The sequence below is a fragment of the Nicotiana sylvestris genome, chromosome 8 (assembly GCF_000393655.2).
Source record: "Nicotiana sylvestris chromosome 8, ASM39365v2, whole genome shotgun sequence".
Classification (NCBI taxonomy): Eukaryota; Viridiplantae; Streptophyta; class Magnoliopsida; order Solanales; family Solanaceae; genus Nicotiana; species Nicotiana sylvestris.
In genome coordinates this window covers 46,348,398-46,420,486 of record NC_091064.1, presented here as the reverse complement: position 1 = coordinate 46,420,486, position 72,089 = coordinate 46,348,398, and the positions used below count along the sequence as shown (strand labels likewise).

The following is a 72,089-nucleotide window of genomic DNA, read 5'->3' as shown; positions in this document are numbered from 1 at the left end:
ATGTTTATTTCTTCATTTCCTTGCTTTGTATTGTATATCTAAGTGTGTAGTATTTTATTCAACACTTGAATCTTGTTTATGGAAATATTCATGTTTAAAGTGTGGATTAAATACCTTGTTGTGCTTATGTATTGAATGATTTTTATCTTTTTATAAAGTGAGTTGTTGTTTCTTTAATTATTCTTGTTCTTTAATGTTTTCAAAGGGATTAGCTAACCCTAGGACTCGCCCATTAACTCCGAATTAATTTTTGAAAAGATAATTTGGGGTTGGGAAAGATTAATTAACAAGAACTTGAGGTTTTAACCTTCATTTTATAGATTCTACCTAGGGATAGGATTGAACTACTTGTAGACATTCCGGGTGTGCTTAATCTCTTAATTATTTTAGGGATAATTCAATTAGGAAGTCTTGTTAGTCTTCAGGAGAAGCTAATTAAGAATTACTATTTGTGGCTAATTAACATAGACTCGCTCATATTTGTAAAATCGTGAAATACATTGGATCGTTACTTGAGTGTAATTCCCGATGCATCCATACTTGTAGCCATTGATCATTTTACTTGCTTTCTATGTTAGTTTACATTTCCGCATTTAGATATAAAATACTTTCTAAACCAAATTCTTAGTGTTTGGTTTGCGCGATAAGTGATAATTTTCTTACATTCTTAATCGCCTACACATTGTTCTCTGTGGGATTCGACCCTGACTCATAGTTAGGTAAATTATATTGCATGCGACCGTGTCCATTTACCTTTTAGTAGTGGATTTGGACGTCACCAATATCCATGTTGCACAACACCTCGTGGCAACAGTCCAAGTAATTTTGTGGGTCCTCAAAAGGTGCACCACTGATGTGAATAGGGAAAAGCTTTGTGAACTTATCCAATCTCATCCATCCTTTAGAAGACATCGTAGGCCTCTTCCCAGTCTGTGCAGCAACAACAGGCTGAACTACCCCAACTGGCTGGACTGTTGGAATTTGATATATGGGTGACATCTGCTCCGAAGTGTGAGTAGCAGGAGTCTGTGCTCCTCCCCAAGCCTAAGAGATAACTGGTGCAACCAGAAATACACCGTTCTAGGCCATACTCTCCATAAGGCCTAAACAGACTAGAGCGTCCTAAAGCACGAGAGTAGCTATAAACCCCTCAGGGACTTGAGCGGGTTCGACTGGTGCAGTCTGAGCTGGGATCTCCTCCTCATGATCAATCTGAGGCTCCACTGTGGGTGCTGCTTGATCAGCTCCAACCCTATACCACTATAGAATGGTAAAAGTGGTCGATGCAGCTTTTACCCGAAAGGTCGGGATCGAATCCACAGTGAACTAATATTGGTTTGGAATTGGGTTCCTATCTAATCTAGCAATGCGTGATGTTCTTAATTGTACTTCCAATCATGCTTTGTTTGGTTATTATTCTACTTTTAACACTGATGAAAAATGAAAATAAGCTAAGTATGATATTTTTGTAAGTTTTTTCAATTGGTAAAAAGGCACTAGGGAAGTGACTTAAACCAAGGTGGGTATCTAACAGAATCTAAAAGTTAGGGCAAACTTGTTGTAATTGGGATCATGATATAATCATTGCACGTAACTAATCACTTTATACCTCTCGGTAGTTTGAGTGACTTTACCCTAATTGTCTTTATCAAGCCCAATTAGGTGTTCAAACAATGCAAGCAAATTTGGCTCATGTCGGATATTACTATATCTAGGTTTGACCCTTTAATTGGAGCTATCAATCTTTTGAATGTACCCCTATTCCTTGTTAGCCTAAATTTCTTAGACTTAGTCTCTCTTTCTCAAGAAGAGCCTGAGTTAAAAAGGCACAAATCAGTGTTTGCAACCACCAATTCAACATTTAAAGCATAAATCAAGCCAAATATCATTCACCCATAAACATTTAAGCCTTAAAATTGAAGACCCATTAAATACCCACACTAGGGTTGAGCTACAACCCTAGCTAATGGGTTTAGCTACTCATAATCAAAGAAGAAATCAAAGGTTGAGATGAAATATAAGCCATAAAAAGTAATTACAAGATTGAAATCTAAGATTAATTCCTAAATATGTTCTAAAATTACTCAAAAAGGCTAAAAACGACTGTTCACGTGCTCTACCAATTAACAAATGACCTAAAAATTTGAAAAAGAACTATTTATACACAGCTAAATTTTTTGAACAAAATTGCCACTACGAGGTCTCCACTAACAGTGGAAAATTGACTGTCTCAGCGCTTAGACTACCGCGGCCGCAAAAAAGCAAGCGTGCACCGCGGTTCTTCTCTTTTTAGCTGGTTTTGAACTTGAGTCCGCTGGGGGCGGAAAAACTACCGCCTTAGCGCTCCTCCAACCGCAGCCGCGAAATATGAGCGCGGTCTGCGGTCTTCAATTTGTGATCAGGACTTAGTTCTCTGATTCTCACTTCTGCTGAGAGCGAGAACTTGACCACGGCCACGCCAGAGACACCGCTACCGCGCAATTTCACCGTGGGCAGTGGTAACTTGTTAATCCCAAATCATCACTCTCTAAAACTTGCACCGCTAAGAGCGTAATCTAGACCGCCTCAGCGGTGGGCCCTCCGCGTTCGCGTCTATTTCTCCGTTGTCAGCGCCCCTTTTGACTCAGCTTTGAACTTGTGCAGGTTTCACTCCTTTTTGAGCTAGTTATGACTTCCTTGTCTATTTTTGACCAAACACAGCAAACAAGCACAATAAGTTAGCTTTTGGGAATACTTGTACACACTTTTAATCAAAAACCTAAGCAAAAAGGAGTATAAAATAGGCCCCAAACTTAAGCTTTTTCTTGTCCTCAAGAAAACAAAGTAATTCCCACCTCCTCAAGATAAAAGAAAGGAACATTTTAGTTGTCCTAAAGTAACCTCATCAAGAATCAATTGGGACTAACAATTACCCTCAACTCAAATCCATTATTAACAATACACAACCTGTTTAGTACCATGGCTTTAGTACGACACCAAAGCATCAAGAGTTTACTCAAATCAACAAGGAAACTCTTTCTATTACATTGGTCATTGTGGAACCCAAACTCATACTCCTTGACTCTCCATATGCAAACCTCACTTTTAGATTGTAGCACTCAGAACGAGGATTTTTGGATAACGCACTCATCTCTCTCAAAGGAAGGTCATAAGTCCGGCTCTAAGTACCATAACTTTGCCCCTTATGTAAGTCACCACTAATGTAATCTCACTCAACTCAAGATTATATAGGGATTTTGTGGGAATGTAATGAAGGCTTTTGGTTCAAGATAGGATATATTGGTCTATGAAGGTTTATTCTTTCCTTAAACACTTCATTTTCTTCATTTTGGCTCACATTTTCTTGACTCTTTGAGCCATTTACTTCTTTATTAGGGGCTAGAGAGACATATTGTCACTCTTTCTTGTTCATATCAATCCTTTTTCTCCTTTCTAGTCTTTCCAAGCTTTTTATTTTTTTTATTGAATCCCTTCATTTCTTCTACATTGTTCACTTTCTTTTTGACTTTTTGGCTTTTTCTTTCTTTTTCATTTTCTTTTTCCTTACCTTTTCTTCCTTTTTGTACCTTTTATCACTTTTTCATTCCTTGTATCATCCCCAAAACTTTTACTTTTGCCAATTTGTACTAAGGAAAGATCGGGTGCCAAGAGAGGATCATTTTAGAATAGATAAAGGCTTGTGTCATGGTTTTTGAAAGAATAAGGGTTATGGCTCAACGGGGTTGACTAGGGATGTCATTTTTGGTGGGCTATGGATGTTTTAAAGTCTCAATTAGGATCAACGAGAGCCTATAATCACTTCTCAAGCCAAGCTACACTTAGGATTTCGCCTAAACAAACATTCAGGGCAAGTTCTAGACTCATTGGCACGAGACTTGGACTTGCCAATCAATATCTCACCACACAAGCTATAGGATTGCTAAAGAGATAGGGTAGAGGGCCCACAACAACCTTAGTTAAGATTTGAGCAACATAAATGGTTCTTAGAAACCACTCGATGATTGTTTAGTCAACACAAGAGTCTCAAGGTCACAACTATCACCATCCTATACACACCAATTTATTTTTAACCATAAGGTCAAAGGTAAATGTGTTAGGCCCAAGTGAAGCTTTGCCTGAGTCACTATTGTTCATTAGCAACTATTTACACAAAAATGAAAAGAAAACAGACTCAAACCCTTAAGAAGGTTGTAATGCCATCCATCATCGGGAAGAGCCACCCGGTTCACACAAACTCCACCTTTGGAAAAAACCGTGGCATTAAGAAAACCAAAGGCTTATTGATCACAAAAACTTGTAAAATAAGAAGCTACGAACCGAAAAAGAAGCTACTAAATGAATAAAAAGCTATGCTATTAAGGAAAATTACAAAAGAAGTTATGAAGCAAAATGCGAAAAGTAAACTAAATATGTACAATAGGAGATTGAGATGAATATATATATAAGGGAATAAATATATACATGAGAAAGTAACTTTATATACAGACCGAGATTGAAAAATAACGAAAAGTGAAAAAATGATAAAGTTATATACATACCAAAAGTAAAAAATAACAATAACCGAAAAAGAAGTTTCATATTTACATCCCAATATCACAAATCAAAATAGGACCACCCCCTTAAATGAAAGCTAGCATTATCCTCATTGCTAAATAACCAAAAATAATATCAAAAAGAGAGGGTTAGAGAGTAAAAAAACTCCCAATGGGTCCTCTGTCTGCATGGGGTCCTATGGCTGGGTCCCTGGATCACCTGGCTTAGGGTGTTGTGGCTGGCCTAAGGCACCTCCCTCAGGATCCTCCAACTCAATCTCCATATCATCAACATGGGGCATCACTCTCCTCCTCCTAGGCTCTCCTTCAGTCTCCTGCTCCTGAACTTGCTCTATCTGAGCTGCTGGCATTGGATCCTCCAATAAAAACTCCAATGGTATGTCGCCAGCTGACTTCATCTTCTCCACCTCTCCCCTCAATTGCTTCACCGACTCCTTTGAGGCCTGAGTCTTTTTCAGCTTCTTTGTCTGCTTGCTCAGCTCCTTAATTGGTTTTCCTTGAACTGCAAGAGCATCCATGATAAGCATTTGGTTGTCCAAGAGCTTCTTCTGGTTGTCCAGAAGCTCCTTAAGGGACTCCTCTACTAAAGCTGACACCTGGGGCTGTGCGGGAACTGACTGGGCTGCCTCTGAACTGGATAGTACAGACAACTTAGAAGTTTCTGCCTACATCTAGTTGCTAATGTTGGAGAGGGTCTGGTTCAACCTATGGGCAGTCAAAGGGTATGCTAATGAGGAGGGCACTAAGGTAGGTATGGAAGTATATGGTCCCGATGGAGGCTGTGGTATGGCAGTGGGAGGCTGTGAAGTAGTGACTACCACTGCTGGCTCTTTAGATTGGCTAGTAGAAGTAGTAGTTTTGCCCTTGGATCCCTTGGATTTGGGGTTGCTGGGACCCTGAAGGCTGTACCATGAGAAGGGCTTCTTGGGCTTCACCTTGATATCATAATCCTTTTTTTCTACCTCTTGATCTTCCAAATACATGGTGAGGAAGTTCGGAAAGGGGTAAGATCTATCACTCTCATTGACCACTCTGGTGATCACCCTAGACATGATATTCCCGACATTGATCGGGAACCCCACCATGATAGTCGCCACTATAATCGCCCGGGAAACCGACATGTCACTGTCGTGAGTAGTGGGGTCTAGTCTTCTTCACACAAAGGTCTCCCAACCCTTTGCCTCAAAGTTTAGGGTGTTCCTCAAGATAGGAACCCCTATTGCCAACCAAGCTGAAGTAGTATCCGGGAGAGCCAGTAGTGATGACAACCATAGACTCACTGCCCCATCCATATCCACTTTCTCTAAGTACAATGACCCATTTTCATCATTGAATCTAAGATAAGTCTTCCTATCAAACTTTACATTCAGGTTCCGCACCTTAGTCACAAATGTGCCCTTTTTGATGTGGGAGGCATTGGCGTAGAATTCCTTGACTAGGTGCGCATTAGCATCCGACACCTTGCTAGTGAAGTATTCCCACACCAATCTTTCATTAAAGTGTTGCTTTACATTGGGGTTGTGAGCAGAAGATCCCTCTCTATGAACTGACGCTCATGTATGAGTGACTTTTGAGGCCACCACTCCCTGAATTTGTGATATGCCAACTCACTGACAAACCTCTATTGCCACACCTTCGGGTTTCTCGTCCTTTCCACACCTCCGGTCTAGGTATCACCCCTCTCCTATCATCCAGTTCCTCGGCATCTACATCTATGGGGTCCTATCCTGGTGACGAAGCTGTAGGCGAGGCTGAAGCTGAGGACTCACTACTCTCCGTTGAGCCATCAGACGACTCAGAAGCAGCAGGAGAAGTAGGAGAGGCTGTGGTGTAGACTCATCTATCAAATGAAATCTCCCCGGGAAGTCTGGAACATGTGTGGGCACCTAGTCACCCTTTGAGGCCTCCTGGGAGGGGACATAATCACTTACCTCTAAGTGGGATGCAACCCTGTTTGCAGCTCTAATGTTTTTCCTCATTTTCCCAATTGATTTCCGTATTGTTAGGATTAACTTAATTTGTCCTCGTCCCCTACCTCGGGAGGACTCTGCTTTCCCTTTTTGTTTCTCATCGTCACCTCTAGATTCAACCATTGTCTGCAAACATGATCAGTGGAAGATTGTTAGTACTGCTGCTAGAAGAAACAGTGAAGAAAAGTAGAAGAACAAATGATAGTGCTTGAAAAAATTACAGACTGCTGACAGCGGATAAAGAAGCACGGCCGTGGAATAAGCATCGCTAACCGCAGAAAATGCAGTGCGGCCGCGGAGGTATGGGGGATCAGACTACCCACCCTCTGATTCTCTGGACCGCTATCACGAAAAATTGAGCGCGGCCGCAGAGGTTGCATCTCTATTCGTGGAAAACCAACCACGCCGCGGACCCATACTATTTATTTCTCTAAACATGTGCATCGCTGACCGCGAGAAATGCAGCGCAGCCATGGTAGTTAGAACACTGTCAGCGGAATTCATCACCACCGACCGCGGTCATCAAGACTTCCAAATTCAGATATATCTCATGAATGCTGACTGCGAAAAAACCTTCGTGGCCCCGGAATTAAAGAAACGACCTGAGTAATCCTAGGTTTTCTATTTTTCATGCATTTAGCGGATAACATGTACATTATTAATCCCACTAGGTATTCATTAATCAATCCTAACTATTTTAAGCTTAATTTAGTTACATTAAGGAAGCCTAAGTTAAAATTAAGAGAAAAAGAGGAAGAAGCAGCAAAAATTAACAAATAAGAGAAAAATAAGAACAAATTGAAGAACAGTTAGGAAGTGAGATTACCAGATGTGTAATGAGTAACGAGAATAGACTTTAATTCTTGTGTTTGTGCAAATTAGGGTTTAGATGAACAGTGAAAATTTTGACTTTGAGAGAGAAAAAATCAAAAAGTGTAAAAGGCCGCATGATATCCCATTTATAGAGAACACCCTGGGACCCACAACACTCACCTGGCGCGGCCACAGAAAATCACCGCGGTCCGTGCTTGTGACGAACAGAAGGCCTGCTTGATTTAAACTACTGCTGAGAGCGGTAAATGGTACGCGACCGCAGATAGGCACCGTTGGCCATGAAGAATACACCGCGGATGTAGATAAAACTTCAGAGAAGTCTCATTTTGGACTTTTCAATCCTGTGTCTGCCGCCAATTTCTGCCTCCGCGATATGCGCACCGCTGACCTCGAAAAATGGAGCGTTGTCAGCGGTCCAACTTCAGACAATTGCAAAAAATTTCTAGCTTAGTCCTGCACTACATCAAACATTCCTACACACATCTCACAACCAGTTAGTTCAAAACAAGTCCTACACTAAGAAGAGAATCAAAAAGAAGAAAACACATGGGTTACCTCCCAAGAAGCGCCTGATTTAACGTCGTGGCACGATGCAGGTTACCATCAATCATTTGAGATGGATCATTGCCACCACGTGGCTGTCATCAAACTTGCCAAGATAGTGTTTCACTCTGTGCCCATTAACTCTGAAGATTTCACAATTTGTTTTTCAAATCAAGAGCACCAAACGGAGTTACAAGCACCACCTCAAAAGGTCCATTCCATTTTGACTTGAGCTTTCCCGGGAACAGTCGTAACCGGAAGTTGAATAAGAGAACCAAGTCACCTTCCTTGAATTCCTTTCTACGGGCATAATTGTCATGTAAGTACTTCATTTTGTCCTTATACAAGGACGAGCTGGAATAGGCAAGAAACCGGAACTCATCAAGCTCATTGAGTTGCTCTACCCGAAGATTTGCTGCAACATCCCATTCAAGATTTAACTTTCTCAAAGACCACATGGCCTTGTGCTCTAACTCAACCGGGAGATGGAAAGCTTTCCCAAACACCAACCGGTACGAATACATACCTATCGGAGTCTTGTAAGCAGTCATGTAAGCCCACAAAGCATCATCCAGTTTCTTTGACCAGTCAGTCCTATTTGCATTGACAGTCTTTGACAATATGCTTTTAATCTCCCTGTTAGAGACCTCAATTTGCTCACTAGCCTGAGGATGGTAAGGGGTTGAAACCTTGTGATTGATACCATACTTTGCCAGCAAAGTGTCAAATGCCTTATTGCAGAAATAAGAACCCCCATCACTGATGATTGCTCTAGGAGTGCCAAACTGAGTAAAGATATTCTTCTTGAGAAAAGCCACCACACTCCAAGCCTCATTGTTGGGTAAAGCCACGGCCTCAACCCATTTGGAAACATAATTGACGGCCACCAGAATGTATGTGTTGCCACATGAACTCACAAAAGGTCCCATGAAGTCAATGCCCCACACATCAAATATGTCAACCTCAAGAATAGTGGTGAGAGGCATTTCATATTTCTTTGAAATTCCACCTGCTCTCTGACACTCATCACATCTCTTCACAAGCTCACCCGCATCCTTGTACAATGAAGGCAAATAAAAACCACAACTAAGCACCTTTGATGACCACGATATGGAGAGGAATGACAAGCATCCAAAATACTTATTTGCTCCTCCTCTGGAACACATCTCCTGATCACACCATCATTACAAATTTTAAACAAATAAGGCTCATCCCAGTAGTAGTTCAAACTATCCCGTTTAAGATTCTTTCTTTGGTTAGAAGAGAGCTCACACGGGACAATGCCGGTCACAAGAAAGTTGGCAACATCTGCAAACCAAGGCATGTTATTCACATATACGGATAGGAGTTGCTTATGAGGGAATGAATCATTAATTTCAAGGCCATCACGGGGCATCCCCTCCTCCTCCAAGCGGGACAAGTGGTTCGCCACTTGGTTTTCACTCCCTTTTTGATCGACAATCTCAAGGTCAAACTCTTGAAGCAATAGAACCCATCTCATCAACCAAACCTCAGAATCCTTCTTTGTCATCAAGTAGCAGAGTGTTGCATGGTCAGTATGAACTATCACATTGGCACCCATGAGATAAGGCCTAAACTTCTCCATTGCAAACACAATTTCTAGCAACTCTTTTTCCGTCACCGTGTAATTCACTTGAGCATCATTCATTGTTTTGCTTGCATAATACACCGGGTGAAACATCTTGTTTACTCTTTGACCCAAGACTGATCCTACCGCAACATCACATGCATCACATATGAGCTCAAAAGGTAAGCTCCAATTGGGTGCAGTAATAATGGGAGTGGTGGTCAATTTGTACTTGAGAAGTTCAAAAGCCTTCATGCATTCCTTATTAAATACAAACTTTGCATCCTTTTCCAATAGTTTGCACAAAGGATTCACTAACTTAGAAAAGTCTTTGATGAATCTTCGGTAGAACCTCGCATGCCCAAGAAAACTCCTAACCCCCTTGACTGAAGTAGGGGGAGGAAGCTTTGAAATCACTTCAATCTTAGCCTTGTCCACCTCTATTCCATTCTTTGAGATCCTATGGCCAAGGACAATGCCCTCATTGACCATAAAGTGGCAATTTTCCTAGTTAAGCACAAGATTTGTCTCTTCACACCGGGCTAGCACTTTGTCAAGATTCTTCAAACACTCATCAAAGGAGTCACCCACAACACTGAAATCATCCATGAACACTTCCAAGAAGTCCTCCACCATATCAGTAAATATAGCCATCATACACCGCTGAAAGGTAGCCGGTGCATTACACAAAAAATAGCATCCTAGAAAATGCAAAGGTGCCATATGGATACGTGAAGATGGTTTTCTCCTGATCTTCCAGAGCAACCAAAATTTGGTTGTAACCTAAGTACCCATCCATCAAACAGTAGAAGGCACACCCAGCAAGTCTATCCAACATCTGGTGAAGAAAGGGCAATGGAAAATGATCTTTGCAGGTCACTTTATTCAGCTTTCGGTAGTCCATGAACACCCTACATCCAGTGACAGTCCTGGTGGGAATCAACTCATTTTGCTCATTGGTAACCACAGTTCTTCGGCACATATTGCACCGGTGAAGTCCAAAAACTATCCGAGATGGGGTACACAACCCCTGCATCTAACCACTTGATCACCTCCTTTTTGACAACCTCTTGCACAGCTCGTTCAACCTCCTTTGATGTTCCACGGAGGGCTTGGAATCATCTTCGAGTATAATCTTTTGCATGCAAAAGGTAGTTCTTATTCCCCAGATATTAGCTAGAGTCCATCCAATTGCCTTCTTCCTTCATTGGAGCACCTCCAATGTTGCATCTACCTGCACATTAGTAAGACAAGAAGAAAGAATAACAGTCAAAGTTGAACTAGGGCCCAAGAATTCATACCTGAGGTGTGAAGGCAAAGGCTTCAACTCCAAAATGGGAGGTTCCTCAATTGAGGGTTTTGTTGGCGGAGTCTTTCTGTTCTCAAGATCCAAAGAGAGCTTACGGGCTTACAAGAATAAGAGCTCATTCCGTGCAAAGCATTGACACACTCCACCCTACCTTCATCCTCATTCACATCAAGGTTCAATAATACCGCTTCTAAAGGATCCTCCACATTGATCATGGCACTAGTATCATCAACTATCACCTCCGTGACAAGATCCACAAAAGAGCACACTTCAGTACTATTCGACAGCCTCATTGATTTGCACACATGAAAGACCACTTTTTCATCACCCACCCGGAAGGTGAGCTCCATGCTTCCATATCAACCAATGCCTTCCCAGTTGCAAGGGAAGGTCTTCCTAAAATTATAGGCACCTCATAGTCGACTTTGCAGTAGAGAATTACAAAATCAGCAGGCAAGATAAACGTGTCCACCCGGACAAGAAAATTATCAATAATACCAAGCAGCATCTTCATTGTTCTATCCGCCATTTGCAATCTCATTGAAGTAGCTCTCGGTTGACCAATACCCAAAGTTTTAAACATGGAGTAAGGCATCAAATTGATACTTGCTCCCAAATCACACAATTCATTTGCAAAGTATGCACTGCCAATGGTACATGGAATGGTGAAAGCGTCGGGATCTTCAAGCTTTAGAGCCATTGAGTGCACAATTACACTTACTTGATGAGTCATTTTGATGGTCTCACAATCCATATATTTCTTTTTTGTCACCAAGTCTTTCATAAACTTGGCGCAACCCGGCATTTACTCAAGAGCTTCCACCAAAGGAACATTAATTGACAAGCTTTTCATCATCTCAATAAACTTCTTAAATTGATTTTCATTCTTTTGCTTTGCAAGTTTTTGAGGGTAAGGTGGATGAGGCCTTGAAAAAGGAGCCTTGGCTTTTGGCCCAACCGTTTCTGCCATGTCTATTACGTGTTCCCTAGACGGGTTCACGTCATTTTGAGTCTCTACCTCATTATCATGAATATCAATTCTCACTTCAGCATTCAAATTCTCTTCACTCACTTGCTCATCAACTATAAGAACATCATCATCTTGCACTTCAACTGCATCACTCACAACTTCCTTTTGCTTGGAGGTATTAACATTACCACCTTGACCACTTCTTGTGATCACCGACATTGCATGCCCAGTATTGTTCCCACCCTTCAGGTTTACTACCGTATCACTAGTTAGTGCCCCCTTAGGGTGAGTATTCAAAGATTGCGAAATCTGGCCAAGTTGAACCTCCAAGTTTCGGATTGAAGTATTGTGGGATGCCAACTGGGCATCAGAGTCGGCATTCTTTTTTATCATTGGTTTAAACATCATCTCGATCCTCCCCATATCATTATTTGACGAGCTAGGACCTTGGGATGGAAATGGAGACGGGTTGTTTGGTTGTTGATACATCAGAGGCCTTTGAAAGCCTTGCCCCTGATTCCCTTGATTGCCATTATTCCAACCCCCTTGGTTGTTGTTTCCTCCCAAGTTGTTGTTGTTGTCACTCCAGTTGCCCTGGTTGTTTTGGTTGCCCCAATTCTGGTTGTTGTTCCCCCAGTTGCCATTTTCTTGTTGGTTTTTATTCCCCCAATTTCCTTGGGATCTCCACTGTTGTTGTTGGTTAGGAGCATTGACCCTTTGTCTTTGATAATTGTTCACATACTGCACTTCTTCACTTTGCTCATCATACCCATCATATTGGTTTAAACCACTGTTACCCTGCTCATATGGATCCGGACTATCTTGACCTTGTTGGCCTCTTTGTCACCTCTTGTTTACCAACATGTTTACACCTTCCATAGCATTTACTCGGTGCTTGAACTTGTTGCAATTGAGCTTTTTCCAACTGGTTCATTGTTGTAGTGAACTCTGCTATTTCCTGGCCATGGTTGTGGAGCTCTTTGTGCAAGTGAATGACAGTGGGATCACCCTGTGGCACATTAGCTCGACTTTACCAAGCTAAGGAAGTATCTGTCATCTCATCCAATATCTCACACACCTCAACATAAGGTGTGTTCATAAAATTTCCCCCTGCTAACTGGTTCACTACACACTGATTAGTCGTGTTAATGCCACGGTAGAATGTTTGATGGATCATTGCTTCGGTCATGTCATTGTTCGGACATTCTTTCACTATTGTCCGATACCTTTCCCAAATCTCATGAAGCGGTTCGTTAGGTTCCTGTTTGAAGGCGAAGATCTCATCTCTCAATGTCTCCATATGCCCCGGCGAGAAAAACGTAGCTATAAACTTGTCCGCCAACTCATCCCACGTAATGATGGAATGGTTGGGAAGTTTTTCGAGCCATTCCAAAACTTTCCCTCTAAGTGAAAAAGGGAAAAATCTCAATCTTAATGCATCCTTCGACACATTTGTCTGTTTGCTTCCCTAGCAGGTATCCACAAAGCCTTTAAGATGTTTATATGCATTCTGATGGGGAGCGCCTGTGAAGTACCCTCGCTGCTCCAATAAAGTCAACATCACATTTGGAATTTGGAAATTGCCCGCCCAGATCCGGGGTGGGACAATTGCACTTGCGTACTCTTCATTTGGAAGCACCCGAGGAGCAACTCTTGGAGGAGGCGGGGGAGGTTCTGGAATGTTGTTATTAGACTGGCGGCCTCTTCTTTGACCTTGAGGTACTAGAGGCACCTCATCATTACCAGTATCATCTACCTCCTCCCCTGGGAGAACATTTCCAAGAAGATCATTGTTTTCCATTTTGTACCTGAATTGATTTCTCACAAAAGTTAGTAAAATAGAAAGAAAGAAAAACAAGACACAAAACTAGTCAGATAGATAGCCAAAACTGTTTAGCTCCCCGGTAACGACGCCAAAAAGTGATCGACTCCAACCCTATACCACTATAGAATGTCAAGAGTGGTCGATGCAGCTTTTACCCGAAAGGTCGGGATCAAATCCACAGAGAGCTAATGTTGGTTTGGAATTGGGTTCCTATCTAATCTTGCAATGCGTGATGTTCTTAATTGCACTTCCAATCATGCTTTAATGGTTACTATTCTACTTTTAACACTAATGAAGAATGAAAATAAGCTAAGTATGATATTTTTGTAAGGTTTTTTCAATTGGTAAAAAGGCACTAGGGAAGTGACTTACATCTAGGTGGGTATCTAACGGGGTCTAAAACTTAGGGCAAACATGTTGTAATTGGGATCATGATATAACCATTGCACGTAACTACTCACTCCATACTTCTCGGTAGTTTGAGTGACATTGCCCTAATTGGCTTTCTCAAGCTCAATTGGGTGTTCAAACAATGCAAGCAAAATTGGCTCAAGTCGGGTATTACTGTCTCTAGGTTTAATTCTTTAATTGGGGCTATCAATCTCTTGAATGGACCACAATTCCTTGTTAGCCTGAACTTCCTAGACTTAGTCTCTCTTTCTCAAGAAGTGCCAAAAGGCACAAATCAGTGTTTGCAACCACCAATTCAACATTTAAAGCACAAATCAAGCCAAATATCATTCACTCATAAATATTTAAGCCCTAAAATTGAAGACCAATTAAATACCTACACTAGGGTTGAGCCACAACCCTAGCTAATGGGTTTAACTACTCATAATCAAAGAAAAAAATCAAAGATTAAGATGAAATATAAGCCATAAAAAGTAATTACAAGATTGAAATCTAAGATTAATTGCTAAAGATGTTCTAGAATTACTCAAAAAGGCTAAAAACGGTTGTTCACGTGCTCTACCAAACAATAGATGAGCTAAAAAACTGAAAAAGAACTATATATACACAGCTAAATTTTTCGAATAAAATTGCCCCTTTGAGGTCTCCGCTGACAGCGGAAACTTGACCGCCTCAGCGCTTAGACTACCGCGGCCGCGCAAAAGCAAATGTGCACCGCGATTCTTCTCTTTTTAGCTAGTTCTGAACTTGAGTCCACTGGGAGCGAAAAAACTACCGCCTTAGCGCTCTTCCAACTGCGGCCGCGAAATATGAGCGTGGTCCGCGGTATTCAATTTGTGATCAGGACTTAGTTCTCTGATTCTCACTTCTGCAGAGGGCGAGAACTTGACCATGGCCATGCTATAGACACCGCTACCGCGCAATTTCACCGCGAGCAGCGATAACTTGTTAAGCCCAAAACATCACTCTCTGAACCTTGCCACCACTGAGAGCGTAATCAAGACCGCCTCAGCGGTGGACCCTCTGCATCCGCGTGCCAACGCCCCTTTTGACTCAGCTTTGAACTTGTGTAGGTTTCACTCCTTTTTGAGCTGGTTATGACATCTTTGTCTCTTTTTGACCAAACACTGCAAACAAGCACAATAAGTTAGCTTTCAGGAATATTTGTACACACTTTTAATCCAAAACCTAAGCAAAAAGGAGCATAAAATAGGCTGAAATTCCTTGTTATCAACTCCCCCAAAATTAAGCTTTTGCTTGCCCTCAAGAAAACAAAATAATTCCCACCTCCTCAAGATAAAAGAAAGGAAAATTTCAGTTGTCCTAAAGTAACCTCACCAAGAATTAATTGGGACTAACAATTACTCTCAACTCAAATGCATTATTAACAATACACAACCTTTTTAGAACCATGGCTTTAGTGCGACACAAAAGCATCAAGAGTTAACTCAACTCATCAAGGAAACTCTTTCTATTACATTGGTCATTGTGGAACCCAAACTCATACTCCTTGACTCTCCATATGCAAACCTCACTTTTAGATTGTAGCATAGAACGTGGATTTTTGGATAACACACTCGTATCTCTCAAAGGAAGGTCACAAGTCTGGGTCTAAGTACCATAAGCTTGCCCCTTATGTGAGTCACCACTAATGTAAGATCACTCAACTCAAGATCATATAGGGCTTTTGTGGGAATGTAAAGAAGGATTTTGGTTCAAGGTAGGATATATTGGTCTATGAAGGTTTATTCTTTCCTTAAGCACTTCATTTTCTTCATTTTGGCTCACATTTTCTTGACCCTTTGAGTCATTTACTTCTTCCTTAGGGGCTAAAGAGACATACTAACACTCTTTCTTGTTCATGTCGATCCTTTTTCTCCTTTCTAGTCTTTCCAAGCCTTTCATTTTTTTTATTGAATCCCTTCATTTCTTCTACATTGTTCGCTTTCTTTTTGACTTTTTGGCTTTTTCTTTCTTTATCTTTTTCCTTCCCTTTTCTTCCTTTTTGTACCTTTTATCACTTCTGCATTCCTCATCTCATCTCCCAAACTTGTACTTTTGTCAATATATGCTAAGGAAAGATCGGGTGCCAAAAGAGGATCATTTTAGAATGGATACAGGCTTGTATCATGGTTTTTGAAAGAATAAGGGTTATATCTCAACGGGGTTGACTAGGGATGTCATTTTTGTTGGGCTATAGATGTTTACAAGTCTCAATTAGGATCAAGGAGAGCCTATAATCACTTCTCAAGCCGAGTTACACTTAGAATTTCGTCTAGACAAATATTCAGGGCAAGTTCTAGACTCATTGGCATGAGACTTGGACTTGCAAATCAATACCTCACCACACAAGCTATAGGATTGCTAAACAGACAAAGTTGAGGGCCTGCAACAACCTTAGCCAAGATTTGAGCAACACAAATGGTTCCGAGAAATAGCTCGATGACTGTTTAGTCAACACAAGAGTCTCAAGGTCACAACTATCACCATCCTATACACACCAATTTGTTTTTAACCATAAGGTCAAAGGTAAATGTGTTAGGCCCAAGTGAAGCTTTGCCTGAGGCACTATTATTAATTAGCTACTATTTACAAAAAAATGAAAAGAAAACAGACTCAATAGATGACCTAAAAATCTAAAAAAGAACTATTTATACACAACTAAATTTTTTGGACAAAATTGCCCCTACGAGGTCTCCGCTGACAGCGAAAAATTGACTGCCTCAGCGCTTAGACTACCACGGTCGCCCAAAAGCAAGTGCACACCACGGTTTTTCTCTTTTTAGCTGGTTCTGAACTTGAGTTCGATGGGAGCAGAAAAACTATCGCCTTAGCGTTCCTCCAACCGCGATTGCAAAATATGAGCGCGGTTCACGGTCTTCAATTTGTGATCAAGAATTAGTTCTCTGATTCTCACTTCTGCTGAGGGCGAGAACTTGACCGCGGCCTCTCAAGAAACACCGTTGCTGCGCAAATTCACCGTGGGAAGCGGTAACTTGTTAAGCCCAAAACATCACTCTCTGAACCTTGCCACCGCTGAGAGCGTAATCAAGACCGCTTCAGCGGTGGACCCTCCATGTCCGCATCTATTTCTCCGCTGTCAGTGCCCTTTTTGACTCAGCTTTGATTTCACTCCTTTTTGAGTTGGTTATGACTTCCTTGTCTCTTTTTGACCAAACACTGCAAACAAACATAATAAGTTAGCTTTCGGAAATACTTGTACACACTTTTAGTCCAAAACATAAGAAAAAAGGAGCATAAAATAGGCTAGAATCCCTAGTTATCACTGTTGCTCGAGCTCTAGCCTGAGCTCTGCCTCTAGCTCGACATCGGTCTCGGCCTCTACCCCTAGTAGTGGCTACAACAAGGGGCTCTGGTCCTGTCCGGCTGTAGATGATGTGTGTTCTCACCATCGGCGAGAGAAAAAGAATGGAATGATTTAAACATCAATGATAGAATAAAATCGCATGATAGGGAAATAAGGGATTGAATTTTTCCCCCTAAAACTCCAAAGGCTCTAGAAGATAAGTACAGACGTCCTCGTGGCAATCCTCCAGACTCTACTGAGCTTGCTCATGACTCATGAGACCTAAGCAACCTAGGGCTCTGATGTCAACTTTTCACGATCCGAAATTTCCAACCTCGGGACCGTGATGGCGCCTAACATCTACTTGCTAGGCAAGCCGATGTTACTAAAGAAATTAACTATTTTTTAGCAATTAACTCACGTAATGACAATAAACAAGAAATAAACTCCACATCTAACACAGTGCGAATATAAATGTGTACTAACTGCTCCTAGAAATCCGGAGTCACGAGTACATGAGAAACTAGAACTATTCAAACATAGTCTGAAATAAATACAACTGTTCGAAAGAGATAAATAGTAAAGGTAGGAAATGGAAGGAGACTTCAAGGTCTACAAACGCCAACAGATCTACCTCGAGTCTCTATATGAAAGTGATTTGAGCCAACGCACTGCTGGATGTTGATACCCAATTTTTCCCTATATATTTTCAATATGAAAAATACCTTCAAAATAGCATGTATATGCATATATAAGCATGTCCAAAGTTTTATTTATTTTTTCCAAAATTTTAAGGTTTTAAATTGATTATTTTTCTCACTTTTTATCCATAAAATCCCCAATAATTATTTCCAAAATTATTATTTTGATAATTCATTTATTGTATTTCTATATTTATGCCAAAATATGGCTAAGGTAATTTCTACATATTTTTATAATTACATTTAGTATTTTTAAAGCTAAATTGCACAAAATTGCAATATTAGCCCTTTTAAGATTTAATTATTTTTTATATGCATAAAATTGGATCCTATATTTTTAAATTTCTAATTATATATTATAAATCATTTTATAATTTTAAATTTATTTTAGAAATTATCTACTATTTCCTATAAATTAAATAGGGAAAAACTGGCTATTTAACTTATAGCCAAAATTGGCTTTCAATTCTAGCCTAAATCAAATGGACCCCCAACCCAATTTAAAAACTCACCGGACCCAAGCCCAAACCCAAACCATACCCAACCCACCTACCCCATTCAATCTTGACCGTTGATCATTCAGATCAACGGTCCCCATTCTCCTTTCCTAAATTAAACCCAAACGACCCCCCTCCCAAACCCTCTCATTCTCTCATTCACTCAACTGACACTCATCTCCCTCTCTCTATCGTTGGTTCTCTCTAGAACCTTCTCCTCTCCCCTCCTCTCCGATGAACCTTATCCACCTTCTTCGGTCATCTCCCTGCCTGAATCCATGGTGGTCTCGCCACCTACTAGCCTTATGGATCCCTCTTGAACGTGTGTCATCGTTTTGAGTCCTTCAAGTGAACCAGAGGCAGTTCACTTGCCTCCCATGGTTTCTCATGCCATTTTCCGTCCATCCATGGTTGTTCGAGTAAGATCTATGACTTTTCCGGCTAAAACCGGTAACTTTTCAAGGTTTTCTTACCTTCTCTAGGTTCTCCGAAACCCTAACTTTAAAGATTTTTCCGATCCCTTTTAGATCTGTGTATATTATGAGCTTTTGGTGTTTTTCTCAAAGGTTTTTTCCGATTTTTTTTCAATGTGACTTTTCGTCTTCAAGACTAGGGTTTCTTAACCCCATTTTTTTAATGACTTCTCCTCTGATTTTTTGTACTATCATATGATTTTACAATGTTTAAACGGTTTTTTATGTTTTTCTTCTACTTGATTCATCACGTTGAAAACCCTAATTATTTTGGTTTTATTCGGGGTTCTGGAACTATCTTTGCTTATGTAATTTGTATGTATACCTGTTTCGATTAATTTATCTATGATTAGACCTTCCTCTTTATTTATCTTGACCGATTCTAAGTTCTTACTGCTTTTTAATTTAACTCTGTTAAAAACCCTAATTTCTTAAAGATTTTCTTCACTTGTTACTATGAGTTTTAAAGACTTTCTTTACTTGTTTCTGTGTGTTGGCCTGATCTTCTTTACATGTTGTTGTGTGTTAGATTGGTTTATTCACTCTGGTTCTATGTGTTAGCCATGACTACTTGACTTTGTTAAGTTTCTGTTGATTACCATGCTTCGAGTGGGTTCTTCTTACTACAGAGTCCTTAGCCTACTCGTGTCACTTCTGTATGATTGTGTTCATCTAGTTTGTTCATCTCTTGCTTCTTTTGTTGATATGGCTGACCTGATACGCATGTTCATTCTTCTCTATTTATATGTCGAAGTGCAGAATCACGACTCCCTCTTGATTGATCCTGATTTCCTTAAATTACGGTTTGATTGCAAGATTTTCTTACAAACCCCTAAAATTTTACCGTTTGTTTAAATTGATTGATTTCATTCCCTTATTTGTTGTGGTGCTTCATTCTTGCTGAATCCTTTCCTCGAATTAGTGTATTCTGTACTTAGACTCAATCATATGCCATATACTTTTACTACCCCTTATATGGTAAAAACCAATCTTTCTCAAACTAATTTTCTTTCCTTAATTATCCCTGTTGGTATCCGTTTAAGTTGTAATTCCTTGATTAAATGGGAGTACTTGTATTAATTGGATTCTAATTGTGATTATTTCCATAATTATGCTAAACCTTTACTTGTTACCTTATTTTCTACCTATTTTCAAAGCTATAAATACCCTAAGTCTTTCATTAACAAAGACACAAGACTTGGCTTTCAAAAAACTCCTCTCTCACTTAAAGAAAAATTATGTGTTATTCTACTACTATTGGCCGGCTGCAAGCCAAGGCTAATCATCTGTAAATCTTGGTTCCTTAATTTTGTTTACCTCCATCTTCACTGGTATGTCCTAGTTTAATTTAAAGCCTCAACAACAACATGTTTCTATTCCTGCTTCAGTTTCTTTTATTTCTGGTCTGCTTTTACTTGTGGTCTTGTTGTGAAGTTTGTATCTAAGCATGCTGATATGATTTCCCCCTCCCTTTAAATTCATATGATTCGAGCATGCCTGGACGATTTTATTCTTTTAACTACTGTGCACTTACCATTTTGTGAATCCCAAATCCCCTATCCCTCCTCTATGTGTTTCATGACTGGTTTGGGATTATGCTAGTGTCCAACTATCTCTAAGCATGTCCCTACCAGTCCTAATATTCCTGTAGAGGTCAAGTGTCTGTAGTCAATATATTTGTATCCCCAAACCCCCTTTTTACCCCCATGTGTAATCACTGAAGTCATTCACTTGCTGTGTGTGGTATTACCTTGAAGTGTCTGAACTCTGTCTTACTAATACAACTGCTTTCAACCATCTCTGTTACTGATTGCTTTCAAAATGGACCTGTCAGTCTAGTTTTTAAACAAACTCCTTTCAAACATGTGTCCTGCACTTTCACTATACTCCTAGACTACTAGGTCCTGTCCCTTTTGTGTGAGCCTTGCCTTGAGACCCTTGAGCTCCCTTTGAATTTGGACATATGAAAGCTGGCCTTTCCACACTGCACTTACTCTGTCTTGGCTATGAAATCTGGGTATGAGCACTGCCCGGGATCCATTGAGGTCCTTAGGGAACTCTGACACACCTAGATATAAGGAAACATTATGAAACAATCTTGGCACGTGAGGTGATTGATTACATAACTCAGAGAGGAAGTCCTAATCAGGCTTCCTATAGTGTAACTTCTTATTTTCATTGCTACTTATGTAATTCGTTTCAATGTTGGTCTGTAATAACTTATTGTAAACAAGTATTGGGGTTGGCTAGTGAAAAGAGATGGGGTAAATATGCATGCTATAGTTGGTAAAGGGTAGAAAACATGTTGTTAGGTTTATATTCCTAATTGCGCAATAGAAACCATGCTTAGGGTTCATACATGCATTAGAAATCATGCTCTTAGGTACCATGTTTCTTGCTTCAGCATCTCATCTGTCACTAAGCCATGTTTTATGTCTATCACTTAGAAATCCTGCTCCTAGGACGATAACAACATTGGCATAAAAAGTTATTACTCGTGTACTTTCAGAAGTCGTATTCTGCAATCATGCCTTAGGAATTCTATTTTCAACAACCCTGCCATTTGCATGTGCATATTAGATATCATGTTCTAGGATCCTGTTTGCATTTTGTTTAAGTCACCTAGTTAATTACTGATTCCTGAAAAGGTAATAATAATAATCTCGCCTTGTGATGTTTTCTGAATATAAGTGGTAATAATCTTTGCATTCGTATCAACTAGAACCACATGCTCTTAGGGTAAAATAATTTCCATACTATTTTTTAATAATTCTTAATAACTGATGCATATTATTTTACGCCTAGGCAAGCCTTAGGTAATAACTTTAAATAAAACCAGAACCGTCTCTGTGATTAGTATTTAATTATCAATTGTTAAAATCAGTAGGCACGCCTGATTCGGACTTCTTTTCTGAGTCATGTAATAAATCTGGTTCCGCTGTTATCACTTAGATACCATGCATAGGATTTAAATTCAGACTTTAATTGTGTATGAGTCATGTTGTCTATGTGCATTACCTGTGGGGGTATATTTGAGCCTTTCGTTTGTCTTCCATGCTCCCTTTAATTAAAGTCCTACTTGTTATTGTATGTCGCCTTAGTATTTTGCCTTTAAACCTGAGGGTATGCCTAGAACCTCCTTCTTATAGGATAGGAGTCCTAACTTCCTCCAGGACTGATAGGAAGGGACGGGTAATAGCATGCAATAGGGGTCGAGACCAATCCTCGCTTTAATTACCTTCATGGGGCGGGAAGGATAGATATGGATATGATAACCAGTGAGTTAATACCACATGTAGCCCATCTTTAAGGAGTGTCATACCGGGTATTGCATTGATGTGATCCATATTACAAACAAACCTAGGACACCCCCTTTACATTCATAAGCATGCCTTAGATTGTAACTCTTTTCAAAATCTCGCTTTTTCACTAGTTGTTTTTTTCAAACACTTGTGTATTTAAACTTAAATCCCCTACTATTTGAGTCATACTTGTTTATTTACTAATTGCACAAATTCACAAAAACTATCTGGTCGGGAACCACATTAGTGGATCCTGAGGGGTGCCTAACACCTTCCCCTTAGGATAATTTCAAGCTCTTACCCTATCTCTGGTTACCAAATGTAATTATAAATGAACCCTATAGGTTCCCTAACGCACCTTAAAATCGTTAGGTGGCGACTCTCCAAAAATGCAACCCCCTTTCCAAAAGGAAAGAGTTGTCCCATACCAAATGTCATGATTTCGCGGAGGGGAAAAGGGGGCGCGACACTGGACCGATACCAGTATCTGCACAAGAAATGCAGAAGTGTAGTATGAATACAACCAACCCAATGTACTTCGTAAGTGTCAAGCGTAACCTCGATGAGGTAGTATCGAGGATATGACAAGACACCTATGTTAAAACCTTGTACAAATATATATATATATATAAAGCAATAAAATAACTAGAAGAATGATAAAATATTAATTGGGAAGGGACATGCGAAAGGGGAGAATATCATAAAAAAGGACAAGTACGATATCCTGAAATAACATCTTCCAAATTAAGTAATAATATAACCAAGTAAATGACCAAAACCGGAAATCAGATAAAGCAATGGTATAATAAATGAGTGGCACGACATCACCCTTCGTGCTTTTTCTCTCAAATCTCTCAACATATGATAATGAATTCAAATAAGGCACGGCAACCCCCTCCATTCTTCCCTCTTTCTTGCTCACCAAGAAAAAATACCAATCTGAATAATAAAAATCGAGGCGGGAAATAGTTTCACTTCAACTATGGTGCTATGATATCAAACTCAACTTTCAAAATATTCAAACATCGTTGAAATAAGCAATAAATAAGAAACGAATAATTAAAAGAAGTAATAATCTAACATAAACATGGAAAACATAATCAAGGAAATAATATAATGCGAAGAAACAACTTCCACCCGCATGTTTTAACCCAATGACGATGTATAGATACTCGTTACCTGACATATACCTTGTCCCCACACGTAAAAACACGTAGCAAATAGACCAATAAGTCTTAATCCCTCAAGTCAAGGTTAACCACGATACTTACCTCACTCTGCAACCAAATCAATGGTCAACCGCGACTTTCCCTCTAGAATTAGCCTCTAAACCAATCAAATCTAACCAAATATAGTTCAAATATTTCAAAATAGGCTTTAGAAACTACCCTTTAATAAAAGAGGTTCAATTTTGATCATTTTTTAAAAGGTCAACCAAAGTCAGCCATAGACCCCCTTGGTCGAAACTCGAGGTTCGGACCAAAACCTGATTACCCATTCAACCCCAGCCTGGCTATGCGATTTGTTTTGAAATCCGACCTTAATTTGAGGTCTAAATCCCAATATTACAAAAATTCTCAATTCTATCTAAACCCCTCATTTCTACTATGAAAATTCTAAATTTGATGTTGAAATCTAATGAAAAGTAATGTGGAACTTAAAAGAAATGGATTTAAGTCACTTACCAATGAATTTGGGAAGAAAAGTCTCTTGGAAAATCACCTCTAGAGTGTTTAGGGTTAAGAAATAGTGTAAAATGAGCTAAGTCCCAATTTTTCCCTCTTTTACCCAGCTGCAGATGTCATAATTGCGATGTCTTGTTCGCAATTGCGAGCATTGCAAATGCGAGACAAGGGTCGAAAATACGAACCCTTTCTCAAAAGAACAGAAGTCGCAAATGGGACAAATTGATCGCAAATGTGAATAAACGGCCTTCGCAAATGCAGCCAATATCTTCGTAATTGCAAAGAAGTCCTATTTTTCCAAGCATCAATGCGACCAAGTAATTGTGAATCATTTTTTCGCAAATGCGAGGTTACACAATCCCTGGTCGTGCTCGCAAATGTGAACTCTTGTTCGCAAAAGCGAGGCTCGCAAATGCGAGATCTACATCAGAACACCAGCTGACTTCAACCATCCAAACTCATCCGAAAAGGGTCTGAAACTCACCCGAGCCTCTCGGGCTCTAGACCAAACATGCACATAACTGTAATAACATCATTCGAACTTGCTCGCGCGATCAAAACACCAAAATAAAACCGAGAACTACAAATTGGACATCAAAATGCATGAAGTTTTTAAAGAAATTCAAGAGCTTTCAAATTCACAACCGAGCGTCTGCATCCTATCAAATCAACTCCGTTTTGTATCAAATTTTGTAGATACTTTTTGAATATTAAAATGGACCTATACCAAGTTTTGAAACCGAAATCCAAACCGGATAACCATAAAGTCATCCTACGGAAAAACCTAAAAAATCTTTAAACCTTCAAGTTACTAGTTTTTAACAAATCATGTCAAATAAAGTTACGGACTTTCGAATTCAATTCCGGACATATGCCCAGGTCCAAATCACAATACGGAGCCACCAGGATTGTCAAAATACCGATATGTGGTCGATTTATAAAATATTGACCGTAGTCAACTCAAGTCATTTTTAAAGCTAAAATTCATAAAATCTTTTCGGGAATAAATACGGACTGCGCACATAAATCGAGAAGTACTACACCGAGCTAATCGCAAGTCTTAAAATACGAAAATAAGGGCTAGAACTCAAAATGACCTATCAGGTCATCACAACAATAGTAAACAATACTTACAATGTTTAGAAGGACAATAGTGAGAAGAAACTTACGAAGGAAGAGGAGATGGAATACCTTTATCGCATTTTTAATTTAAAAAAGGATGTCATGTATTTTGAGTGAGCAAAAATTGGAAGATAACCCACTAGGTTAACATATATTTTATTCATGAATACCCATATTTATAAGGGTTGAATATGGATTAAAGCCCAAATTTACTCAACTTAAATATCACTCATCCAATCCACTAAAATATGTGCGGATTGGGTGGATTGTCGAAATATGAGCTCATTTTGCCAGGGATGAAAGATGGTGAATTTTGTCAGTACTATAGCGGGTGAGAGAAGTGGACCAAAATTATACAGGAAGAGAATTACTTTGCTCACGTTGTTGTTAAATATTACATTTTGATACTGGTAGAGAAGCTCGCCTAAGCTGGTACATTATTATTACAAAAGACGGAGTCAAATTTGTCACAATCCAAAATCCGACTCAAGTAAACTTAATCTGTACAGGAATACCATTTATACACCTAATAGATGAATGCGGAAGCCTTTTTCAAAATACATTCATTTTACATAAGTAAACCTGTGCACGAAACAAAATCTTCAAATTAATTATTTTCAATAAATAAAATACATAAAGATAACAATATTTCTTTTATGCATGCTAAATGAATAATCATCGAGCACAACCCCAAAAGAATAATAATTGTTTATGAAATCTCTAAGATACAAGAATAAAATTAACACTTGGGACAACCCTGGCTAAAAAAAAGTAAGATCAACATGACAACTATCACGGAATAGAAGTGGTGTCTCACCATATACCTAAAAAAGAGAATCATCCTAGCCTCGTATGCTTAAGGCTTTACAAAAATAATGCAACTAATATTTAATTTAAAATGGTAAATAATTATATCAATTCATGTTCTTTGTCATTTTAAAAAAAAAAGTGAAATATAAGTCATAATATAAATTTTTAAATATTAATATCAATCCATGATTTTATTAAAAATCATACAGAATTATTTCAATGGAATTTAGTCATTGAAATCTATTTCGGCTCCTTACGCCAACATAAGAAAATCATCTTTTACCTTTCATCAGGAGCACTATACCGACACCGACATAAGAATAAGGTCAACTAGGAGATCAACCTAGCGACAAGTATCATATACCCTACTTGCCCAGGTCGTTTCATCATAATGTTGCACGAATCGACTTAGCCATGCTAATATAGCGTATTTGTCCAGCTTGGGGGACTTATCCCACAAACCTCTGCTTAGACTTAAAATGTGTCCCTACACCAACACGTGTAGTTCCATGGTATCAAATTTAACATTCGAACTAATTTTGGTGGTCTCCACAAGTAACTCCAAGAATATTTGATATTATCACGCTCTATTTTTTCGTGAAAGTGGTTCTTGGCTTGTAACAACTCTTCTAAATGGTATTAAAATACAGGAGTTGCCATCTAATAATTTTTAAAGCACGTTAGGATACCTATTTACAAATAACACTGATTTAAACCGGTCTATGCCACCAAAGATCGTATAAGGGTTTAAGTTACCTCAAAGAGAAGGTGTTAAGCACTCTTCGAGATCTACAACTGTAGTTCCCGTCCAGATCTTAAAGTAAGTGAGATTGGTGAGCTATCAGTTAAACTAGCTAAGTGACATGCGAATTAATTACTACTGGTTAATTAACCTAAATTATCAAAATTTACCAATCAATAAACCAATTAAGAAAAGAAATGGAAAAGGAAACACAATTTCAATTAACACATAATCGTTCATAACAAGAGATATTTAATATGTATTTGTCTTATAATGGTGCTAAACGAAATTAGTTTTAAATTAATAATTAAGAGGGAAGTAAGTTTTTAAGACTAATGGATTAACTCCCCGCAAAGTCTGCTAAGACTTTTATAACCAAAGTGCAATGGCTATTCGGGCAATTTGTGTATCGTCTTTGCTACCCTCATTACTATCTTTAAGTTGTTTTACCTAAGAACATACTAACTAATTCTAGATAAGAGGGGGTTTCTCAGATGGCCAGCACCCCCACCTACAACCCAGGGTCGTGGGCTCGAGTCCCCAAAGGAAAAAAAATAGCTTCAACAAAGGGAATCAAAGGGGAGGGGAATAAAAAAAAAAGTGAAAAGAAAAAATTAACTAATCATAAATCACATCTTAATCAATAGACCTGTCTCTTTCTATAGTCCAGGAAACTTTGGACACTGCTTAAGGAGAAGTTCTAGACTCATAAAAAGCAAAATTTATGTTCTTTGATTACCTAAGCAAAAAGTAATGAAAGCATATAAGACTTTAGCAAAGAGCACATAACCAAATAAAGGCTCAAGTTAATCAATTTGCGGACGTCAAAGCTAATGAAGATCAAATTTATCGAGGTCTGAGTCGTGTTTTATCCTTGAGTCCTCTCACCTCCAAGACAATGACACACCAAACACATATGCAGATTATTACTAGTAGGACATAAGGAGATTATTATGATACTGATTAGGGCAAACGTACTAATTACCTCTTACTAATTAGTTTTATAGGCAATTTTTCTAAATGATCGGATCACCAGGTTGTTATTATAACATGCAAGGGAAGAAATTTAAAATCTATGGGCTTGATATCTAGGTAGGAGAACTAAAATTCTGAATCAATCGACGAGTGCCGAATAAAAGACGAATTGGACAGATTATCTTAAGCTTACAAATCATATAAACATGCTCTCCAGGTGGTTAGATTGCTTATAAGAATCAGTGCACAGATCCATAATAATAAACTAGATGAATTATAGTCTTATAGACAGTTTCTAACACATGAACATAGTAGCATACAAATTATATAACACAATTCCTATAGGCGTGATTTATAATTAAATCAGGTTGAAGTAGTATTAGGTCCTATAGATATGCTTTCTAAGTTATAATATAAAAGGCATAAATAAAGTCCTACAAATGAATAATAATAAACCAACTACCTTTTCAGATCCTACAACTTCGTAAAAATAGCACGAACTAATCAGTTTGCGGACTCGTCATTCAAAAATAGCCAGCATTTACAAAGTCACTGAAAAATGGTCATTATTTTGCTGCAACACGGAAAGTTCCAGCATAATATACTGGAGATCGGTGCACTTGTGTATGAACTTCCAGCATATTATGCTGGAACTCCAACACGTGGAAAGTTCCAGCATAATATACTGGAGATTGGAGACCTGTGTATGAATTTCCAGCATATTATGCTGGATCGGTATATTATACTGGAACTCCATTATACTTATTCGGGAACTCCAGTATATTATGCTAGAGTATTTTCCGAATTTTGAACAGTGCTTTCGTTCAGATTTATCTTTACATGAAAAGTGGTTAAATTTCGATTACTTTTGAAACTTGTAAGTCTGGCTATTTTTGAATTTCGCCCTACAGCAGCCTTAGAATTTTAGACTTGAAACCAAACCAAACTCCAGCAACCCATGGATGCACAAGACGAGGGACATCCGACCTCAAGCCCAATGCCAATCTTGGCCTCAACAACCCAGGCTTAACCCAAAAATCATAGGGGGATTTGCATCTATACCCGCTTTTTGGGTCACGTTTTAAGTTATGCCCGCTTTGCAAAAATAATTGCAAGTGTACCCACTTTTTCGCGTAACTTCAGCATACGGGGCTGAACTAGCAAAGGCAATCACGCAAAACTTCAGCATTCTAGTAGACGGGCTTGAAGTAGCAAGTGTGCTAAACCAAGTGTGCTGAAGCTTTTGTTTGTAATTGTTGAACTTAAGCATAGTAGCTGAAGTTTTGTTCTCTATTTGCTGAATTTTTTGTTTGTAATTGCTGAACTTAAGCATAGTAGCTGAAGTTTTGTTCTCTATTTGCTGAAGTTTTTGTTTGTAATTACACTAAATAAGCTAAAAAAAAATTGTCCTGGATTCATTAGTTTTGTCATTAAGCTTTTTCAAAAACTTCAGCAGAAGAAGCTGAAGTTATCTAGTTCATTTATAAAAGCTTCAGCACTAAATAAGCTGAAGTATTTTTGTCCCGGATAAGCTTTTTCGAAAACTTCAGCAGAAGATGCTGAAGTTATTTAGTTCATTTGTAAAAACATCAGCACTAAATAAGCTAAAGTTTTTTGTCGTGGATTCATTAGTTTTGTCATAAAGCTTTTTCAAAAACTTCAGCAGAAGATGCTGAAGTTATTTAGTTCATTTGAAAAGCTTTCTAACATACTAGATAAATAATCAGATTGCCAACAGTATCTAAATCATAAATTTTGGAAACAATAAACGTAAAAAGAACAGAATTATCATGAAAAGAATCACTAAGTGTGATCTTAAACTTCCGGTACGTGGAAATATTCACAAATTATTGTCTACTAATTTACGTAATTATTTATAATTTATTTTTAAATAATCTGATAAACATACTTATGGCTATCATCCGATGAACTGAAGTTTCATAGCAGCACCAACAGCAGCAGAAGAAAGAAGAAGAAGAAAACGAAGGAGGAGGAGAAAGGGGGCTGAAGTTGTTTAAAAAGTGGGTACAAGTTAAAACATTTTTAAAAAATGGGTATAGGTTAAATGGTGGCGACCAAATAGGGTGCCCCGTGCAATTTTTACGAAATCATATTGCTATGACTTCTCATTCATTGAACGAAATTGAACACTCAACTATATGTTGATTAAAATCCTATAGGCAGGTCTTCAAGATGCAATGCATGAGTTTGGCTTAAAGATAGAAATCATAATAGTAGATATGTGTGTATAAGAGTTTATAGGTATAATTTTTGTTCTCTTTTAAAACTAACCAGACAGTGACAAGAGGGAGAGAATAAAGAGAGATTTATAGGCATGTCGTTTAGTCTTAAAACTAGCCAAGTTATACACAATCAGAATGCAAACAGGTTAGCGATATATAGTAATTAGGAGCATGTTTCATAACAGGAAGGGACATCTTATAAGCATGACTTCTAATTGTTATTGCAAATAGGAAGATTGCTAGCCACAGATTTAGATTTTCACATGTAATACAAACTGAATCTCAATAATTCACAAGAGTCCAATAGGCAAGTTTTCTATGAGAAGTTAACTTAAACATAGGCTTCTCATAGACATCTAAAGGCATGCTTGTTACTTTTCAAAATTTGTAAAAGGAGATAGAATAGGTTTTCATGCTCCATCAATCCTAGAGTTGGATTAGTTATTCAAACCAGGAAATACTTTAAGGAATAGGTTTAGGAACAGTGCACTTGAACCTATAGACATGATTTCTAATCAATAACAATGTAAGATTTCATACAAGCACCTATAAGCCTGCTTCTATTACAAGTTGGATGAAGCACTACTCATTTTGCCAAAGAATCCAACATCAACAGGGATACATAGGCATAAGGCTTAAATGTAAACATCATCCATTGGATTAAGTTGACAAGTAGTTGCGCTCATATCCTATAGGCATATTTTCTACTAATGCAGATAAGCACATGAATTCATCAATAATTATGCTCTAGTATACACATAGAACAAGCAACTTTTTGGGGCAGAGTACATACTAGTAGAGTTTTTATAGATTCACGGCTTTACTTCAAGTTTTCAGAATAAGCTTTAAGGCTAACAAGGGATTAATCTAACAGAAAGTGCACAAGAAGATCCTTCAAAGAGTAGAGTATGCAAGCAGTACAAACAAATCTAAGAAAGAACATACTAGGAATTTGATGCCTGTTCATACACTTTTAGCTTAAAGAACCTATCATTTATTCACAATCTACTTAAGTCACATCAAAAACAAATTATTCTTGCTCATGATTTCACAAAATCCAAACACGCAACGCATCCTCAGAATGAGAAGAAGCACTACACTTTCCCTATTGACATGCTTTTCTATTGAAGAGTTCATCAAGTCACGAGCTGAAGATGAGAGAACCAAGAACTCAGGTTAAACATAGAGGGAATGAATCTACATATATGAGAATATCATGTATATATAATGGAGATCGTGTGATTAAATAGTAAATAGACATTCTTTCAGGAAATCTCTCTCAAAGAAAAAACTCCCGCTTATTTTTGCAAGAGTAATTTAACTGATAACAAATCATATTTTGAGATGAACAGAGCATTGCCATTCTTACATATTTCTCAAGTCAAATACTAATATTTTATCAGAGAATTGACTGTATTCTCTCAGCGTAACTGAGAAGAAAAATAATGTATTATATTTATATTCTTTATAACCATGAAGAAAGTGAAAGGAAGAGCCCTACAACTTTCTCATTATCATCCAAAAAAGTCATGAAGATACTGTTATTTGATTTTAGTTATTTCTAGACAATGTAAATAACTGTGAGATCTATCCTACAGTATTGTCGTAGATCATACAGACAAAGCTTTGATACAGGGGCGGATCTAAAGGTGTGAGTATGGGTTCCTGGGAACCCAGTAGCTTTTGGCTAGATCCCGTATTTGTATTAAGAAAATCATTCAATGTATAAGAATATTTAGTTGGGAACCCAGTTCTTTAATCTGGTTATTATAATATATTAATTTAAAATCAATGTAGGAACCCATAAACTAAAAATCCTAGATCCGCCTCTGCTTTGATATAAGTAGGTCAAAAAAATTATCAGTAAAAATATCACTGAAATGAAGCAGAACGATAAAGCGGATGTTACACTCTAACCTATTAGACTTTAGAACCAACTGTATTGCAGCATTTGGCGAAAACACCATGAGTAAATGGCTAAATGCCCTATGAAATCTGCTCCGTTCCTCTTCAACTGTGACCTAAAAATCAATTTTTAAAATAAAAAATTCAATCTGAAGTAGATATATGCTAGAGTTTGAAAAGCTCTGATTTGCACCTATTTTAATCCGCACGGAAATGTGTTTAAAATGGATATATACTATCAATAAAGCACTAAAGATCCATCAAAACATTAAAACAAATTATTGATTAGAACAAATTATTGTCTTTCTCATACCATCAGTAAGTACCACATCAATGGCACTGCCAAAATATTATCATCATACACTCTCTACCTCAATTATGAAAGTGAAAGTTCATGATCCGTTAGATCTTCAACTCTATACAACAATTTTAAAATAAACAGTATTCCAAATGTCATAAATCCTATAGATGCTCAACAAAAGAGTACAAGTCCACATGCCTCCGAAGATATGAGTGACTTGTAATAAAATTAATAGATCCAGCAAATTATCAAACACATAAGACATGATATGTTTGTCGATTACACACTTATTACCCATTCAACACAACACACATGTATAATTCTGAAGCTCAGAATAACAAAATTGCAATAGTAATCCAATGGCATAAGGTAGCCCGATGCACAAAGCATCACCTGTTGTTCATGCAGAATCATCATATATCATATTTGTAGTGTTCTTCTTGGAAGTGAGTCGAATTCATACTGTACTCTTACCAAGTGATAAATTTATTAAATATAAATAAATTTATTGTAATAACAGAGCTCTTTTTAGAATATTTATAGATTTACCAAGGAATAGGGGAGGTTACAACTGCCACTAAATAAACAAACCAAGGGGGTTAAAGCTGCCTCGAAATAGAATTTGCCATATTTTCAAGATATATTGTGGAAGGTTGAAACCGCCGCAAAATAATTGTGTAGTGGAGATTTCAACCCCCGTTGTATATTTTTTTACAAGTTGCTACATTGATTAAAATTTTAATTTGTAGGGGTTAAACCGCCGGAAAATAACCTATGTTAAATGATTACGGCGGGCTGTAAAAAATTGCCACAATAAATGATAGCAGCGAACCTTACATCTTTGGGGTTTGAAGACCGCCGTGATATCAATTAATGGGGTTGCTGACCGCCGTAAAACGTGAAAATACCCTCCTAGGATATTTCTTTGTAGTGAAAAAATAGAGTGGAAAGCCAGAGAAGATATTTTTCCTTCTTCATATTGGTTGCCACCTGCACTTGGTTATCTCTTAATCTAAATGATTCAGAGCAGACCGCAAAGGAGAAACATCCAATCGATGCTCCTATTGTTCAGTCACAGATGATATCTCATAGTGATTTACCGGTTTCTGAAAGAGCAGAAGAAATTGAAGAACGGCCAAAGAAGCAAAATACAAAGAGAAGCAGAAATGTGATATGCTACGTGGTCGTTCCCAGTTGCACAATGAAAAACACGTAATGTAGATAATTGAAAAATCTAATATGCCCTCGATCTAAAAACGATTGACGTGAAACAGACACGTCGAGACCTAGCCTTCCTATATAATAGAAACTAGGTGGGGATAGCCTGTGCCAGCACGGGCCCAACATTGTAAAAGTTAGAATTTTTTTTTTTTATTAACTTTATTTTCATATTAAATTTAAAAATCGATGTGTTTGGAACAAAAATTCCACTCGATGTTGTAAGGTTGGCAAATGATACTCTTTACATCTATAGCAGTAAAAAGTGTCAAATTCTTTGTATCATGTATAGGAGAACCATTTACATTCTTTATCATTTACATATTGGCTGTCAGAATACTTTTTCTGTGCGATGTTTAGCCTTCTTAGCAATTTTTGACAAAAAAACCCTATAAATTATGAAGTAATGATCGATTGTCAGTGTTCATATCTCAATGAAAAAGTAGAAAAAGACAATTAAGTTTTGCCAAAGTGACGGCCAAGAATAACAAAGAGGAAAATTTTAAAGTTTTCAAGGTAAAAGAAAGCAAAGAGACCTACTTGGCCAACTTTAAATTTCTCCCAACTGTATTGCTAGATCATTATTGTTATTTTAAACATTAACATATTCTTTCATGTAAGTGAAGTAGATGCAATCGTTCAAGATGTGAAATGTTCTGAAAATGCATCAAAAAGATCGACAGATTCAAGTCATGTGAATTTTGAATTTTGTGTACCTAAGATAATATGAAAAAAAGGCTTATTCGAGACAACAAAGCATAAGGGAACATGCAAAATGCACTTTCAAAACCTCTTCCCAGTATAACTTAGCATACTCTCTAATATCAATAGTTATACAAAATCTGAGAGTTTTTGGACAGCGTGAGATATGTGGCTCATCTGTGTTTATAAGAAATATGTTATAATGTCAGTTCAGCCTTACCTATTCATCAAAGCCACAACAATAAGTTATCCTTGATTTTAAAAACTCAGTTAATTGAAATTTAGCGTGCTTCAAAAATTTCAGTATTTATAAGGTAACGTTTGCCTCTAAACAAATGGTATCACCTGAATGAGCTCCAAGATCCCGATGCTAGTGAGCTATAAACTAAAGCTATAATGATCACGCACCATAGTCAGTTTAGCACTCAGAAAAAGTGTCTGACATATAAAATTCAAATCCAATTTACTTAAAAAAATGAAAACAAATTAGGCAGTCAACAGGGAGACGAAAGAAGCTGGAATTTAAAGCCTGAGAACACAACACTTTTATTCTATGCTTAATAAAAGAGAAACTCAAATTTTTTCACACCTTGACATAGATCCTGTTGTCGAGGGTGAACTTACGGTAATTCTAATAGGCAAGACAATCAGATCACCAACTTTAATCCAAGATACAAATTTAGCGATCATCCTCGTCTCTTACATCAAGATATCCACTCCTTCAAGACAGTATTATATCTCTTCGTCTGCATGTATGCGCTCAGGGTAGATATTTTTCGACTTCTACTCATAGTTGGCATGTGCCCGTGCGGCACCCGATCACACTGTTTCTTTCACTATTAAATCTGTATCCTTTAACTTCATAATTTTGTACTTCATTTAGGACCAAAAAATTTTCAACATATAATAAGAAAATGCAATAAACCACACTTATATAAAGTTAGGAATTAACAATGCGCTTATTTAGTAAGTAATCAATTATCAGTAACTCAATTACATAAGATATGTCAAATCTTTATAATTTTAAATTGAATAATTTTAGAGTTCATTCAAATCGAGTACAACGCATTTCTAGATGTTCCATCCTCTAATTACAACATCAACATCATGAGTCCTGTTACGCAACGCCTTCCTGATGATCTTTGGAAGGGCAACGTAAGGCTAGGCAACCGATGTCAGTGCGGTTGCTGTCCGCCAATGAGGTCCTCGCCGCACGCTAGACTAGATTGTCAGTGCCGTGCGGGAAAACCAATGTCGTGGGCAATTGCGGAAGCTTGAGAGAGAGAATTGAGTTTTGAATGATGATGATGATTTTATTGCTGAATGAAAATGATGATTACAATGATGCGGTGTCGAGGGGGAGAGACACCAGAAAATGCTTGCTTGAAAATGTTTGATTGTTTGGTCCCCCTTAATAATGCTTAAAAAAAATAAACCAACATTACAAGACTAGTCCTAATAAAGCTGTAGAAGCACACTGAAATGAAAATGATGAAAACTAGTCTATGATTACAATGAAAAGGACTTAGATTATTACAAGGAAAAACTAAGTCCGATGGCAGCATCTTTGTCTTGCGGGTCTGCGCGCGCGTTGCTGTGGGCGCGCGCGACACTTGATGTGCTGGCCTGAGGCTGGGCACTGGTGCTTGGCATCAGGGTCTGTGCGCGAGGCGCTGTTGGAATGGGCCTGCAGCTGGGCGCTGGCGAGGCATCAGGATCTGCGCGCGCGGCATTGTCAGGGCGCGCGGCGCTGTTGTCATTGGCCAGCCCTTGGGCGCTGGCGAGAGGCATCGGTGGGGCGACAGAGGCACATGCGCGCTTGTCACTTGGCGCAGCCAAGACCACGGGGCCGACCATGGCGCTAGGCATTGTGAGGCTTGCTAGGCCGCCATGGGGCGCGGCCAAGGGGTCATGGGGCATGTCTGGAAAGCAGCCCATGACATTCTCCCCCACCTGAGTTGGCGCCGTCCTCGGAGCCTTATGATGATGATGATGATGATGATGATTCTGATGGTTGTTGGATGGGAGGTCTGCGCCCCTCTGTTCTGTGAGCTTGCTGTTGTAGCGAAGCAATGATTGCATGCGGCTGACATGGAAGACTGGATGGATCTTCCACCAGGATGGAGTTTTGACCTGGTATGTGGACTTCCCAATGCGTTTTTCAATGGGCAGGGGCCCGATGTATTTTTGTTGCAGCCGAGGGTCATGGGTCCTTTCTGCAAACAAGTACCGCTTTGGGATGCATAGCATTACTTTGTCCCCTGGTTGATGTTGGGCAAAGCAAAGATTTTGTTCGGTGAACCTTTTTGCCCGCTCTTGGGCCCTGGTGAGATAGCTCCGCACTATCTCCATGTTGCGCTCCCATTCGCTCGAGAAGTTGGCAGCTCGAGGAGATTTCGGCATGGTTGATGCATTCACCGTTTGCGGGAGAAGCGGTTGCTGTCCGGTAACAATTTCAAAAGGGCTCTTGTTTGTATGATGGCTCTTTTGAGAATTGAAACACAGTTGAGCAGCATCCAGGAGCTTCACCCAATGCTTTTGGGATCCGGTTGCAAAGTTGCGGAGATATTCCTCCAGCATGTCATCGAACCGGTCTGTCTGGCCATCCGATGGTGGATGGATGTCTGTGTTGTGACTCAATGTTGACCCAAAGCACCTGAAGAGATGGGTCCAGAAGTTGCTAGTAAAGCGTGAGTCGCGCCTACTAACAATGTTTTTGGGCAGGCCCCAATGTTTGACAATGTGCGAGAAGAAGAGTCGAGCTGTATCTTCTGCTGAGATGTTTTGCGGGGCTGCTATGAAAGTTGCATAGTCTGAGAACTGATCTATGACAACCATGATGGATGCAAGATTGCCGACTTGGGGCAATCCCGTGATGAATCTGAGGGAAACACTTTCCCATGGTCTCTGAGGGACATGTAATGGCTGCGAGGGTCCCGGCTGTGATGAGTGATCCGACTTGTCCTTGTGGCATGGCTGACAAGTCTTCACACGATGATGAGCGTCACCAGTCTTTTGAGGCCGATGACATGATGACTGATTGTTGCTGCGAAGGGTAGCCTGAACCTGAGGTTCATGTCTGTTGACTACCTTCTCCAACTGCATGGCCGAGATGTTTTCAGCGGCCATCTTTATGGGAAAGCATGGTATGGTGCAGGGCTTGGCCCCTTTTTCTCCCATCATCAGGAGCATGTTGGCAAATGGTACCGGAATGGTGTTGGTTTGCCTCATGAACTCTAAACCCACTATGATGTCGAAGTCATCTATGATTGCGATGCGCAGGTCGATGCTTCCTTTGTATGGGCCAAGTTTCACTGGGACATTTGTAGCTGTTCCACCCAATGTCTGAGGTGGTGAGTTGATAGCCTTGACGCGGCCTTTGCTCTTTTGTACCACAAGACCTAGGCGCGCTACTTGCGTTGATGACAAGTAGTTGTGGGTGGCACCCGTGTCTATCAATGCGTGAAGGGGCTTGCCGTTCACTTTCAATTCGACGAACATTAGGGTCCTCGCTTGCTTAGGAGGTCCTTCGTCCATCTTTTCTTTCCCTTTCCTGGTGATCGGGACTGATGTTTTCTTAGGAGGACATGCACTGGTCCCCGCTAAGGCATGAGGGATAGAGCCAACAATTGCATTGAAGGCGCCTACCTGGTTGTCTTCTGATGTGTCTGATGCATCTGTCTCATCCTCGACAGTCTGATGAGCATTGACCTTGATGTTTGGGCATTCATTGTTCCAATGTGCCCCGCCGCAATGACGGCATTCTGAGGGAGGCTTTCTCCCCTGATTGTTGTTGATGGATGCAGCACTGTTGCTGTTGGAGGGAGGAGTCTTAGTTTTGGATGCACTCCGATCTCCCCCACTTTTGCTTGGGCCACCATTGCTGGGATGGTGCCCGTTGAATCCCCCTCGGACAGACGGCTGGGGCCTGTCGTTCTGAGTTCCCAAATGATAATCGCCAAGGCATTCTGCAGCTTGAATGGCCTTGGGCAGGGTGTCTACCCGTTGTCGCTGTAGTTCCATACGGGCATGAGGTTTCAAACCTTCTATGAATGCGAAGAGTTTGTCTTTGTCCCCCATGTCGCGTATGTTTAGCATGAGTGCGGAGAATTCGCGCACGTACTCCCTCACTGATCTGGTGTGGCGGAGGTCCCGTAGCTTTCTCCTGGAATTGTATTCCACATTTTCGGGAAAGAACTGCAGGCGTATGGCTACCTTCAATTCGTCCCATGTCTGAAGAGTATCTTCACCGGCCTTGATGGCTTCGTGTTTGACCCGCCACCAAAGTTTGGCATCGCCCTGAAGATACATGGCAGCAGTCGCTACCTTTTTGGATTCCTCCAAATGGCCGACGGCATCGAAGTATTGTTCGATGTCGAAGATGAAGTTTTCCACTTCTTTAGCATCCCGGGATCCGTCGTATGGCTTTGGCTCCGGTATCTTAAGCTTTTGTGGAATGGGGGTGAGGTCTGCTGCACCCCTGATGTGATGGTTGCCTTCTCGAAGTAGGCTCTGTAAGGCAGCATTGACAACGTTGAGCTTGTCAGTCAAGTCGTTTATGGTTTGCTGCATGGCAGTTAGTCTGTCTGCCTCATGTTGCTGATGGGCTAAATCGTCGGCACGCTCCTGTTGGAGGTCCTCAAATTTGCCATGGATGTTGGCAGTTTCAATGGCTGCCGTTTGTCGGTCCTCGTCGGAGTCACGACTGATGTTTGCAATGTCATTTTCGGCCTGCCGCATTCGGCGGTCCAGGTCGTCCAACCTTTGCACTAGGTTGTTGCTTTGATCAGGCACCGTTTCTACGATGGGTCGTAATCGGTCAACCGTCTCTTCTAGGGATGCTAGACGCTCCCCATGATTCACCATGGTCAGAAATGGTGATGATGGCAAATGTTCCCTCGTCCGATGTCGAGCCTAGGCTCTGATACCAACTGTTACGCAACGCCTTCCTGATGATCTTTGGAAGGGCAACGTAAGGCTAAGCAACCGATGTCAGTGCGGTTGCTGTCCGCCAATGAGGTCCTCGCCGCACGCTAGACTAGATTGTCAGTGCCGTGCGGGAAAACCAATGTCGTGGGCAATTGCGGAAGCTTGAGAGAGAGAATTGAGTTTTGAATGATGATGATGATTTTATTGCTGAATGAAAATGATGATTACAATGATGCGGTGTCGAGGGGGAGAGACACCAGAAAATGCTTGCTTGAAAATGTTTGATTGTTTGGTCCCCCTTAATAATGCTTAAAAAAAATAAACCAACATTACAAGACTAGTCCTAATAAAGCTGTAGAAGCACACTGAAATGAAAATGATGAAAACTAGTCTATGATTACAATGAAAAGGACTTAGATTATTACAAGGAAAAACTAAGTCCGATGGCAGCATCTTTGTCTTGCGGGTCTGCGCGCGCGTTGCTGTGGGCGCGCGCGACACTTGATGTGCTGGCCTGAGGCTGGGCACTGGTGCTTGGCATCAGGGTCTGTGCGCGAGGCGCTGTTGGAATGGGCCTGCAGCTGGGCGCTGGCGAGGCATCAGGATCTGCGCGCGCGGCATTGTCAGGGCGCGCGGCGCTGTTGTCATTGGCCAGCCCTTGGGCGCTGGCGAGAGGCATCGGTGGGGCGACAGAGGCACATGCGCGCTTGTCACTTGGCGCAGCCAAGACCACGGGGCCGACCATGGCGCTAGGCATTGTGAGGCTTGCTAGGCCGCCATGGGGCGCGGCCAAGGGGTCATGGGGCATGTCTGGAAAGCAGCCCATGACAGTAAGTATGAACAAATTCAGACTGTGAAACTGCGAATGGCTCATTAAATCAGTTATAGTTTGTTTGATGGTATCTACTACTCGGATAACCGTAGTAATTCTAGAGCTAATACGTGCAACAAACCCCGACTTCTGGAAGGGATGCATTTATTAGATAAAAGGTCGACGCGGGCTTTGCCCGTTGCTGCGATGATTCATGATAACTCGACGGATCGCACGACCATCGTGCCGGCGACGCATCATTCAAATTTCTGCCCTATCAACTTTCGATATCAAAGAACTCTGACATAAAGATTACTTTTAATGATATAAGCTTATTTGTGACATCTGGATGACATTTCTTGTGCTTGTTCCATGCTTTATCTTATGATTAATTTTCTTTCACTAATAATATTCATAACCGTAAAATCCACCATATACGAAAACTGGATGGTGAATCAAGTAAAAAATAATTGTTCTAATTTTTAGGTTTCATACTCTTCGGTGCAACGAATGGACGTTGCTACACGTCCTTAAGATTTGTCGAGACTTACCTCAGTTATCTATGTATTTCCTTGAGGATTATGTTTCAACACTTACAACTACAACGTAGAAAGAGAGATAATAGACACAGAACTCTTGCAGATTATGAATTTTCTTTTTCACTTCATTCAATAACTAAGACTTTACACAACTAAGGCGAATAAAGCAGGAAATGGAGGATTATTTTTGGATAACCATATGGTATTTTGACCTTATACCGCTATAATCTTCCTAAGATTTTTTGCACATGGTAATAGAAGAGGAAAAGAAGAATGTGCAACCATAAAAACACGCTAAAGAATTTTTTTAAAAAGAGCACTCACTGGACTCCTCCCCAATGATATCTGTATCAAAATGTCTTAACACCAGCAGTAACAGAAGGATAGTAACAACCTAGAAATGCATCAAAGAGAATAAAATGGTCAGAACATTGTAGTATGACAATTTCTACCAATAAATTTATATATTCTCCTTTAAGAGCACAGACTGTTAAAACAAAAAAAAAATCATAAATGTTGATGTAAATGCTTTTCAAGGGAATTATAGCACGTAAAAGAATATACATAATGACCATACACCGAGAATCTAAACACAGATATTTTCAGGTCTTAAGTATTTAGTATTTTATCACACAAACTTTAAATAGTAATCTGAATAGCATCTTACAATATAACACCTAAAATTTTAGAATGGGCTATTGTAATTGCACCTACTTGTTCCTCTCACAAATTACTATTATAATAGAAAAAATCAAATAATTACGTTTATGCTTCTATATAACAACAGAACACATTTCATCAAAATAGAACAGCTGATATCTCGAAATAATATTTTCAAGTTTTTTTTTCTTCTTCATTACCTCAAACGAGTTTCTATTAGACAACTCAAGTCTCCATTCAAAGCAAAAGAAGACATTGGTAATGTAAGATCTTTCATGTACAAACAATAAATTATAGACATTTCAACTTAGAGCCATCCAGCCAATAGATTCATAACCATTTCACATTTCTTTCATCATTCCATATTCTGTATATCTAAAGGGTTAGAGATCTTAAATCAACCAAGTACCTTATATCAAGAATCAAATGCAAAATCCTTGCCTAAAAGCACTGCAGATTGCCAGTGAAAGCTTCTTTTTTGGTATTCTTAGGGAAATCATCTGAAAAATACAAACTATTAGCAACTTTATGACTAAGATTGATCTTCATTTTATTTAATAAACTATAAATTTTATGTAATAAAAATTAAAATGAGACAAAAGACACTTGAAGCCCCTAAAAGCATGAACTCTGAGAGTCAATATTGCATTCTCTAGAGATACACTACTCAATCTGTAGTTCCTTTGTCTGGAGATATTTTTGAAGAGCTTGGTTTGTTTAGTGCACAACTATCTTATTTTACACAAAATGTGCAACTATCTAATTAAGCAGCAAGCCTCTATGGTGAAGAAATTACTTCATTAAGTTCAATTGTAGAACGAAAGAAAAGGAAAAATAAAAATTCAAGCCTTTAATAGAATCTAAAAAGATAGAGATAGTTTCTTCAAGTGCTTGAATGTCTATAACATTAAGTTAAATTGTAGAACGAAAGGAAAGGGAAAATAAAAATTGAAGCCTTTAACAGAATCTCAAAAGATAGAGGTAGTTTCTTCAAGTGCTTGAATGTCTATAACATATGAACTGTTTCAAAAGAAAATATTGAATTGTTCCTTTTAACTGGTCTTTATTCACTGTAAAGTACTTCTATACTAATAGAAATAGCAGATACCTCGACATGAGAGCAAGAAGATTTCTTGTCCTGTAATAGTAATGCATAGGCAAGAGTTCAAACCCATAAAAGATGAGCCATATATCAAAATCTACATATATTTTAGCTTAGAGCCCAAGAAGAGATAGGTCATATATCAAAATTTACATATACCTTGCAAGCCCCAGATTCCTCCAAATTGAGGCACATACTATTTTACAAAATTTGATTCATTTTATCCAAGTTTCATCATAGTGATCTCTACTCCAATGGAGTACTTGAAGTTCTTCTTTTCCTGGACCAAAAACATAGGTACCACATTAAAAAGAGTTGAAACAATTGACTTACTTGCTTAAGACATCAAGAAATATATACAGATTTAAGTAGAAAGCACCCTATAGAGGAAGGATTCCTAAGAAACAAAACTGCATTTCGTGGAATACTACAGTCACGAAGTACTTAACGTGACAAAGACAAATAGATTATAAAACAAACTGCAAAGAAAATGTTTCTCCATCTCTTTTATACAAAACGAAGTCAAACTCACCATAGTGTCTTCAAAAAGAGAAATTTGATGAACCATCGACAATAAAGACATGACCACCAATTATATATACTGAAATTCTCTACATGGATATCCTTGAGAATAAGTCCATGACCGTGACCGTCAAGATTCCAATACACTACAGCAATCCCAACTTTTACTTCTTTCATTTCTTAAATGTGCATGGTATTGCCCCTGCATAATCGAAACATTAACTAATGAAAAGAGGGAAATAGAAAGCCAAAGACAACAACTTTTTCTTTTCTTTATTTTTTTCTTATCCTCCTTAAAGTTCAATAGAACTATATCAACCCACCATCAATTTTGCAAAAAACTTCATATATAAACACACCATCAGGCCTTATAAATGGACAGTAGCAGAAAAAAATAGAGTACTTTTATACTATATAAGTACCAATCATTATTTAAAGAATTAGTTCTTGCTTACTTCAATAGAATTGTCTCATAGACAAAGACACCAACACAGATGAATGCAGACTTGTATTTCTAACCTCCACTAAGACAACAATTCATTCCATCACCTTGGCGTCACTTTTACATAGGTCTGAATTTCGTCACGTATATTAAATAGTCAATCAACATACTGTCGAACAAGGGTGTATGAATACATTTCTAGGGAAAAAGAAGGAATTACAAAAATAGACCTCACCAGTGCATAAGCAGTAAGAGGTACTTTAACAAAAGACGGAGCATGTATGATACTTGTGTCTTCTCAGAAATTCAAGATATTTCAGCTAATATTCAACGGTTTCGCAAACATTTTATATCGTACCTTGTTATAATATCACCTTTAGATATACCAGATAGTATGAAAGAACATAGCAGGGCTAACAATATTTTTGAATAGATGTACACTCCACGATCCATTATTGTTAGCTCCTTAATATCACTTGCTTGATGAGGACCAAAAATGACACAAGTTGCCAGAAATGCTCATCCTTCCAGGTTTTAAAGTACCACAAAATGACAAGCCACCGGAAAAAAAATCAGCATGAACCTTTTACAAGGGAAAAAAAAGACGTGTTGCTAATATATATTCGAACTAGAGAATACCATTACAGATTTATGAATGGAGCATATCGAAAATGAGTAAAACGATCACTACTCTTCGAGGAATCAAGAATTTATTGGTGTTGGCATGTATTTACTCCAAAGCAAGTTAAATGAGATAATACTCATGACCTCTAGGCATCCAACTGTCACGCAATCTTCAAAGGAATTTTAGAAGTGAAATGTGAAAAAAGAAGAACAAAAGGAAAATGCTTTCCACATTCATTAATTTTCATGTAATCTAACTTTTCAAGTAGGTGATAAATCACACTTGCACATATGAACACCAAATATGATTACCTAAACTATAAAAATCCTCAAAGAACAAAACTTACAAGAATAATAAGAATTTAAGTAAGGAACTTAATAATGTGAACAATGATGGTGTTGACGTTTGGACTTCATTTTCAATAACACTTGCCAAAAGAAAATAATTGACTTATTTATGCCAAAGTTATCTCATCTCCTTTGGTCTCACACTACGAAGTAATCCCATATGTGTAAGTTTATAATGATGGAATATAATGTAGAATTCCCTGTTCTTACATGTCCACTATGTTTTCACTAAGTTATAGAATCAGATAATATTTTGATCATAGATATAATTTTTTTATTGTAACCATTCTAAATAAATCCAGCACCCACCTCTTTCACGAAAACAAATAAATTTAACCAAACAAAAAACAAAAGCCCCAAGTTTTAGAATAACAAAGCATTTGTATCATATGTATTCATGAATTTGCAGAAAATATGCAATGAACATGCAGTTTAAAGCTAGTTATACAAAAAAAAAAAAGCTATCCTCTCTAAGCTCCTAAAAAGTTCATGCACTTGCTGGGTACAAACCTTTCTCTTTTAATGCTGAAAGGGCCAATATTTCATCTTTAGTACTAACAAGTTGGACAAATAGCAACCAACTTGAACCAAATATTTCTTTATTGTTTAGTAGTATCATTTAAAATAAGATTCTCAAACGATTTGCATAGTATGTCATTTTTCCTATATGAAAAGTTATACCAAAAAGGTAAAAAGAAGTGATAGAAGGAAAGAAAAGCTTGTAGGAAGCATGACTACTTTATGATTGATGAATCATGGAAATTAGATAACTTAAAGAAACACTAGAAACATGACTACTTTCAGCTTTTTTTTCCACCTCCAAACAATAGTTATTTTTCTACTTTTCAAATTTTTCCATAAGGCAGTAGAGGATAAGAGTCAATTCCACATTGAAACTTTTTATTATTATTGTATAGAATTCTAACCACCATGATCTTATGGATGAAATGAGTGTATTAGAGGCATAAAATAGTAGAAATAAAGTAGCAATGAAGAGAGGTCATTGTATGTCTTTGAAGATCAATGTCACGGTAATTTATAGGAATAAAAAATATGAAAACTTACTCATAAGAACGGAAAACTGTTTATGATCTTTGATATGTACCCATTAGGAGACTGGAAAAACAAACACCGAATACATAAATCAGAGGACATCTATACCTTATCAATAAAATCAGAGGACGTCTTTAAACTGCAAGTATATAGACATATAAGCGACGAATCAATGACATGGCTTTAAAGACATGCATTTGCCACACGTCTAAGTTTTCTCTTTATTAACACCAATATTCAAGTCGAGAGCAGCTATTTTATACAAATAGTCAAACAATCAAAGGTTGTGTAAAAAGTTCTGCGAACTTTAATTCTAAGTATTCTTGTTACTTACAGCTATGAAGCCAGCATACGCGAGAGAAACTAAAAAAAAACCACCATACCCAAATCTAATACTGAGTATATCATCTACATTTAGAAATTGCAACCAAATCTAAGCACAGAATCCATCCTCTATTCTCTGAAGATTATGAAGCTACATCGAATTAATTAGAATTTGGATATTTAAAATATACTGACCTGTTATTTTAGATGAAATTAACTGACTGTCAACCAAAAGATTCCAACCATAATCAACAGACATACATACATTCCACAATCAGAAAACCAAATAAGCATGCTGCATAGTCCTGACTAAATATAGAGGAAAACAAACACTTGAGATGGAAAGAGATAAAGTTTACCTTTGGTTCCGGCGATGAGCTCTAAATAGTCTCTCTTTCCTGCCTTGCACTCTTCTTCTTCATGCCTTACTATCTAACCCCAAGTTTCAGATCAGATTTAAAGAGCATCAAGAACAAAATGAATTTGGAATATACCTTTGAGAAACTGAAGAGAAGCAAAACAAACGAAGGAATAAGATACGATCGAGTAAGAAATGAAGGAAGATGTGTTGACTGCAAAAACAAAAGCCACCGCAACGACCAATATCAACTAAGTAACTGAAATGACTAAATTGCCCTCAGGCTTGAATTAAATACCACGAAGCACACACGTCCAAAAAAACCATAAAGTACATAAATCGGATGCCAAAATACTGACACAAATTGAAATTGAATACAAAAAACATACAGAAGTGATAACATCAATCTGACCCAAATCTTATTTCTCTTCTTATTTTCATTGTCACTTTCGATTCAGCTACTATGATAAGGAAGCATTAAAAATCAGGAAAAAAATGAGCGTCAATGATTCATACCTTTCATTCCACAAATACAAAAGCAAAAGAAAAGGTTTGATTGCATCTACCAGTTTGAGTTTTCTTGTATCCAGACATAATCAAACAACTAAAAGAAAAAAGAAAGAGATTAAAAAAAATCACGTAAGAGCAATAAAGCAATGAAGAAGCAACAATATTGACATAGGATCGATGGAATAATACCATAGAACCCCTGAAATTAAGAATTTTGATGAATTTCCTGAACTTTACTCAAACCAACAAAGAGCGTAAAGGTTTCAGAACAAAGAGTATCCTTTTTCTGATATGTGGCTATTCATCTTCAGATAAAAGCCATGTTCCAAGGTTTAACAGCCATGTCTCAATTAAGCATTGTGAAAAGTCTCAAATATCCTCAAATACAATTGTAAAGACTTTAAGCCCACACGTCGAAACTATAGCTTTTCTTAAATTCAAGTTTATTAGCTGGCCCCTCTCTCAAATCTAGCATAAGAAGTTTAGTCTCAAGGCGTACAACTGGAAAACCAAATAAAATCAAAAACTGAGCGTGCGTCACGTTTAAAAATGCATTTTATCGCTCGATTTAACACACACCAACCATGGAGTTGCAAAATTAAACTTCATCAACAAAGCCCAAAAGAAGATAGGGCAAAAATTAGAAGAAGGGAAAAAACGATGAGGAAAATCAGCCATGACATTGCAAAATTTAGAAGGTATGGAGAATCTAGAAAAAGCACGAAAGGAAATAAAGATGTAGAAAAAAAACAGAACCCGTAAAATTTGAGTAAGCACTTATACCCAAAACAAATTCCTTTTAAATTAGGCTTAGAAGCCATTGATCTCAACCCAAAAAAATTTCCATGTGGGTTGAAACTAATCGAATGAGCAAAAGAAGGAGAAACAAATACAAAATTACAAAATTAAAGTGGAAGAGGATAGAAAAGAAGTATGAACAGAACCCATGAAACTTGAGTAAGCATGCAACACTATACCCAAAATTTTCTTCCTTTTAATTAGGCATGATACCCATACCGGTATCATGATTGATCTCAACAAAAAAATTCGCATGTCGGATGAAACTAATTGGAAAAGCAGAAAAAGGAGAAACAAATACAAACTACAAAATTGAAGTTGAAGATTAAGGGATTGTTTAATTTATCATATGCACAGCAAAATTCATGGGGAAGATTGATTAAAATCGTACCTGCAGATAGAAGGAATTTGAGGAAGACAGAGAAGTGGAGAAGCAATCCAGAATTTGAAAGTTTTTTATGCACAAAGAAATCGGGTGAAAACCTAATATGCTCCGTAGAACACACATGTACTCATTTAAAACTTGGGCTCAATTAAAATCTGCACGTAGCATTTTGTATAGAAAAATAAGCCACGTGTATGATATTGTAAGAATTGGTGCGAAATGACTAATATAGCCTCGATCTTTTTTAAAATGACATGAAACACATGTCGAAACTCTTTCTCTTCTGTATAATAGAAATGTTGCATTTGTTTTTACTTGTACAACCAACCAAATATTTATTGCTTATGCGGAATTTTCTGTTTCTTCTATTACATTTATATTATATTTTAAAAGGAGAAGACATTATTCTTTGCACGAGCTAGCCCCTCTTACTCCAAGAACTTCCCATCTTACTCTTGGGGAGACTCGACCTCACAACCTCTTGGTTGGAAGTGAAGGTTGCTTACCATCAGAGCAACCCCTCTTGTCTTAAGTAAGCTAGCAAACCCTCCTTAATTATCTCTTAATCAATACAAAAAATGTTTCCGAACAAAGAGGGGCAGCTGTGAGCACGTGATTTTTGTTTCGCACGACAATCGCTCCAAAAGGAAATAAAAAATAATAATTGGCCCTGCTGTACAAATTTTGGATTTCTGTGCGGCACCTTGTTGATTTATTTGTGACTTCGGCCCATTTTTATTTATTTACTTTATTAAAATAAAATTCAAAAAAAATATATATGTGTCCTGCATAATTCGAACCGTAATCCGGTCGTTAAATAGAAAATCACGAATAGGCACCTTTGTCCGTGATTTTGTTTTGTTTAATTTTACTTGTTTTGAAATATTTTAGTGCGTGTGCAAATAATTGTATTGAGTGTGTATTTAATTTTAATTTGATTTTTTTTAGTTTTGTTTTAAAATAAATAAGAAAAAGGAAATAAATAAAAAGAAATAATAATAAAAAAATAATATAAGGATCCCTTCCGGACTTGGGCCAATTTTAACAAAATTGGCCCAAACAAACAGCCCAAGACCCAGGCCTGCCCGGTCCAGGACACCTGATGCCCAGGACGTCCAAACGACGACGTTTTGGTCCAGTGTGATCTGGGCCGTTGATCTCAGATTGATCAACGGCCAAGATCAATTCCCCATAACCCACCAATAAACCCGACCCGTCTCACCCGGATCGACCCCAACCCTTTACCCTTGAAACGACACCGTTCCACTTAAGCTATCAGATCCAGACTGTAGATCTAGATTGATCTAACGGTCAAGAACAATCCATCTATTAACTATATAAGGCCATAATCCTACCCTGCCCCCCCCTATCTGAACCCCAGCCTTCGTCTCCAAACAAACAGCCCTCAAACCCTAGAGCCGCCCTTGTATCCCCCACCATGAAAACCGGCGGCATGAACGCCGGTGACCTTCCCCTGAACACCATAGAACCCCCATGCCATCCTGAACCCAAATCTACCAACCCCATGCTTCGAATCTTATCCCACCTTCTCGAATCTTCATTTGAAGATTCGAGTCGGAACCTAATCTACACCGATCTGCTTCAAATTCATACCAGACACTCCCCAGACCCCCTCGTGACCAAACCATACTTGGTTTGGTCCGAATCTGATCAGGGAAGCCTGAATCCCAGATCTAAGTTTGAAAGTTTTGTGTCCTTCATCACTGGCCCATGCCAGTCCGAGCCAAAGAGATTAAGGTCTAATGGACCTTAATCGAAGTGTTTCTCATCTGAGAAACACTTCGATTAAAGTCCGTTCAGCCTTAAGAAAGGTCTGTCCAAATCCGAGTTCAAACTTTTAACTTTGCAAGCTTTAAGGTGAGTTTGTTTTCTTTCCTTTATTTGTTTTAGTCCGTGTGATTTGTTTTAAATATCTGGTCATGTTTTGTTTCAATTTGTGTCTTTAAATTTTACCACCTTCTGATTGACCACTTTGCCTGAACCACTGTGTTTTGTTTGAACCCCTCCTATTCTGATAAGACATGTGTATTGGTTGTATTCCAAATTTGTACTGACTAACTGATTCCTCAAAGTATAATCCTGCTTAATCAGTATAAGTCGAGTCATGTGTCCCATGCTTTTGAATGTCTGATTTGGCTACGTTTGTGTATGTTAATGCTAATATAGTCGAGTCGACATGTGTCGTCAATTAGTTTCAACTGTCTGAACAAAGTTAAATCGATTTGCTTCTATTGAACATTTGCCTGAATCAATTAAGAGCCAGTTTAGTTCACTTATAGCTGTTGGATTGTTTGTGTTTAGATTCTGAATTGGAAGGCATGTGCACTCGTGCACAGCATGTGCATTGGTGCATCTCATGTGCTTTGTGCACAGCCTGTGGCCTGCATAAAGGTCCTTTGTTTAATTTTAAAATGGTTTGACAGCATATGCTGTCAACATATTCTACTTCCCATACCCTGCTTTAAGTTTAAAAAGTATTAAACCCTTTAAAAGTAAGTCTGCCAGGGAATGTTGATGGAAGTTATATACTTAAATAACTAATTGGGATCTGAAAAGGTAAAAGACACATGGGAGGGGTACTGTGACATTTTGAAAAACAGGCTGTTAAAAGAGATGGTGTTGAGGCTTATAAAAGGAGGAGGACCTGGGAGATAAAGAGAGAGAATTGAGGGGAGAGAGAGAATTGAGGGGAGAGACAGAATTGAGGGGAGAGACAGAATTGGGAGATACATACACTGTGAGGATAGAAAAGAAAAAGAGAGAGTTGACAGAAATAGAAAGAGAGCAAGAAAGAGATAAAACAGATTAGGAAATCAGAAATTTGGTTTCGTTTGTCTGAACTTCATCTATTGTCAATACATTAGGCAGTGTTGCTCCTCCTAAAATTCAATCGAGATTATTGTTAGTGTTTTGTGGCATTTGGTATATTCCGGAATTGGATTGTCTGGAGCATTGTTGCCATCACACTGTGTGCTATTTCGTTTGGCTGTTTTTTTCTTCAACTCTAGTTCCACCTCGCATCAGAATCCTTTTCTTTTGTGCTGTTCTGATTGCTGTTGCTATTCTGCTCACTATTGTTGCTGCCCTGTCCTGCTGCTATTACTAGTCCTGCTTCTTTCTGCTGCTGATTTCCACATCTTCTTCTTCTTCTCCTTTGCATTTTCAGCATTTCCAGGTACACATTTCAAGTCCCATATTGATGTAATTAAAACAGTTGGAAAGCATGAAATGAAAAAGGTTGAAGAAGTTCAAGTATTTGTTGTAATATTCATAGTACATTAACAGGCCTGTGAAAATTGATTTAGTTTATGATTCAACAGTTCGAAAGTATGTATTGATATTTGACTGAGTTTACCCTGTTGTATTTTAACTCTGTAGTTGTTTGTCAGTAGGGGCATGTATATTTCGGCCTTATACAATACTGTTCTTGTTTCATTTAGTTTTTGTTTAGTTAAGACTAGTCCACACAAGTTTAGTTAAGTTCAACTCGAGAAGTGTTCGGATTAAGTGTTGTATTTCGTTTAGCTCGTACATGATTCCTTGCCAAACTAAAGTATTTTACTTTGCCAGTTATCCTTTAATCTAGTGCCAAATAAGTTCAGTTAAGTTCAACTCAAGAAATGTTCGGATTAGGTATTGCATTTCATCAATCTCATATGTAGTCTTTTTGTTCGACTGAAACATCCTCGCAAGGCATGACGTTTTTACTTTATAAGTAGTTAATCAGAAACTGACAAAAATCCGGATTAGGCAAAAGCCTATAATTGAATTAGCATGTACCTTTTCTTCTAGTTTTAGAGACAAATGCATTAGAAATGTAGCCATTTTAGGATATCCTTTTCTAAAATAGAGATGAGCCTCGCCAAATAAAGATGCAAAATTGCGGGGCCCTCAATAAATAACCATGATAATTATTTAGAATTCAAGATAGGCCATTTAATAAATTTCATGGCCTTCTACAAAGATAATAACGCGTTTAGATTCTTTAGGCGCGACTTTAGTAAATTATATTCTTAAAAATCGGGTGCACATTGATGTGACCCAAGTCCAAGTCTCAACGGAGTCAAAATGTGTTAACAACTACGGGTGCATTGATTGTGACGTGGTTCGAGATGCATTTTCACGACGTTGCAATTCTATAAAAATAAGTGATAATGATAAAAGCGGTTTAAACTTAATAAAAGCACGTAAGTCATAACATGTATTTAAATCAGATATTTAGCCATTATAACAATTTAAGCGACCGTGCTAGAACCACGGGATTCGAGGGTGCCTAACACCTTCCCTCGGGTCAACAGAATTCCTTACTTAGAATTTCTGGTTCGCAGACTTCATTTGGAAAAGTCGAAAATTTCCTCGATTTGGGATTCAAGATAAACCGGTGACTTGGGACACCAAAAGCCAAACCTTTCCCAAGTGGCGACTCTGAATTAAATAAATAATTCCATTTCGAATATTGTCACTTAAATTGGAAAAACTCCACCCGCGCATCTTACCCCTCGGGGAGGGCGCGCAAAAAGGAGGTGTGACAGCTCTGGCGACTCCGCTGGGGACGTAAGACCCAGAACCACTGGTTCAGGGTTCAAGAATTTGAGCTTAGAATAATTGTTATATTTGGCTTTATTATCTGATCTTTATTACATGTTTTTGCATAACGTGCTAAATGTTTTCTTTTACCGCTTTGATATTATCTGAACTGTATATAAACTGTGCCGAAACCCTTCTCTTCTTACCTCCGGGGAGAAGCTCGCTGGTCGAGACTCCCTTTTCTGTTAGTGTCAATACCTGAAATAAGAAAGAGGCCGGACAAGTTACAAAGCCGGACGATCTCGCGGGTCCCCGGTACGTAGCCCCCTCCTCGACTCGAGCTGTCCGCTCGGGTACACAGTCTAGAACAAATACCAGGGTTTAAACCTAGTATAACGAAACTTCATGCCGGATCCCTAGTAGGAACGCTTATTTGCATCATATTGCATTTGACTTAGGGGACTCAACACAGGGGTTGGGTCCGTCTAGGACAGGCAACCTGAAATGGAAAAGACCATCATGTTGCATTCCTATCTGTGTTGTGCATTTATTTGCTTCGGTTCCGCATGTCGACCGGTTCCTAAAAAAAGGGGGAAAATAACAGCGTAGGGGAGATAATTACTTATTTTTGGAAAATAAAACCAATGTCCAAGTAGTGTCAAAACCTCGCCGGAATTTTTCTAAAAAAAAACAAAACTGTCTTATTTATTGAGAGTTATTAAAAAAAATATATAAAAATTTTCTTTTATCACTTTAAAAAAAAAGGGTATTTATTTAAAAAAAAAAATCAAAAATTCATAAAAAAAATGTGTTGTTTCTTTCGTAGTACCCCTTTTATGAATTCAGACTAATAGTCCAAATTTTTCCTAAAAAAAAAATAAATAGTTTCTTTAATCTTTATCTCTTTTCAAAAAAAAATGTAAAAAAAATACACATTCCTGATTTCTAGGTTTATTCGATTTTTTCTTATTTTACGATATCCCGAACTACGCCGGTTTGATTCTCACAGGATGTGAGATACGTAGGCAACCCTCGTCGGGTTCAACCCCATTTTTCTAAATAGCCAAAAATCAGTAAATAAATAAATAAAAGATGTGTCAAATTTTTAAAAGAGTCGTAAATAAGTCAGGTGACGTTGTTTTATCATAAATAGCCGAATGTTCCCGAAAGGGACGCCGGAAGACTGACTTTGCATAAATAGCCACCTTTGGGTCTTGTTTAGCATTTTTGTCCAGTTGACCCGCACAGCCATAAACTCTTCATCCCCGAAGTGTTTAAAGGCCGTGTTCAAAACTTGATCCCCTCTGTTTAAAATATTTTGAGTCAAGTCGTTTTGTTAAAATCACCTTAATAAATGTGCAGGATGAGCACGATGCAAAATGAACATTTTTCAATAATGACCAAAATCCCTGTCAAGTTACGGCTATGGTGGAATGATCTAGGTGTGGAAGGACAAAATGAGGTTAAGAAATATCTGAAAGGTCTTGTGGGTCTGTTGGAAGTCCAGCCCCGGGGAGATATCATAAGAGCTTTGATTACCTATTGGGACCCGGCGCACAATGTTTTCCATTTCTCTGATTTTGAACTCACCCCGACTTTGGAAGAAATGGCCGGATACATCGGGAATACTGAGTTTCCCTTGAGGGAAAAATACTTGGTCGCCCCAAGAGTCGTCACGGTACATCGGTTCCTGGATTCATTAAAAATACCTAGAACAGTCCACAACCCGGATCTAGCAGCCGGATTCTGTACTCCATGCTTCATATATGATAGGTACGGTCACGAGGGGGATTCAATAATCCAATCAACAAACTGTGCAGCAAAGGAGTTCGTCAGAAGTGGGACAAGCACAGACGGGTAGCGTTCATGATAATGTTCCTGGGTCTTCTGGTATTTCCGAGGAAAGATGGAAACATTGATTTGAAGATATCTGGGGTCGTCAGCACTTTACTCACGCAAAGTGACAGTACTCTCGCGCCTATGGTGGTATCCGACATCTGTCGAGCTCTCACAGCTTGTAAAGCTGGGGGAAGTTTCTTCGAAGGTTGTAATTTGCTCTTACAGATATGGATGACCGAGCACCTCTGCCATCATTCCGAGATTTTGAGCCATGGTTCCCCGGAAAAGACCCGCATAGAAGAATCTTACACGAGAACCAAAGAGATCATTTGGCCCAAAGGAGTTCTGGCATGGACCTCGTTCTTGCAAACTCTTACTGCCAGCCAAATACAATGGACGTTGGGATGGTTGCCTGTTGATGAGATCTTATATATGTCTGCAGCTAAAACTCATTTCTTACTGATGGGGCTTAAGAGCATTCAACCTTACGCACCCTGCCGAGTTTTAAGACAGTTCGGAAGATGCCAGACAGTACCTCATGAGGAAGATCTAAGCACTCAAGCAGTTGAGATAAGTCCTAACGGACAGTTCCCAGAAGCAAAGATTCGCCAAATCTGGAATGAGGGTCAATATTTGAAATCAGATACTTGCGTGCGGGATCAAGCCAAAGGAGAAACGGCGCCAGGTTACCTTGCATGGTACAGAAGGGAACTCGAGCATGAAAGGCCAGCTAAGAGACCCCACATCCGGAATTTTACCGAATCATCACAAAAGCAGTGGGATTGGTTAGCGAAAGAAAGAGGCTATTGCGCCGAAATCAGCAGGTTAAAGCAACAAGTGGAAAACTTGAAATATGAACACAACGTGCAAGTTGCTACCGATCTGGGAGAGCGGAACAGGTTGATTCAAGAAAATGAAAAGCTCAGAGCCCAGATCAAACAGATAAGGTTGGATGCAGATAAACAGCCAAGGCGTCGATCAGACGAGCACCTGATAAAAAGGCTAAAAAGCGAGATCAGAGAGTGGCGAGATGGTTTGGAGAAATCTGAAAACGTCATAGCAGAGCTCAAAGCACAGTGGGATACAAGAACAGATAAGCATCGCAGATACCTGTATCAATTGGAAGGCGACCACGAGAAGACTGTTGCTAAGATAAAGAGAGAGATGGCAGCACTCGAGATCAAAGCAGCTAGTCAGGCCAAGGATTTCCAAATTGAGAGCAGATACTGGTATGACTCAATAGCCCAGATGAAGTTGGAAGTACGGCGATTGGAGCATCAGCATATACAGGATATTCAAGTATTCGAAATATGCAGCGATCAGATAAAATGCCTACTCATAAAAAAGAAGCAAACCAGAGATAGGATCAAAGCCATTGCCCATGCCATCACCAGACGATGTCTGCGATGTGAGAACATGTCCAGTGTTACCTTCCCCTCGGCAGTAATGGTTTATGTCAAGCAGACTATGCACGAACTGGAGCAACTTGAGAGGGATCTCACGCCTAGGACCGCGGCGAGGCCGAACGATGCCCCGCGGAAACCAATTTTTAAAACCATAATGCATTCGTAGGTCAAATCTGTATTTTAGCATCTTCTGCCTGTTTTTTCATCAAGGTGATTTTCAGTCTATTTTGAGTCTAGGTTTATTTTCGAAGTTTGCTCTTTCTTTTGCAAAATGTAGCTTGTAATAGAACGTTTCAACAATAAAGAGGTTGTTTCTTTTACGCTCATTTGTGTTTTTCGAACTACGTAATGATCTGATTCACGTAGGCATCGTGATACGTAGGCAATCCTCATCGGATCCGGTCGCATTTCTTTTACTGCAAAATAAAAAAAAAAAATAATAAAAGGAAAACAAAAGAGAAAAGAAAAGAAAAGAAAAAAGGGGAAAAACTAATAAGAGGAAAAAATACCGGAATGACGCATGCTCTCGTAGCAAACATATAGTAATCCACTTAACTGTATAGGTGCATCATGCCCAACGTGAGATTAACTATCTGTTATTTGCTGCAAATTAACCGTGCGTTTGTCATTGAGCATTTCCAGGGTTTTTGAAAAGACGGTTGGTTTGGTGAAAGTCTGGCCTCGCACTCATATTTCACGAGGTCAAGAAGAAGTGTTCAACCACCTGTTGTTAGGGCCAGAAGCAGTACTCACACTTACTTCACCAGGTCGAAAGGAAGTGTGGAAATGTCTTCAGAAATTCCCTTGCAAACGATCCCTGTTTCTGAGGAGAGCTCAATCTCAGCCGTCCTCACACCTGAATCCACAACTGCGGAGGAAAATAGAATCCTACGGCTCTGCATGTTGGAAATGCTGGACGACTGGAACAATGGGAAAGAGCCGCCAAGTGTCGTCCCCGGATTCCCTGAATTATTCTCCAGGTCAAGTGGAACGTCTAATGTCCCCATAAACTATCCTGCTACCCCATTCGGGTACCCAGCCACCTCCGCCTTCTCTGCCGGATCACTTTCTGAACCTCATCCCCGAATGTCGGCCACTGATGCAAGCATGAACATCTTTACTGCATCGTCTTGCCCGGTTACGGCACAACCTACCACATACAAGTCAAGCTTTGACTCATCATCTTTTACATTCCAAGCCCCATCGTTCTCAATGGAACCAACTAGGTTCGCTACCAATACTAATCCTCTACCGCCTCAGTGCGAGCTTGCACCCGGGCAGGATCAGAACCCCAGATTTGCAGAACAAAATGAGATTGCCAAAAGGATGAGAAGCCTTGAACAAAGTCTGAAGAATATGCAAGGATTGAGCGGGCAAAAGAGCGTCTCTTACGCCGACCTGTGCATGTTTCCTCACGTGCACCTGCCAACGGGTTTCAAGACCCCCAAGTTTGAGAAATACGATGGGCACGGTGACCCCATTGCACATCTTAAGAAATACTGCAACCAATTGCGGGGAGCCGGCGGAAAAGAAGAACTGCTAATGGCATACTTTGGGGAAAGTCTAGTAGGGATAGCTTCGGAATGGTATATGGATCAGGAAATGTCCCGATGGCATATATGGGATGATCTCGCCAGAGATTTTGTAAAACAATTCCAGTATAACATCGACATTGCGCCAGACCGAAACTCTCTGTCAAATTTGAAGAAGAAGCCTTCAGAAAGCTTTAGAGAGTATGCTATTAAGTGGCGTGAACAGGCGTCGAGAGTAAAACCTCCCATGGATGAAGTAGAAATGGTCACTACCTTTCTCCAGGCTCAAGAGTCTGACTATTTCCAAAACATGATGTCGGCCATGGGTAAGCCATTCGCGGAAGCGATTAAGATTGGAGAGATGGTGGAAAATGGTTTGAAGACGGGAAGGATTTTGAGTCAAGCAGCCATAAGGGCAACCTCTCAGGCCGTCCAAAGCGGGTCTGGAGGAACGACAAGGGGGAAGAAGAAAGAAGAAACGACTATGGCAGCCTCTGAAGCAAGGGAGTATCGTCATCCCAGGCCCCATTTTCCGGAAAGAGCCCCACGCCACTACTACCCCCACTCAAATTTGGCATATGCTCATCAACCTTACATGGTCATGAATGCCCAACCTTATAACCATCCACCACAACAAACCAACCGAGGCCCAGCTCCACCTCCCAGAAATCAGCCTCCTTACCGCAACCACTATAACCCACAACCCCCGCAGAATAACTACCGCCCCCAGGAGCCACCTCGACGGTGGACTTTCACGCCCATCGGTGAACAATACTCTACATTGTTCCCTAAGCTAGTCCAGTTGGGTTTCTTGCAACCAATTCCCCAAACGAGGCAAAACCCGACATCTCCTTCTTACAAAGCCGGAGTCAGATGCGCCTATCATTCAGGGGCCGAAGGGACATGATACAAACGACTGCTGGTCATTGAAAAGAGTGGTCGAAAATTTGATAGAGCAGGGGAAAATAGTGCTAAGGGACGAAGAGATCCCGAATGTGACTAACAATCCATTGCCCGCTCACAATAATGGGCCGCTGATCGGCATGATTTGTGAAGACAAAGAGTTCGACCCTGCTTTGAAAGCCATAATTGCCATTGTCGACACAGGGAAGAGGCCTGAAATAGACCAGAAATCAGAAAAAGGGGAGGAGGCCAAGGTTGCAGAGAGCAAGCCTGAAAAGAAGGTGGAGAAGAAAGTGGTACCAGCAAAGGGTGGAGTTCTTTACATACCGCGAGGTCAAGCCAAGAAGACGCAGAACTTCGGGATCAAAAAGACAAAACCTATGTACGTGCCAAAAGGGGCCTATGTGGTCCGGGGGACGATTCAACCACCTCGGCTGAATGAGCCAGTGGTTATCGGACGCGTGCCACAAAAGCCAATGACCAACCCGTCCACAGTGCCGTGGAATTATCAAAAGACTTTGGTAATGTACAAAGGTAAAGAAGTCATGGGAGAACTTCCAGAAAATACTTTCATTGGAGGGTACTCAAATACCCAAGAACTGAACAACGCCACACAAAGGTGCTTCCCCCCAAAGAAGCCCGTGAGTGTTGAAGAAGCGGAAGTGTTCTTCCAACAAATGAAGATGCCGGATTACGAAGTGATAGATCAGCTGCGCAAGCACCCTGAGCAAGTATCCATGCTGTCATTATTAATGAGGTCAACCGAGCATCAAAAGATCCTGCTGAAAACCCTGAATGAAGCATATGTACCAGTTGAAACCTCGGTGGAGCAACTAGAGCGGATGACAGAAAGATTCTTCGCCGTCAACCAAATCTCTTTCAGCAAGAATGATTTACCCCCGGAAGGAGCAGCACACAACAAGGCCTTGCACTTAACAGTTAAATGCGAGGACTACTACGTCAAGCGGGTAATGCTGGATGGGGGATCAGGTGTTGACATTTGCCCGCTCTCCACGCTACAAAGAATGGAAATTGGGGCAGGAAGAATCCGACCCAACAATGTCTGTGTGAGAGCTTTCGACGGCATCAAGAGAGATACCATGGGAGAAATAGACCTGTTGTTGGTCATAGGACCAGTCGAATTTCGAGTAACCTTCCAGGTGATCGACATGGACACATCCTACAATTTTCTCCTCGGCAGACCTTGGATCCATGCGGCAGGAGCCGTGCCTTCCACTCTTCACCAGATGGTGAAGTTCGAGTACGAAGACCAAGAGATCGTGGTCCATGGGGAAGACGAACATGCCATTTATCGGGACCCATCCATCCCGTATCTTGAACCAAGAGAAGGGAGCGAACATACGGTCTATCAAGCTTTCGAGGTTGTGCTGGCAGAGCAGCACGAAGAGGGAATGCCTTGCCCCCAGCCTTTCTTGTCTAACGCCTCGGTCATGGTGGCCAAAGAGATGATCCGGCACGGATTTAGGCCAGGGAAGGGACTTGGACGAACCCTTCAGGGAATAACAGAACCCATTACTTTGCCAGTCATCAAGAAACCTTTTGGACTAGGTTTCAAACCTACTCCAGCAGACGAAAAATGGGCAAAGAAAAGGAGAAATGAGGGCTGGAAGTTGCCTCAACCATTGCCGGATTTATATGCGACTTTCGTCAGGCCAAGGTACGCTGAAGAAGAAGATGATGAGGTCTTCACAGCTGAGGAAATCGAGGAAATATGTGGGGCAATGAGGGAAATGCTCTACGAGGTCCACATGGTTCAACCAGGCGAAGGCACGAGCACTGCTGAGATGATGTACATGGGGCCAAACGCCAAACTCCAAAACTGGGAGATCACGCCATTCCCAACTAGACGGAAGTCCGGGTAGACCTGTCCTGCCACCTTTCCTGTATCACAAGTTATCTCCGGGACATGACTTGAACGTTTTCTTCTTTTCAATTGTTGTTCCTAGTTGTAAACGTTGTTGTCTTCCAATTTTCCAAAGAAAATATACAAAAAAAATCATCATTGCTTTCCTATTCTTTCTTTGTTCTGATTTTTATTAGTTTTCCTTTCATCTTCCTTTTCAGTCCTAATAATGCGGCTTTAAATATGACATGCTTGCGGACTTCACGCCCAGATCACAATGAGCTATTTAACTGCGAATTAATGAACCCAGAACCAGAATATGATGCGGAAGAGGCTTTTAGGGAGATAAACCGAGAGTTGGAATATTTCGAGAATAAACCTAAGCCAAATCTGAATGACACTGAACCGGTAAACTTAGGAACCCCGGAAGAAGTCCGGGAGACCAAGATAAGCATTCACACGGACAAGAAAACGCGAGAGGCGATAATTCAACTTCTTCTTGAATTCAAAGACGTGTTTGCTTGGTCATATGATGACATGCCGGGACTAGGTGTTGATCTAGTGGTTCACAAATTACCGATTCATCCTGATTGTCCTCCAGTCCAACAAAAACAACGAAAGTTCAAAACTGAGGTCAGTGACAAGATTAAGGAGGAGATCACCAAGCAACTGAAAACAGGAGTGATCCGGGTAGTCCAATATACAACATGGTTGGCAAATGTGGTTCCAGTACCAAAAAAGGACGGGAAAACTCGGGTATGTGTAGATTACCGAGATCTGAACAGAGCAAGTCCCAAAGATAACTTCCCGCTGCCCAACATCCACATCCTCGTTGACAATTGTGCCAAACACGAGATACAGTCTTTCGTAGATTGTTATGCTGGGTATCATCAGGTACTGATGGATGAAGAAGACGCCGAGAAAACTGCTTTCACCACGCCTTGGGGCACCTACTGTTACCGGGTCATGCCATTTGGTCTAAAGAATGCTGGGGCTACTTACATGAGGGCCATGACCGCCATTTTCCATGACATGATGCATCAGGAAATAGAGGTGTACGTGGACGATGTGATAGTCAAGTCCAGGACGCAGGATAACCACATCCAAGACTTGAGGAAATTCTTCGAGAGGCTAAGGAAGTATGACTTGAAGCTAAATCCAGCCAAATGCGCTTTCGGAGTTCCGTCGGGCAAACTTTTGGGTTTCATCGTAAGCAGGAGAGGTATCGAGCTAGATCCAACTAAGATAAAATCCATCAGAGATTTGCCTCCTCCAAGAACAAAGAAAGACGTGATGAGTCTTTTGGGCAGGTTGAACTACATCAGTCGGTTTATTGCCCAGCTGACGAGCACGTGTGAGCCCATATTCAAGCTGTTAAGGAAAGATGCGGCGATTAAGTGGACAACTGAGTGTCAAGAAGCCTTTGATAAAGTCAAAGAATACCTTTCGAATCCCCCGGTCTTGGTCCCTCCAGAACCGGGAAGGCCACTTTTCTTGTATCTAACAGTCTTGGAGAACTCTTTCGGCTGCGTCCTCGGGCAACACGACATAACCGGAAAGAAGGAGCAAGCAATCTACTACTTGAGCAAGAAATTCACCGGCTACGAGGCCAAATACACTCTGCTGGAAAGGACATGCTGCGCTCTCACATGGGTTGCTCAAAAGCTGAGACATTATCTCCAAGCCCACACTACATTCCTCATAAGCAGGTTGGATCCTTTGAAGTATATATTTCAGAAACCAATGCCTACTGGGAGACTGGCTAAATGGCAAATCTTGCTTACGGAATTCGACATAGTTTATGTCACTCGCACGGCCATGAAAGCCCAGGCGTTAGCAGATCATTTGGCCGAAAATCCGGTTGATGAGGAATACCAGCCATTGGATACTTACTTTCCAGATGAAGAGGTAAACACCGTAGAAGTAATCTCGGAAGAAGTTCATGTTTGGAAGATGTTCTTTGACGGAGCCGTGAACGCCAAGGGTGTAGGGATTGGGGCAATTTTGATCTCGCCTTCCGGTCAGCATTATCCCGCCACAGCTAGACTGCGTTTCTTTTGCACAAACAATACAGCTGAGTATGAAGCCTGCATTATGGGCATGCATATGGCAATCGATCAGGATGTCGAAAACTTACTGATTATGGGAGATTCTGACCTGATCATCCGGCAAGCTCAAGGCGAGTGGGAAACTCGGGATGTCAAACTTATCCCGTACCGACAACATGTGGAAGACCTCAGCAAGCGCTTTACATCAATAGAATTCAGGTACATTCCGAGGTGTCACAATGAACTGGCAGATGCACTTGCTACTTTGGCTTCAATGCTGCCCTACCCGGGCAACGCCCACGTCGATCCTTTGGAAATCCAAATCAAGGAAAGACACGGTTACTGCAGTGTAATCGAGGCAGGATCAAGTACGCAGCCTTGGTACCATGACATCAGGAAATTCCTGAAGACGCAAGAATACCCAGAGCATGCTACTGGAGATCAGAAGAGGACCATTAGGCGACATGCAAGTGGTTTCTTTCTAAGCGGTGAATTGTTATATAAGAGGACCCCGGACCTCAATCTCCTAAGATGTGTCGATATCGAGGAATCGAGAAAGATCATGCACGAAGTACACGCAGGTGTGTGCGGACCTCACATGAACGGGTATGTCTTGGCAAAGAAAATCCTTCGAGCAGGTTATTACTGGATGACCATGGAAAAGGATTGCTTTAGTTTCGTTCGGAAGTGTCATCAGTGTCAGGTGCACGGTAATTTGATTCATGCACCTCCCACGGAACTGCATCCCATGTCCGCACCTTGGCCATTTGTCGCTTGGGGCATGGACGTCATTGGACCAATTGAACCAAAGGCTTCGAATGGACACAGGTTTATACTGGTTGCCATCGATTACTTCACAAAATGGGTAGAAGCCGTCACTCTCAAGTCGGTCACCAAGAAAGCTGTAGTGGATTTTGTACACTCAAATCTTATCTGTCGCTTCGGTATTCCTGCGACTATCATTACAGATAATGCGGCAAACTTGAACAGTCACTTGATGGGAGATGTGTGCGAGCAATTCAAGATAACACACAGGAATTCCACTCCTTATCGGCCAAAAGCCAATGGTGCTGTGGAAGCTGCAAATAAAAACATCAAGAAGATTTTGAGGAAGACAATACAAAGTTCCCGACAGTGGCATGAGCAGTTACCTTTTGCATTATTGGGGTACCGCACTACGGTACGCACATCGGTGGGAGCGACTCCTTATCTTTTGGTTTATGGGACCGAGGCTGTAATACCGGCAGAGGTAGAAATTCCTTCGCTTCGAATCATTGTCGAAGCAGAAATCGAGGACAGCGAGTGGGTTAAGACTCGGTTAGAGCAATTGACGTTGATTGATGAAAAGCGGATGGCTGCAGTTTGTCACGGACAGTTATACCAACGAAGGATGGCCCGTGCTTACAACAAGAAAGTCCGACCCCGGAATTTCGAAGTAGGTCAGCTGGTACTGAGGCGTATTCTGCCGCATCATGAAGAAGCAAAAGGAAAGTTTGCCCCAAATTGGAAAGGCCCATACATCGTAAGGAAAATATTGCCAAGAGGAGCATTGTATTTAGGTGATCTCGAAGGAAATGACCCCGACATAACAGTAAATGCAGATGCGGTCAAGAGGTACTACGTCTAAATCATACTCCAATAGTCCTGACACGTTGAAAATGGCGAAGGTGTTTATTCCCCACTACTCCCCAAAAAACTACCCAATTCTCTCTACCAACTTTTGAGCCGCTTACAAAACAAAAAAAAAGAACTCTCTACAAAAAAAAAAAAAAAAAAAACATTGATTGAGGCCTGAACTACGTTTGACTTGATTCCGAAAGGATACGTAGGCAGCCTCTCCCTGAGGTTCAGTCACACCAACAATAAAATCCCATCCACCCTGAAATTGAAACCGGGGCACGTCAAGCAGTTGAGAAGTTGATATCACTACCTCTCCTTACCAAGCACAAGCCTTCAAATCAATTACCAAATATGATGGGGACCAATAAGCGTCACGAATGGAGACCAGCACACTCTGATTTGAGAAAGATAAAATGAGAGAGTCTCGACGGTGAAAACCTTCGGGCACCACGAGGCGACGGGAGTAGAGAAACCAAAATGAGAGAGCTTGTTTAGTAAAAACTCGCAAAGAGTGCTATCAAGCGATGACAGGAAGAGAAATGAGAGAGGTCAGCCAGCGAAAACTCGCAAAGGGCGCTGTTGGCCGAAAAGAATGACGCCATCCCAAGAAAGTTTCGGCAGGGTGCCACCAGTTTGGAATCACAGATCCGTTCTGGTTCAAGAAAACGCAAGCTCTTAGAAGGTCAGACGTCCAGTCCAAAAAGCATGTCATGTCATTGAAAGCCAGCGTTATCTTCCTCAGATAAGTCTTTCTCGTCCCGAAAAGGGTATTCCTTTTCTGATTTGTTTTCCCCTGCTTTGTTTCTTTTCGAATCCCTTTTGCATTTTAACCCCGAGTTCAGGACACACCGGAAAGAGTAGGTGGCATGGTTTGTTTGCACGGAATCCCGTCTCATGAAGGAAAGCACCTCATCTCGTTGATATGATTACCCAAGCATGATGAATCATGACGTTTGATGGTGTTCCGGAGTAAAGGAAAAAGAGAGAAATCTTGAAATCTTCCCCAGCAAGTCCACCTTCGGACAAATCCCCACAGAGTCTCCCCCTGTACAGAACCCCACAGAGTTTCTCTTTTGTGCAATCTCCCACAAAGTCTACCCAGTATATATATATATATATATATATATATTAAAAAAAAAAATCCCCGTTGGAATTTCATCAGCACATCCCCAGCGAGTCCTTCTGTAAATATTCCCCAACAAGCTTACCCCAACAAACCCTGGGAAACCCGTTTTGAAACAAAACCCAGCACACCCCATTGTATAGAATCCGCACAAAGAATCCACTTTGTAAATATTCCCCCCACATAGCTTCCTTTTGTACAAGTTCCCACAGAACACCTCCAATAAAATCCCCGTTGAGAACCTTCAATCAAAACGGGACACAAAAAAAAAAAAAGGAGAGGCCTTACGAGGCAAATCATCACAGAATCCGAAAATACAAGCCTGAGCAGTCTAAAGGTTTCGCCATTCGAATCAAATCAATGGCGGGACTTCGCAACAGAAATAGAGACGCAACAAAGCAATAGGGAACGATCAAGGTCACCGAACCAACCGTCGTTTCCGAACTAACAATTTTTTCTTTGTCTGAAAAGTTGAAACAGGAATGATCCAAGACAACCATGCAAGAAGCGGGTGTCGCCCAAAGAAGAAGGTACACGGGTACAAGAAACATTTTGGCAATAAGGAATTCACTCAAAAGGTAAGTTCCCGCAAAACTCCCTTTTATCTTCTATTGAAACAAGAAAACTCAAAAATAGATCGTGTAGTATTCTCGAGCTTTATCTCCAGCCAATCAGCATTAGGGTTTTAAACCCTAAACTGAATTTTCCTTTTAGTCAGCATTAGGGTTTTAAACCCTAAACTGAACTTTTTCCTTTTCAGCCAGCATTAGAGTTTTAAACTCTAAACTGAGCTTTTCCATGCAATCAGCATTAGGGTTTTAAACCCTAAACTGAATTTTCCTTCTAGTCAGCATTAGGGTTTTAAACCCTAAACTGAACTTTTTCCTTTTCAGCCAGCATTAGAGTTTTAAACTATAAACTGAGCTTTTCCATGCAATCAGCATTAGGGTTTTAAACCCTAAACTGAATTTTCCTTTTAGTCAGCATTAGGATTTTAAACCCTAAACTGAACTTTTTCCTTTCAGCCAGCATTAGAGTTTTAAACTCTAAACTGAGCTTTTCCATGCAATCAGCATTAGGGTTTTAAACCCTAAACTGAATTTTCCTTTTAGTCAGCATCAGGGTTTTAAACCCTAAACTGAACTTTTTCCTTTCAGCCAGCATTAGAGTTTTAAACTCTAAACTGAGCTTTTCCATGCAATCAGCATTAGGGTTTTAAACCCTAAACTGAATTTTCCTTCTAGTCAGCATTAGGGTTTTAAACCCTAAACTGAACTTTTTCCTTTTCAGCCAGCATTAGAGTTTTAAACCCTAAACTGAGCTTTTCCATGCAATCAGCATTAGGGTTTTAAACCCTAAACTGAATTCTTCCTTTGTTCGGCGTTAGGGTTTTAAACCCCAAACCGAACCTCTCCCCAGCTAGCCGGTGTTAGGGCTCCAACCCTGAACTGAGCATGCATATCCTCTTTCATCAATTTTATGAACTTCCTGGTGAATAATTAACGAAATTTTCCTAGTGAAACTGGGGCAGAAAATTTCGTTCGTTTGTTTGTTTTTCCCGCAGGTCTAACCTCGAGCCACACGGATCGAAATGACCCACGAGATGAGTCTCAACTCAAAATCGAAGAAGAAAGAGAGATGTCCTAAGATTCGGAGTAAATGGAAGGCGGATTGACTCCAGCATTTAATTAAGGTCCTGAATCCTGCCAGTCGCGCCTCACTCAGTATCCCAGAGATTAAACAAGTCACCGCAACTCGCAAGCATCAAGATTCAGATCGGAGTCTACAAGCAGAATCAGCTAAGACCCAAGATCAAGTTATAAAAGAATCATAGATAGGAATCTTGTAACTAGCAGTTGACATGCATATAAGTAGTAAGTTCAGTTTCCAATTTTCGTTTGGTTGTAATAAGGCGGTCAGTAACGTAGCAGTGACAACAGCAGCAGCAGTAGCAGCAAGCATCGCAATCCCATGGTAGTCCCAGCTACCAAAACTTCTCGAACTACATTGACCTGATTCCTGTTTAGCCCAGGATATGTAGGAAATCTTTGAAGCAAGATTCGGTCAGATCTTTCAAAAAAACACATGCTTCATACGGAGTGGTCTATAGGCAAAAATCGCTCATACACGCTCACTTTATCTTTGCACGAAAACCCTTAGTGTTTCCGAACAAAGAGGGGCAGCTGTGAGCACGTGATTTTTGTTTCGCACGACAATCACTCCAAAAGGAAATAAAAAATAATAATTGGCCCTGCTGTACAAATTTTGGATTTCTGTGCGGCACCTTGTTGATTTATTTGTGACTTCGGCCCATTTTTATTTATTTACTTTATTAAAAAAAATTCAAAAAAAATATATATGTGTCCTGCATAATTCGAACCGTAATCCGGTCGTTAAATAGAAAATCACGAATAGGCACCTTTGTCCGTGATTTTGTTTTGTTTAATTTTACTTGTTTTGAAATATTTTAGTGCGTGTGCAAATAATTGTATTGAGTGTGTATTTAATTTTAATTTGATTTTTTTTAGTTTTGTTTTAAAATAAATAAGAAAAAGGAAATAAATAAAAATAAATAATAATAATAAAATAATATAAGGATCCCTTCCGGACTTGGGCCAATTTTAACAAAATTGGCCCAAACAAACAGCCCAAGACCCAGGCCTGCCCGGTCCAGGACACCTGATGCCCAGGACGTCCAAACGACGACGTTTTGGTCCAGTGTGATCTGGGCCGTTGATCTCAGATTGATCAACGGCCAAGATCAATTCCCCATAACCCACCAATAAACCCGACCCGTCTCACCCGGACCGACCCCAACCCTTTACCCTTGAAACGACACCGTTCCACTTAAGCTATCAGATCCAGACCGTAGATCTAGATTGATCTAACGGTCGAGATCAATCCACCCATTAACTATATAAGGCCATAATCCTACCCTGCCCCCCCCTATCTGAACCCCAGCCTTCGTCTCCAAACAAACAGCCCTAAAACCCTAGCCGCCCCTGCGTACTTTCGCCATGAAAGCCGGCGGCATGGATGCCGGTGACCTTCCCCTGAACACCATAGAACCCCCATGCCATCCTGAACCCAAATCTACCAACCCCATGCTTCGAATCTTATCCCACCTTCTCGAATCTTCATTTGAAGATTCGAGTCGGAACCTAATCTACACCGATCTGCTTCAAATTCATACCAGACACTCCCCAGACCCCCTCGTGACCAAACCATACTTGGTTTGGTCCGAATCTGATCAGGGAAGCCTGAATCCCAGATCTAAGTTTGAAAGTTTTGTGTCCTTCATCACTGGCCCATGCCAGTCCGAGCCAAAGAGATTAAGGTCTAATGGACCTTAATCGAAGTGTTTCTCATCTGAGAAACACTTCGATTAAAGTCCGTTCAGCCTTAAGAAAGGTCTGTCCAAATCCGAGTTCAAACTTTTAACTTTGCAAGCTTTAAGGTGAGTTTGTTTTCTTTCCTTTATTTGTTTTAGTCCGTGTGATTTGTTTTAAATATCTGGTCATGTTTTGTTTCAATTTGTGTCTTTAAATTTTACCACCTTCTGATTGACCACTTTGCCTGAACCACTGTGTTTTGTTTGAACCCCTCCTATTCTGATAAGACATGTGTATTGGTTGTATTCCAAATTTGTACTGACTAACTGATTCCTCAAAGTATAATCCTGCTTAATCAGTATAAGTCGAGTCATGTGTCCCATGCTTTTGAATGTCTGATTTGGCTACGTTTGTGTATGTTAATGCTAATATAGTCGAGTCGACATGTGTCGTCAATTAGTTTCAACTGTCTGAACAAAGTTAAATCGATTTGCTTCTATTGAACATTTGCCTGAATCAATTAAGAGCCAGTTTAGTTCACTTATAGCTGTTGGATTGTTTGTGTTTAGATTCTGAATTGGAAGGCATGTGCACTCGTGCACAGCATGTGCATTGGTGCATCTCATGTGCTTTGTGCACAGCCTGTGGCCTGCATAAAGGTCCTTTGTTTAATTTTAAAATGGTTTGACAGCATATGCTGTCAACATATTCTACTTCCCATACCCTGCTTTAAGTTTAAAAAGTATTAAACCCTTTAAAAGTAAGTCTGCCAGGGAATGTTGATGGAAGTTATATACTTAAATAACTAATTGGGATCTGAAAAGGTAAAAGACACATGGGAGGGGTACTGTGACATTTTGAAAAACAGGCTGTTAAAAGAGATGGTGTTGAGGCTTATAAAAGGAGGAGGACCTGGGAGATAAAGAGAGAGAATTGAGGGGAGAGAGAGAATTGAGGGGAGAGACAGAATTGAGGGGAGAGACAGAATTGGGAGATACATACACTGTGAGGATAGAAAAGAAAAAGAGAGAGTTGACAGAAATAGAAAGAGAGCAAGAAAGAGATAAAACAGATTAGGAAATCAGAAATTTGGTTTCGTTTGTCTGAACTTCATCTATTGTCAATACATTAGGCAGTGTTGCTCCTCCTAAAATTCAATCGAGATTATTGTTAGTGTTTTGTGGCATTTGGTATATTCCGGAATTGGATTGTCTGGAGCATTGTTGCCATCACACTGTGTGCTATTTCGTTTGGCTGTTTTTTTCCTTCAACTCTAGTTCCACCTCGCATCAGAATCCTTTTCTTTTGTGTTGTTCTGATTGCTGTTGCTATTCTGCTCACTATTGTTGCTGCCCTGTCCTGCTGCTATTACTAGTCCTGCTTCTTTCTGCTGCTGATTTCCACATCTTCTTCTTCTTCTCCTTTGCATTTTCAGCATTTCCAGGTACACATTTCAAGTCCCATATTGATGTAATTAAAACAGTTGGAAAGCATGAAATGAAAAAAAGGTTGAAGAAGTTCAAGTATTTGTTGTAATATTCATAGTACATTAACAGGCCTGTGAAAATTGATTTAGTTTATGATTCAACAGTTCGAAAGTATGTATTGATATTTGACTGAGTTTACCCTGTTGTATTTTAACTCTGTAGTTGTTTGTCAGTAGGGGCATGTATATTTCGGCCTTATACAATACTGTTCTTGTTTCATTTAGTTTTTGTTTAGTTAAGACTAGTCCACACAAGTTTAGTTAAGTTCAACTCGAGAAGTGTTCGGATTAAGTGTTGTATTTCGTTTAGCTCGTACATGATTCCTTGCCAAACTAAAGTATTTTACTTTGCCAGTTATCATTTAATCTAGGCCAAATAAGTTCAGTTAAGTTCAACTCAAGAAATGTTCGGATTAGGTATTGCATTTCATCAATCTCATATGTAGTCTTTTTGTTCGACTGAAACATCCTCGCAAGGCATGACGTTTTTACTTTATAAGTAGTTAATCAGAAACTGACAAAAATCCGGATTAGGCAAAAGCCTATAATTGAATTAGCATGTACCTTTTTCTTCTAGTTTTAGAGACAAATGCATTAGAAATGTAGCCATTTTAGGATATCCTTTTCTAAAATAGAGATGAGCCTCGCCAAATAAAGATGCAAAATTGCGGGGCCCTCAATAAATAACCATGATAATTATTTAGAATTCAAGATAGGCCATTTAATAAATTTCATGGCCTTCTACAAAGATAATAACGCGTTTAGATTCTTTAGGCGCGACTTTAGTAAATTATATTCTTAAAAATCGGGTGCACATTGATGTGACCCAAGTCCAAGTCTCAACGGAGTCAAAATGTGTTAACAACTACGGGTGCATTGATTGTGACGTGGTTCGAGATGCATTTTCACGACGTTGTAATTCTATAAAATAAATGATAATAATAAAAGCGGTTTAAACTTAATAAAAGCACATAAGTCACAACCTGTATTTAAATCAGATATTTAGCCATTATAACAATTTAAGCGACCGTGCTAGAACCACGGGATTCGAGGGTGCCTAACACCTTCCCTCGGGTCAACAGAATTCCTTACTTAGAATTTCTGGTTCGCAGACTTCATTTGGAAAAGTCGAAAATTTCCTCGATTTGGGATTCAAGATAAACCGGTGACTTGGGACACCAAAAGCCAAACTTTTCCCAAGTGACGACTCTGAATTAAATAAATAATCTCATTTCGAATATTGTCACTTAAATTGGAAAAACTCCACCCGCGCATCTTACCCCTCGGGGCGGGGCGCGCAAAAAGGAGGTGTGACAATGAGCATCCAGCTTTCGATCTATATTGTTCTCGAAATTGCTTTTAGAAAACATTTCGAAATCTTTTTCGAAAAATTATTCAAATGTCAAGTCTCGGCCTTGATTCACTGGTAGTTCTTACGCTTTCTTTACATTTAATTTAGTCTGCAGTCAGCACTACATTTGCCTGAAAGTAACATGAGCTACTTACCTACGTGGATTTCTAGGGATGTCCAGTGTCCTTGACATGTTATTTCTAATACTACTTTTCAATGATTTTGCAATTACTTACTTATTTAGGCAAAGATTACTTTTAACTCGTGACTAAGACTTTTTATATCCAACAATCACAAAAGAGTATAGCCGATTATTTTGGTTGATTATTTTGAGAGCGACTATACAATATCATTTTCTTATTAAGGCAGTCATTAGCTCTTAAATGGTACATTCAAGTTCTATAAGTTTTCTAAAATATTATAATGCAAGTTGTTCAATCATATTTTGACATTTAAAATGTAGTAACTTGTCTCCATCAATCTCGAACAATTTGTGTATTTATAAATTTTGCCTCCCTATTTGTAAATTAGCGTGTTTATCTTATTCAATTTTCCTCATCTACAAATATTAAACGTTGGAAGGAGGGAGTTTCTTGTGTCAAGAATGTGTTTTCCAGGTTTAAAATAATTCTTTAGTTGCTCATTTAATAATTAGCTATTCCTGATTGTTAATTGGCTAGCTCGTGCAATCACCTTAAATTAGTAGTATACCTGGACCATATAATTTGATGCTTTAAAAGATATAGATCGACCTCAAAAAATAAAACCACTTGAGCACTAAGATAAACTAAATAAATAGTAGCTTGCAACTTTTCAAAGTTTTAGCATTTCACACAACTTGTAATTATTTACAGGGAATGAAAACAAATCCCAAATTCACACCAAGGTGGAACAAATTAAATAAACAATACCAAAAAGCTCCCAAAAATGTACAGAGAGTCTTAGAATAGCTTAAAAGAATTTGAAGACTTGACCGATTTCAAGTCATTGGAGGTCGGAGATGGTTCACCGCCGGCAGGTAAGTCGGCGAGGGCGGCCGCCATCCGGCGAATGCTGACGGAACGAGCAGTTCTGAAGCTGTAGGATCTTTTGGTCTTTGAAAATATGTTGGACGACTTAGATAAAATCAAATAAACTAGAGCTTGAACTAGAACAAATAGACCAACTTTAATCAACATGCTACTATCAATCTCCATATTTTTTTTTTCTTCTTTGTGGGAAGGTTCTTGAAAAAATATATGAATTGGAAAGAGGGAAATTTAATAAATCAGAAGTGAAAGGAAAGATATGTTGAGGTAAAAGGGCATGTAGAAGGCGTATTTATATAGAGTTAGCCGACCTCTTTGACTTGGCTTTACCATTGACATTTAGGGAGGAAGCATCTCAAGGAAAAGGGTTGCATAGAAATTAGCTTTGAATTCAACTCGTGCCACGTGTGTTCTAGAGGTTAATTTACGTATTTCTCATGATTATTGACATTTCCAAGTAACGCATTTTGATTAATCTCATTGGATTCAACAAAGGAAAATAGAATTTTGAAACTTGTGATTAAATTAAGTCATGAATATTTGTATGGCTATAATTTATTTCCTCTGGTTCACAATAAGGGACTGTTTTATTTTTGGCGCACTCATTAAGGAAATATA

General features: G+C 39.6%; 1 long non-coding RNA gene across 11 annotated transcripts; it reads right to left on the bottom strand.

The window, feature by feature from the left end:
* Nucleotides 1–25,471: 25,471 nt before the first annotated feature.
* Nucleotides 25,472–46,526, bottom strand: LOC104234765 (uncharacterized). Of its 11 annotated transcripts, none has more exons than XR_011401899.1 (10): nt 46,398–46,524; nt 45,700–46,302; nt 45,029–45,079; nt 42,560–42,751; nt 42,187–42,307; nt 42,034–42,063; nt 41,335–41,425; nt 40,590–40,659; nt 31,778–31,881; nt 25,472–25,672 (listed from the first exon to the last, which is right to left on the bottom strand). It is a non-coding gene; the product is annotated as an uncharacterized lncRNA (long non-coding RNA). The 11 variants fall into 11 exon arrangements; XR_011401896.1 differs by lacking the exons at nt 25,472–25,672; nt 31,778–31,881 and adding exons at nt 43,350–43,574; nt 45,536–45,561 and having other exon boundaries at nt 40,112–40,659; nt 46,398–46,526; XR_011401895.1 differs by lacking the exons at nt 25,472–25,672; nt 31,778–31,881 and adding exons at nt 43,350–43,515; nt 45,536–45,561 and having other exon boundaries at nt 40,112–40,659; nt 46,398–46,525.
* Nucleotides 46,527–72,089: the final 25,563 nt, after the last annotated feature.